The 71324-nt window shown below is 51.2% G+C and overlaps 1 protein-coding gene and 1 long non-coding RNA gene across 2 annotated transcripts in view; one reads left to right on the plus strand and one right to left on the minus strand.

Moving 5' to 3' along the window:
• LOC135990525 (ciliary microtubule associated protein 1A-like) overlaps positions 1–1094 on the plus strand; it is a 5479-nt gene extending 4385 nt beyond the window's left edge. Inside the window, exon 4 of the mRNA XM_065638245.1 lies at positions 693–1094. Within this exon, the coding sequence (XP_065494317.1) occupies positions 693–853 (161 nt within the window). The 3' untranslated portion in view covers positions 854–1094. The remainder of the gene's footprint in view (positions 1–692) is intronic.
• A 10582-nt stretch (positions 1095–11676) lies between these two features.
• Positions 11677–49416, minus strand: LOC135990489 (uncharacterized). The gene is made up of 4 exons (XR_010606418.1): positions 49065–49416; positions 48611–48795; positions 37782–37908; positions 11677–11816 (listed from the first exon to the last, which is right to left on the minus strand). It is a non-coding gene; the product is annotated as an uncharacterized LOC135990489 (long non-coding RNA).
• Between the last annotated feature and the right edge of the window lie 21908 nt (positions 49417–71324).

Here is a 71324-nt window from a genome sequence, read left to right on the forward strand (position 1 = left end):
AAAACCAGAAGCCTCTTGAGTCCAGGGAACCCACAAGAAATAATCACTCGCCTGGGTTAGGCGAGGGCTCACACTTGCCTGATTAGACAAGGACTCATTCAAGGATCTATCCAGTAAATAACCACTCACCAAACGAGGAGCTGAGGCGCTCTCAATCCTGGGAAGTCTCCTTAGACCGTGTACCAGTCTAAGGAAAGGGCTCCAGTTCACAGACCCGCAGCTCCGAGAAGACCACTCAAAGGGGTCTTCTGTGGGAACCCCATTTTATAGTCTGGTCAGATGTGGCTGTGGGCATTACAACATGGTCCAGAAGATTTGCAGCTACTCTGGGCACCTCCTTTGTTGAGGACCCTGTCAATCGACTCAGGCTCCCATTAAGGACCCTGTCAGTTGACCGAGGGTCCCATTAAGGACCCTGTCAGTTGACCGAGGGTCCCATCCTTCCTGCCCCCCCAGCTGGTGGAGGTGAAGTCACCCTGCCCGGGGCAGGGGAGGATGTGACTGACAGCACCTTGGTACCACTCTGGTGCGTACGTGGGGACAGGCACAGTGGGGCACAAAAGGTGCTAAAGAGCCATCAACTGCCCCACTGAAGGCTCCAGATCTCAGGGGGACGTGCAGCTGCCACAGCAGCCTTTGCAGGGTGCCTGTCTCTGCCCCAGAGGTTTCTTCTCTTCCCATTCCTCTTGCAGGTGCAGGCACCTACATGTTGCCCAGGGTGCTGGGCCCCAGCACGGTGCACACAGCTGCCAGCCCGTGCAATTCCATGAGGTGGAAGAGTCAGCAGAATCACTACAGTGCCGATCTCGCCACGGTGAGCTCTGCTTCTCCACCTTTTTGTAACAGCAGCTGAGGCTGCTCTGCTCTCCTCATGGCAGAAGAGCTGCAAAGCCTGCAGGATCCTTTCTTAGCACATCCTTGGCTGCAATAGGAGCAGAACCCAAGAGTGCACATGCCCACTGCCAGGGCCACAGGATTCTCCTGCCATTCCAGCAGGACAGGGGAGGCTCTGCTTCCACCGCTGTCCCTTGTTCTCTAACAGTTACAGTTTTGCTGATGTAGCACTCATCAGCTCTCATGGGAATCTCCCTCCTGCTCTGAGATAAGCCTCATCTCTGCTCCTAGTCCTTGCGGGTTGAATTCCCTTTGCTTGATTGTCACTGTGGAGAGCTGGCAGTGGAGATGAAGGTGGAGGAGAAAAATCCTCGAAGCAATTCCTGAAACATATTTCTGGCAGAAAAACCAACCCCTTCTTTCAGCTCTGAGCTACTTAGGATCAGGATTTCACATCCAGTGGCCACAAAAACACACGAAAAAGAAAAATGGCTGCCCACACCTCCACCAACTTGCAATAGAAGGGCTGTGGTGTTTCCAAATCCTTTACATTCCTGCAGAATTTAAAAACCCTTGTGAAATACCCAGTGATGATCACAAACCCTTGGTGATCTGCTGCCATACACACGAACTCCCATTGCGCTCGAGATTGGTCCCTTGGCAACCTGGCAGTGTGAAGAGCCGGCGACAACTGATGGGAACGGCTCCAGGGGATCTCCACCTGGAGGTCACAGCTGCTGCAAGGCTGAGCTGTTGCAATGAAAAGTTGAAATCTGCCATCACAGATTCATAGTGTCAAAGGCTTTACTGAAGTCCAAGTACACAGCATCCTCAGCCTTTCCCTCATCAAGTAAGCAGGTCACCTTGTCACAGGAGATCAGGCTGGTCAAGCAGGACCTGCCTTTCGTAAACCCATGCTGACTGGGCCTGATTGCTTGGTTGTCCTGTGTGTGCCATGTGATGTCACTCAGGATGATCTGTTCCATGAGGTTCCCTGGCACCGAGGTCAGATTGACAGGCCTGTAATTCCCTGCATCCTCCTTCTGACCCTTCGTGTAGATGGGCATCACATTCGCCAACTTCCAGTCGACTGGGACCTCCCCGGTTAGCCAGGCTTGCTGATTCACAACTGAAAGTGGCTTAGTGATCACGTCTGCAAGCTCCCTCAGCAGCCTTGGATGGATCCCATCTGGCCCCATAGACGTGTGTGTGTCTAAGTGGTGTAACAGGTCACCAACCACTTCCCCTCGGATTATTGGACTACATTCTGCTCCCTGTCCCTGTCTTCTGGCTCAGGGGGATGTGTACCTGGAGCACAACTGGTCTGACTGTAAAAGACTGAGGCAAAGGCGGCATTCCACTTCTTTCCAGCTATGTCATTTCGCCTGTCAAAACTAGAGTTAGGTCCAGTAATCACCGTTTCATTGTCCCATCATTGGTCAGGACACCCAGGGAGGGTCAGGAATGGATCTCCTTTAGTCCTGCCAAGGGAAGGCATCCAGCTGAGTAAATTGGGGCATCTCACTGTGGGTTTATACTCAGAATCACAGAATGGTTGCAGTGGGAAGGGACCCCTGGTGATCATGTGATCCAACCCACCTGCTAAAGTAGGATCACCTAGAGTGGATTTCACAGGAAGTGTCCAGGCAGGTTTGAATGTCTCCAGAGAAGGGAACTCCAGAACCTCTCTGGGCAGCCTGTTCCAGTGTCTGTCAACCTCAAAGTAGAGAAATTTTTCCTCATATTCAGATGGAACCTCCTGTGCTTCAGTGCCTGTTGCCTGTCATCCTATCGTTGGGCATCACTGAAATGAGTCTGGTCCCATGCTCTTGACATCCATCCTTAAGATATTTATGAACATTGATGAGATCGCCTCTCAGCCTTCTCCAGGCTGAACAGACCCAGCTCTCTCAGTCCCTTCTCATAAGAAAGGTGCTCTAGTATTAGTATATTAGTAGTAGTAGTATTTTATTATTACACTGTTGTCTTATTAAACTGTTTTTTCTCAACCCACAAGTTTGTCCCTTCCCTCTCACTTCTCTCCCCTGTCCCCCTTTGGCAGGGTGGAGGAAGTATGTGACCAAACTATCATGGTCTTAGTTGCTGGCTGGGGTAAAACCATGGCAGGGAAGAATAATAGTAGCTCGGGAAATCTTGAAAATCACTTTCCAAGATGCTGACACTCTTTTTGGTGGTGGGAAACGGCATGAGAAAGGAAAGCCATAAAAAACTGCAGCTCTGGAGGTCCAGAGTGGATCTGAGGATAAAGAAATGTCATTCTGAGCACAGTGCTGTGGCCATTCAGAGGAGTCTGGATCAGCCATGGCTTTGTGTTTCAAGGAACAGCTGGGGAGGATGGAGAGACAGCAGCACAGGAGGGGACATACTGGGGTGAGCACAAGGTGGGGAAGCGCTTGGGGTGTCTGCAGCCTGCAGGGAAACAGCCACAGGCCTGGGACAGTGTAGAACGGCCTGTGGTGGAGATGGCCAAGGGTGAGGCTGAATGTCCCTGGAAGGCCCAAGGTCTTTGTCCCCTTGGCTATGGCTGATGTCCCTGCCACTGAGGCCTAAGAGGAGACCCATCATTGTCATGGCCATGAGGCCTCATTGCTCCTTGCACCTCCCCAAGGGAGGTTGGGAGGTGTCACATTGTTGTCTCTCAATGGCACCGCACTCCCCACATCCCCAGGAAGAGCCCTGAGACACATGTGAGGGACAGGATCTCCCTTTGTAGGGGCAGGGGCTTAAGGTTTGACCATCCTCCTTCATCAAACAAACCAAGGGTTTTCTCAGCATCCGAGCTGCTGCACTTTGCCTTTGCCTGATGTAATCGCAGTCTCCAATTATCTGTTCTGACGAGTCCCTGGGGAGGCTTTGTCAGTAATGGCCTCAGTGGCACCCATTAGTGCTTCAAGGAACTTTGGAGTTTGCTTCTGACTTGGACTTCTTGAGGAGATTCTTCAGTCTGCTCTTGGTATCTGAGGTTCATGGACTCAGCACCAAATACGCCATGGGGCTCATTACAATACAAAAAGCCCTAACGAGCCATGTCTTTTCCTGTCATTTTCTTCAAGTCTGCAAGACTTGTACAGCTATTTGGAGAGGTTTCGGTGGGTTACTTCGTGATGAAGATTTCAAAGAAGATTTCATAAGAGAGGGTTTTTTCTTTCAACGGTACTTTCTATCGTTCTTGATTTCATAGAAGAAGTGACAGCAGCATTCTACACTGGGCATTGATCCAGAGGGTCACCTGAATACACCGGGACAGGCAGGAGAAGCTGTCCCTTAAGGTCGGACACTGTATGGACAACCTTGCTCCTCATTCCTCCCCACAAAGTCTGCCAGTTCCCTCCTTGGCCGCCTGGGACTTGCATCACTTTTCCTTACATCAGACTTCTCCACTGAGGTCTGCAGGTGGATGGTGCAGCTCCTCTGCACCAGCTCCCACCTGCTCTCCTTAGAGACCTGGCTGCACTCAGGCACAGAAAGGTTTCTCTTTGATGCCAACAAGGAAACACAATACAATTTAATAGAGTAAAACACTTTCCACAACCATCTATGCTGGATTTGGTGACGTCCACCATGCACAAGGGACATCCACACAAGAACTGTTTTAGACAGAGTTAGGAAAGGATAGATATAAACACAAATAATGTGTTGACTGCCGTGTTAATTAGAGCTCTGAAGAATGGGGCAAGTTTGTAACTCCCTGAAGCTCCAAGCAGAAACCAAACAGTTGAGAGGCAACTGAATGACCGAAGAGGAAGTGGAGGAGAAAACCTGAGAGTTCTGGGAAGGGTGTGTGTCCAGACAGTCTGCTGAAAAGTTTTCCTTTGACATGGACCTTGAATCAGGAGAGCTGGAAACTGCTGAATGACAAGGGAGATGAAATAATAGAGTGTTGGTAACAGAAGTAGAGGGGAAGACCAATGTTCTCCTCCCCTTAGTACGCTTGCCGGTAATTCACATTTGAACTTTTTTTTTTATATGTAAAAAAGTAATACGTAAAAAGCTTGTCCGTGTAGCTGAAGACATGTGTGTCTTATATCCATTTCTGTTTCTGGGAAAAACTTTCCTTTTTGAAGAAAAGAAAACCTCCCAAAGACTTAAAAAAAAAAAAAAAAGTATGTTGACATCTTTCTTTGCTTTGAATATTTGTCTTCAGTTCTTATTTTAATTTTCATTGACATCAGCTGACATCTGATGGGCCTACAGGAATTAAGCCAAGATCATTTTCTGTCTTGTATAGCGCCCCATGCCCTCTAAACCTTCCCTGCCCAGCACTCTTCACACTTCGCCCAGAGCAAGTCACACTGAGGCATTGACTGGTTCACTGGTTGAGATGTTGGTTTAGATGGCCACCTACAGCACAGGTGGATTCATGCCCCATCATCGTCTGCTCTGACCAGTTAGAAACAGAGCCCAACATCACAATGGGATCAAATGAGAAGTGAGGTTGAAGGGCCCTCAGGAGTCTGCAGTCCAACCTGTCACAAACTGGGTCAGACCAAGGTGTTCAAGCCCTGATTCAATCAGAGTTTGAAAACCTCCAAGGACAGAGGCTGCTCAGCCTCTCTGGGTGACCCGAGGCAGCACTTGGCTGAGCTCCTAGGGCAGGGGTGTCAAACTCATTTTCACTGGGACCACATCAGCCTCACGGTTGCCTTCAAAGGGCCAACTGTAATTTTAAGACTGTATAAATGTAGGAATAGTTGTATATATACAGTCCTAAAATTACATTCGTCCCTTTCAAGGCAGCCGTGAGGCAGATGTGGCCCCTGGTGAAAGTGAATTTGACACCCCTGTTCTAGGGAAAAAAACTTTTCCTTATGTCCTGGCTGAACCTCACCTCTTTCACCTTCCACCCATTGTTTTCTGTCCTTCTGCAATGCAGTACAGTGAAGAGCCTGGCTCTGCATTCTCCATCACCTCCTCGTTGGCACTGGCAGGCTGTAATGAGGTCCCTGTCAGCCTTCCCTTCTCTGGCATGGACAAGCCCGGCTCCCCCAGCCTCTCCCCACAGGCAAAGTGCTCCAGTCCCTGGCTGTCCTGAGGGCCCTTTGCTCAACCCACTCCAGCTTGCCAGTATCTTTCCTGAATTGGGATCTGAGATCTGGATGGAGTATTCCAGAGAATCCCTTCCCTCCACCTCCTGGCCGTGCTCCTGGTGGCACAGCCCAGGGTGCTCCTGGCCTCCCTTGCACCAGGGCACACGCTGCCTCCTGCCCAGCTCCCTGCCCACCCAGACCTTTCCCACAGAGCTGCTCGCAGCCAGGCAGCCCCAGCCTGTGCCATTGCCAGGGTGAGTCCCCTGCAGGGGCAGACACTGCTGTTTGTCCTTCTGGGGCTTCCTGAGGTTCCTACCAAGATGTGCTCTCCTCCTTGAACCCCTTCATTGAGCAGAGAGGCCTGGGTGGGTGTTCCAGTAAAGACCCAGACACAGAAGGCATTGAGTCCCTCAACCCCAGCATCACTCTCTGCTGTTATTGAATTTCCCTCCCCACCCAGTAACAGCCCTGCATTTCCCTTGTTCTGCCTTGGTCTCTGATGCAGTGGTCTGTTTTCTTGCAGCCACCAACTCCAGGTGAGCTTTGCCCTTCCCAAAGTCATCCCTGCACAGCAAAGGCAATGCACATAGACTCCTTGTCTGTACTTGTCCTTGCTGTCACCCCTGGCAGCTGCTTTGTGGCCCCTGTCTACACCCTGTGCTGTGACAGCCCAGCTCTGCTGCCCCACACATGGTCCCACAGCCCCACGGTGCAGGCACAGCACAGGACAGGGTGCATTTGGGGTGGGGAACGGTCTCCCAGTGTGATGCCCACATGGTCCTTGGTGCTTTCTCACCCCATGGCCTTCCTGTGTGGCAGCCTCTCCAAGCTCCTGGAGAGGCCGTGTCAGCTGTGGGGTTCACAGACAGCCCTGCTCCAGGGTCTGCCAGGGTCTGGGCCAGGAGAGAGGCTGGGCAGGGCTGGCCATTCCCTGAGACAGGCCCTGAGCCCAGCAGGAGGATGGAGATGGCCTCACAGGGAACCTCACCCGTAAACCTGGGCTGAGCGGCCAGTGCTGGAAATGGCCCATGAGAGGTGGCCAGTGGCCGGGGGGTGATGAAGGCCCTGGGCCATCTTCCTGGTCTGTCCATGCCACCAAGGTGACAGAGCAGCCTCCTCTCTCCTGCACCTGCAGGACATTGATCCCTCCCACAAGCCCTGGCTCTGCACCACAACCCCTGGTGTGAATCTTCACCCTGCATGGTCATGCAGCACGAGATACAGGCTGATGTTTTTCTCTCCCAGGTACTTTCCAGCCCAGCCCAGCTCCTTCGAGTCTCTCCCACCTCCCCTGCCCTCTCTCCACCATTTTCATTTCCCATTCATCCCTGATACAATGAGAATGGGTCTCAGACATAAGAAAAAAGCCCTAAAAAATAAAAAAAATTAAAAATCATGTTCATTTATTTCACTTGTATTTAAGACACTCCCTGGTTAAACAAGGTCTCTGGATCACACAACATGGGTGGATATTTAAGCAGGTGGAGATGTAGGGTGGCATTTCTTTGAAAACAACAATATCAGAAGTGGAAAAAGAAAAAAAATGTATAAGAGGGAAACAATCATGGCCTGTCATGATGTACACTGGAGCCGTTGAAGAGGAAGGTGGGCAGTGTATGGCTGAAAACATTCACTCATCAGCTTCCTTAGAGCATCCTGAGCTCCTGGTTCCTCATGCTGTAGATGAGGGGGTTCAATGTTGGAGGCACCACTGAGTACAGAACAGACACCACCAGATCCAGGGATGGAGAGGAGATGGAGGGGGGCTTCAGGTACGCAAAAGAAGAGGTGCTGACAAACAGGTTGACCACGGCCAGGTGAAGGAGGCATGTGGAAAAGGCTTTGTGCCCTCCCTGCTCATAGGGGATCCTCAGCACGGCCCTGAAGATCTGCACATAGGACAGCACAATGAACACAAAATATCCCCAGAATAGAAAAGCACTAAAAGCAATAAGACCAGCTTCCCTGAGGCAGGCATCTAAGCAGGACAATTTGAGGATCTGGGGGATTTCACAGGAGAACTGGTCCAGGGCATTGCCCTTGCAGAGAGGCAGTGAAAATGTATTGGCCATGTGCAGCAGAGCACTGAGAAACCCAGTGCCCCAGGCAGCTGCTGCCATGTGGACACAAGCTCTGCTGCCCAGGAGGGTCCTGTAGTGCAGGGGTGTGCAGATGGCAATGTAGTGGTTGTAGGGCATGATGGTGAGGAGGCAATACTCTGCTGAAATGAAAAAGAAAAACAGAAAGACTTGGGCAGCACATCCCATATAAGAAATGGCCCTGGTGTCCCAGAGGGAACTGGCTGTGGGTTTGGGGACAATGGTGGAGATGGAGCCCAGGTCGAGGAGGGAGAGGTTGAGCAGGAAGAAGTACATGGGGGTGTGGAGGTGCTGGTCACAGGCTGTGGTGGTGATGATGAGGCCGTTGCCCAGAAGGGCAGCCAGGTAGATACCCAGGAAGAGCCAGAAGTGCAAGAGCTGCAGCTCCCGTGTGTCTGTGAACACCAAGAGGAGGAACTGGGTGATGGAGCTGCTGTTGGGCATTTCCTTTCTCTTTGGCGTAGGTGCTGTCCAAGGAGGAAAAGGTATAAATAAGTTAGGTGATAAAAGAAGCTTTGCAAAGACAGCCGAGAAAAAAAGTCGAAAGCCACAGAGCTGCTGCAGGTGGAGCCAGGAGACAGACAGACTGTCGGCTGCTTGGTAATTTCTCCTTTCAAGGAGTGAGGTTGTTAAGAAGGTGACTGACCACCTCTGACATTAAAAGCTAGGAGAGGAGACCAGGGATCTGGTCCATAGTTGGTGTCTGTACTGCGGGGGATGGCTGGGAGGTGCCCAAATCTCCCTTCCCATGGCTGTTCAGAGAGCTTATCCTTCTCCATCCTTGCCCAAGTCTCTGCTGCCTGGAGCTGTCCCTGCCGACAGCTTTTTCTCTGTCCATGGGTCTGCTCCCTGTCAGTGTCACAGAGCCCGTCCCACCCGCTGTGTGCTCAGCTCTGCCCTGCTCACACCTCCTGGCACTGGGCACTGCCCAGGGGCAGCTCTGTGTGTGCAGGGGCTCAGGAGCAGCTCTGACAAGTCCTAACAAGAACTGGGGTCTCAGCGCCTTCTCCATGGCAGAGAAATAAATTCCCATGTCCCACTGACCACCAGCCAACCAAGAGTGGAAAACTGAAAGCACAGACTCCTTCCCTTTCAGGTGTTCTGTCTTTATGGTGTTCATCAGAAGGACCCTCTGCAATTGCTGCGTGGGTGATCTGGAGTTCTGAGCAGCCCTGTAACACAGAGAGCCCTCTGAACACTAGAAGTACCCCTCCTGCTCTGCCGGGGGTCGTTCCTTCCACCCACAGCTTCTCCCCTCAGTGTCGCTGGGATCCTCCCAGGCAGGCTGAGCACTGACCCTGGCAGGCAGCACAGTCCCTGCCCTGGCACAGCCCTGGGGTGCAGGGACCCTGCTCTGCAGGACAGCCCTGGGCACCCCTGGGTGCTCATTTACATTTACACCCCACAGCCATCCTTGGGAGAATGTAGCATTCACATCTTGTCACTCTGGGGGTGCAGAAGGCAATCCCTGCTCTGCAGCACATCCACCTCCTCTGATCAGAGAATCCCTGAGGGTTGTACTTACATCTCTTGTAGTCTCTGCAATGTGACAGCTTTCTGAGATTCTACTATGATCTGCAGATGCAATGCACTGCAGCCACAGACTTAATTTCTGTGAAGATTTCTCTCCCAGTGATCTCTCAGCATCCTCCCACCCCAGACTGTGTTTCCCCTCTCTCTGCCTGGCTCCTGTGCCCTCGGTGCTGCAGGCAGAGCCCTCAGCCCTGCTGCGCTTTGCAGAGGAGCTGCTCCTGGGCAGAGCTGTCTCTCTGCAGCGCTGCCACTTGCCATGAGCTCCCTCTGTCCCAGGAGCCCAGCCCAGCTCAGCGGCACAGGAGCAGCCCATGATGTCCCTTTCTCTGTCCCCTCTGGGCTTCCTCCAGGTGTCCCTGGGGCTCCAGGGGCACATCCTTTGAGACAACCTGAAGTAATCACTGATGTTGATTCCCTCTCCTCTGCACAGACACTTCTTGCCAGCATTGTATTCTTCTTATTAGAAAATATATTGGTACAAGAATCATGTTTTCTTGTCCCATCATTAGACAGGACACCAGGAAGGTTACAACAAAGGATCTTATTTCTCCAGGCTGGGGGGGAATATCTTCAGTTGAATGGATTTATGCATTTTATTCTGGGTTTGTAATCTAGGGGCTAGAAAGACATTCATCAAGCTTTTGACCATGTCATGTCTCTGCTCTGAGGCAAAGCCTTTGCACACAGGGAGTCTTGGACACTTGGGACCAGGTTTCCGTGGGGCAGCTCAGAGTTTCCTAGTGCCACAGCTGGGCTGGTTCAGCCCAGATGTGAGGCAATGGCCTCAGCCAGGGCACTGACTGGGTGAGCTGGAGCTGTCAGTGTTGGAGGCAGAGCTGTGACATGGATGGAATAAACTGCCAAGGCAGGGTGGCAGAAGTTCGTTCATCTGGTCTTCAAGGACAGCAGCCTCCAAGCACAGCAGCAGTCCAGATCAAAACTCAGTCTAGACCTGTAAGGCAATTCAAGGGTCCCATAATGAGCTGACACTACCTCAGGAATAGTTAAAGGAGAAACAAAGACACTGTGTGGCCACTGATGAATTTAATAAGGCAAAGAAGCGATATTCTCTGCGTCTCTTGTCCTCCATCTTCACCAGCAAGGTTTCCCAGGCCTCTGTGACTGGAGGCAGGAATCTGGAGGAGAACCACCAGCAGTGGATGGGGATCAAGTCAGGGTCACTGGAACTAACGCAATCCTTTCCAGTCTATGGGACAGGAGGGGCAGCATCCCAGGAGCTGGGACAGCAGGGCGATGTCACAGTGAGGCCACTCTCCACCATCTTGGAAAGCTCATGGAGACTGGGGGGACTCCCTGACCTCTGGCAGCTCTCACACATTGTGTGCACTTTTCAAAAATGGCCAATGGATGAGCAGGGGAACTAAGGGCTGTGCCCCAGAGCATGTCCACTGGGACCCCAATTGTGGGTATCAGAAAGAGGTGACGGGGTTTACCCAGGGCAGGTTGTGCCTGTCCATCCTCTTTGCTTTCTGTGAGGAAGGGAGAGGCTTGCAGGATGGGGGGAGAACATTGATGGTCTGTTACCTGCAAGTCAGCGAGGCATTCAGCATCATCCCCCACAATATTCTTGTGTCCAAGGTAGGACATTATGATCTGTGTCAGTGTGTAAGTAGATGGGTAAAAAACCAGCTGGATGGTTGGGCTTAGGAGGACTCTAGATAAAGGGAGAAACTTTCCAGTCATGAGGACAGTCAAGCACTGGAAGCTGTTTCCCAGGGATTGTCCACCCGCTCTGTCCCAGAATGTGACTGTGTTTGGATAGAGCCCTGTGTAATGTGGTCTGACAGTGCTTTGAGCAGGAGGTTTGTCAAGACACCTCCCGAGGTCCCCCCCAGCCTGAATGACGCTGTCCTTTCATCCCCTTCATGTTTTCAATTTAGGGAGAGCTCTCAGGTTCTCCCTGAGCACAGGAATAATTCACATGATGTGCAGGGCTGCTTTACAAGTGCCCCCAAACAGCCCTGACCACATCTTTTGCATCCCTTTTCATTTGCCCCAACTCAGGTTCTTCTGTTTTGCTGTCCTCATGCCCACCTTGTTGATCTTTTCAGAGCAGGTTGCTCAACAGGTGTCAGCATCCACGTACAGAGTATGCACATCAGCCAGACAGCAAAGCCATCATTACAGAAATGGAGACGAGGCTCTTGACCAGCTCCTTGCACCCAGGAATCGGCACAACTTGTCTGTTGAGATTCCTGGGAACACCTGAACTTTAAGAGTAGAGCATGTGAGTCCTCGTTGGGTATCCTGGCTTGTCTCCTGACCCGTGTGGTTCTTCAGGCTGTGAAGAGAATCAAAACCAACTTTTGGACAGGGGTAGTTTCATTTCTCATGTGTCACGCAGGGCAGATGAAGGGAGCTCTGAACTCCAGTCTCTGCTGCACAGTTGAGACTTCAGAGACTGGAAACGCAGGTGATGGTGTGTGTCAGTGTACACCACATCAACATTCTGGATTCCTTTGTGCCTTTGCACTGACCTGGGATCTGTTCCTTGGCTCTCCTTGGAAAAAAAGAAATATATCCCCTTTGCCACCTCCCCATCACACCAGAAAAAAAGAGGAAAAGTATGAAAGAGATGCGATTTCAGGGAAATGCTGTCCAAGAGATGTACTTTTTAAATGATAAAAAAAGGTAGAACTGAGAGAAAAGCAGTAAGAACTTAATGCAAAAGGTGAACTACTGAGGTGTAGGAGCTGTTTTGAGAAGCAAGAATGACTGTTGGGAATGAAATTAAAGAGCTTTAGCTCATGAATCTCACCGAGAGTAATGAGTTCCCTGTTACTGTTATTTGTGATAGTACCACTAGTCAAAAACATCCTTGAGAACGTCTCCGTTCTGTGTTGGCTCCAAAGCTCAGCTTGCTGAGATTTTGAAAGGACTGCTTCAAACATCTGTGACCCAAATCACTACAAGCTTCTGTCATCGAGGGACTTTTACCCCAGGAAGAGGAAATCTTCTGGTGCAGGCACCAAACCAGTGCCCAACCTGCCTGGAGAGCCAGGACAGTTGTGCCACACAACAGCCGCCCTCAAGGGAAGCTGGAGGTGATGGGAATTGAAATGGTTTTGACTGAAATTGTAGAATCAGAGAATTATAGAATCATAGAATCATTTAGTTTGGAAAAGACACATAAGATCATCGAGTCCAACTGTAAATCTAACATTGCCAAGTCCAACACTAAACCATATCCCTTAGCACCACATCTATATGTCTTTCAAATACCTCCAGGGATGGAAGCCCAAATCCTGAGCTGGCAGGACAACATTGGCTGCAGTTTGCATAAGATACTTGTCATGACTGTGAGTTCAGACCCCATTGGCAGAGTTTCTCACACCCCTCACTGAGGAGCGCAGAGTGTTGGGGAGATGGGATCATTCTTCAGTTTCCCAGATGCCAGGACAGAGCCCAAACCAACCTTCCCTTGGCCTCTGAAACCCCATTTCCTGAGATGCAAAGCTGGTGGGCCTTCTGTGGATAATCATGTTAACATGCGTCAATAATCCTTCAAGTGTTTTGTGTAATTTCTCTAAGAGTGTCAATATTAAAAATAATAACAATTAAAAGAAGTAGAAAAGGGTTAATCTGCCTACATATAAATATCTGCAACATAGCAGTCTGCATCTGTGGTAGCCCCACTGGCAGTGCCAATCAAATAGGTATTTGCACTATAAGCCTTGATACCCCATCCATAAGTACATATCTAAGTGGTTCAGATGAAGGGTGGTCTGGCAAAAATCACCATGTTCCTCGCCAGGTGCCATGAACACTGCTCATGTGTCTCTCCAGAGAGTGGCAGAAGCTGGATCTCCTTCTTGGGACGGACTCCTTCCAGGAAAGACACAGACACAGGTAACTCATCAGGTTTTCATGGCATTTCACTCGGCATCAGTTTTTATGTATGTGGTGCTTTCCTGTGACTACTCTTTCTGCACAAATGGTCACAAAAAGACGCCCATTTAGTAAAACATGGTCATAAAGGTGCTGTTATGGACAAAAAATCTCACGATGAGCTCTGGAGGGAGCGAGGAAGTTTACAATAAACACCAGAAAGAATCAAGAAGCTCGAGGCCTCTTCTGAAGAGCGGGAGGTCCTGAGCAGCAGTGACTGGCCATGTGTAGGTGTGGGAGGGAGGGTCAGGGGATGACGGGGAGAAACAAGGTTCTGGCTGATGGCTTTAGTGAATCTTTAAACCCATGTCTGAGCCCAGAAATGTAAAACAGTTGATGTCTGCAGGTGGAGGAGGAATAGGAGGAAGTTTTTCCTGGGAATATGGAGGGAAGGCAGGCCTCTCTTGGGCTGATCATATATGGCCGTGATATTTGCATGCTGTGGGCATGGCTGTGCCTGGGAGATGGGGAATGGCTGCTGCTGGGGGGGCTGCGCTCAGTCATGGCCCATGAGCTGACCTTGCACACTTGCAGTTTTTCACCTTTCACACTTGGATGAACCTCAGGAAACATCCATGAGCCTGGAGGATGCATTAACCTTCTGGAGTGCCGGGGTATGGATCCAAATTGAGGATTCAAGCAAGTTTGGGACTGGGAGAGCTCCGGTGATTGAGGACCATTGCCAGGTCTATGCAAGAAGGTGGAGAGGTTTTGAGGAACTGACAGGCATTGCCAGCTCCCCAGAAAACTAGAGCCTTATGGTTTAAGTAACAGCACTTGGCCACAAACCCACCACCCAAACCACACACTCACACTGACCACAGGCAGAGCCTAGAGAAACATTGGAGAGAAAAGGTCTCCTTCGCCTAACCTTGGGGGTCGAGGCTCGGCGATTCTGATGATGAACAAACATGAAGGGCTGACATGGCATCAGAGCCACCTCCATACTGGCTTTATCGCCTGTAACCAGCATCTCCAAGTTTTTGCCTCACCATCCTCCAGGGACAGGGACCTCGACTTGTTGGTTCCTTCACAGCTGTGTCAGTGGTGGCTCTTCATGGTATCCCAAACTCGCTCATGACTTGGGCTTTTCCTTTCACTTATTTTCTTCACTCTTTCAGTAGCTGCGGTTCAGGAACATGGCAGCAGAGGGCTCATCAACATCTAAACTGCCCTGAGAAGCCAAGCCTCTGTCCATCACTCTCCTATAGTCTTCAAGTCTGGTGTGGATGATTAGAGAGATTTCAGGACTGTAGAAAAACAGGAAGCATTTCCATAATATATAGCAATAAAGCCAAATTTCCTCTATCTCCTTCCCTGCTCACCCTCCCCCTCCTTTCCAGAATAGGTGGTATTAGCATTCTCCGATTCATATGGATCTGGAACATCTCTTGATAAAGAGTGAATGTGTCAGAAAAGGGGGTGCCTAAAGCATCACTTGAGTGAGGAGACAGGCCAGGACACCTCAAGAGGAATCACATTCCTCTGGACCAAGAGGTGGGTGTTCCTGGGATTCTCAGGTGCCACAGCACAGCGATACTTGTGTTCAGGGAGCTGGTCAAGTGACTCATCTCCTTTTCTGTAATGATGTCTGAGTTTGCTAATGTAACCCCTGACTTGAGCCCCATCCACTCCTGGGTGTTCTCCAGACTCCTGCCTTCAGGAACAAAGTCCCAGGAGACCTTGCTGGTGAAGATGGAGGCAAGGAAGCCATGAAGTACCTCAGTCCTGTCTGATTGTACTCCTACGAAGTTCAGTAGCAGGCCCACGTTCACCCCATCTATTCTTTTACTGTAAGGAAGCTGTGTCAGCTCATCTTGCTGCCCTCATCCTCCCCTGCAGGCGTCAAGTCCAGTGGAGCTTTGGCATCATCCCCACATCAAACCCACAAGGTTTCTAAGTTCCTCCTTTGCAGCTTCCCCTGCTCCCACCTCCCGTGTACTGCCTTCTTGCTCTGGAGCTCCGTCAGTTCAGACGAGTGGCCTCATAAGATAAATTCTTCTTCTCATGGGTACTTGAAGAGATCATTCTTGTGCTTGGAGCAGGCTGTCCTGTAAGGCTGATCAGATTTCCTGAGCTCCTCCACCCTTCAGAGCTGCTTCCCGTGGCACCACATCTATCAGCCCCCAAAGTTACATCAGTGTCTTCTCCTCTGGAGCCCACCAGCCTGTGCTCTGCTGCTGCCCTTCCTCCCTCCCCTCCGGTGCCAGGACCACTGTTTCCTGGTCACAACAGCCATGCTGGACACTGATGTTCACATCCCTCACCAGCTCTTCCTTGTGTCCCAGTTCCAGATCCAGGTGAGCATCACCCTTGTTGTCCCACCAGGCAGCCATGTTAAGAAGTTGTCCCAAGATCCTCTGGACTATTGGCACCTGCTGCTTTCCCTGGCCAGTGAATGTCAGGGCAATACAGTTCCCCATAGGAACCTGCTCATTGACTTGAGGCTTCCTCAGGTTGCTGACAGAAGATCTTTTCCATTTCTTCTCCATGATCAAGTAGTTTGTAACACCCAACATGTTATCACCCTGTACCGGGTTTACATGGCAAAGTCTTGGAACTGGGGTGAGTGTGGGTGTGCTACAGTTGTCACCTCTCTGAGAACACAACAGGAGTTTGACCTATGTCAGACACAGCTGATTTCAGCTGGCACCGGGATGGAGCCGCATTTGCCAAATCCGAGCCACTCAGTGATGCCGGCAGCACCTCTGCGATCATGTATTTGAGAAACAGTAAAAAATGCTGCACAACAGCAGGTGGGAGAGAGGAGGGAGGAAATGTGAGAGAAAAAACACTGCAGACACCAAGGTCCTATCCCATAGGACCCAAGGAGGTCCCTCAGCAGGCCAAAGCCTGCTCTCCTGAAATCCTGCTCTTTGCCTTGTTATCGTCTTCCAGGAGCCTCAACTCTGCTTTCCCATCCCTGACTGTTACATCCCTGACCAACTCTTTCTGGTTTACAAGTGTGAAGTCCCACAGGGCACCTCACCTCACTGACTCTTCCGTCACCCTTGTCAGGAAGATGGTGTCAATGAGCTACAAAGCCCTCCTGGATGGCTGGTACTTTGCAAATATTGGGATATCTTAGGTCTGCCGTGAGGACACGGCCCTGGAAACATGAGGCTTCTTTCATTGGTCTGAAGGGGGCCTCATCTAATTCCTCTTCCAGATCAGTGAGTCAGTAGCTGATGTCCAGTCACCACAACTTTGCCCATGTTGTTCTGCCCTCTCATGCTGACTCCTCAGCTATCAGCTAATATTCTCTGGCCCCAGGCAGAGCTCCACGCATTTCTGCTGCTGTCCCACATGAAGGGAAACTTCCCCTCTAAGTCCAGACCTCTGGCATTATGAGCACCAGACTCCCAAAACCCCACAGTTTCTCCTGCAGGTGATATTCGTAGTGTCCTGTAACTTCTCATGCTGTTATCTTGGGATAGACACCCTCATCAGGATAAACCATCTGCATGTAAACACTAACAGCTGGAGCCTCTTCTCCCCTTGGCTATGGCTGTTGTCTCCACCTCTGATGCCTGTGAGGAGACACCTTGTCCTTACAGAAGCACGGGGGCCTCCTTGCCTCTTTGTCTCCACCCAGGAACCTGGGAGGTGTCGGACCATAGTCCTGCCCTTGGCCTTGCACAGCCCCACATCACACTGTCCCAGGAAGAGCCCTGGGCAATGTGTGAGGGACAGGATCTGCCTTCCCAGCGTTGGGGGTCAGGGCTTGGCGCTTTGATTAATGAAACATGTCCAGGTTTACTCAGCATCCGAGAGACCTTCAACTTGCTTTTCCTGACCTGTCATCTCTAACCAGACCCTGGGGTCAGTTCCTCAGTAGTGTTCCTCAGCAGGACCCATTAACCTTACAAGAAACTTTGGAGTTTGAACCTGACTTTGACTTCTTGAGAGGTTTCTTCAGCTTCCTCCAGGGTCTGAGGTTCATGGACTCAGCGTCAAACCCACCAGAGGGGTCATTAAAGTGCCTTGGGCTGCTCCGGTGCTGCTGAGCTGGGCTGGGCTCCTGGGACAGAGGGAGCTCATGGCAAGCGGCAGCGCTGCAGAGAGACAGCTCTGCCCAGGAGCAGCTCCTCTGCAAAGCGCAGCAGGGCTGAGGGCACTTCCAAGGGGTCTCAGGGAGACGAGCGAGTCAGAGGAGATTAAATGTGGCCAGGATTGGGAGGATGACTGAGAGCTCACTGCAGAAGAAATCTTTGCAGCCCTTGACTCGGTAAGTCTCTGGGTGCTGGGCAATGCAGCTGCAGCTCCTGGTGGCATCTCCTAAAGTTCGCACAGGCACAGCTTGTGGGATCTGTATGGAGGGGGCTCTTGTCAGGCAATGTTGAACAGCTGTGAAGCCGGGTGAGCACCCAGGCGTGCCCAGGGCTGTCCTGCAGAGCAGGGTCCCTGCACCCCAGGGCTGTGCCGGGGCAGGGACTCTGCCACCTGCCAGGGGAGATCCCCACGGTGCTGTGGGGAGAAGCTGTGGGGGGAAGAAGCCACCCCTATCAGGGCAGCAACGGAGATTCTGCTGTGGAGAGGGTGCTGTGTGGGTCAGGGCTGCTCACAGCTCCAGATCACCCCCAGGATTTTTGCAAGTGGATGCCGCAAGGAGAAGACCAATGTAAGGATTACCAGCCAGATAAGGAGCATTCCGGAGCCTGTCTTTTCAGTTTCCTATCCCAAGGGTTGGGGGTTGCAGGAAAGGATGAAATAAAAAGGAGATCTCAAGTTTTAACAAGTCACTGATAGTGCTGAACTGCAACTCTGAGTGATTGGTGTGTCTGCCAGAAGCCTCATACCATCCCTTCAGCCGCTCCTCTGCCTCTGGACAGCACCTGCATCACCTTTGTTGGACCCGTCAGCCTTAGTCTGACCTGTCCTGTTTTCCAGCCCGCAAACAGGAAGATGCCCCCAGGCAGTGCCCTGCAAACAGGCAGGATCTGTAGGGCCAGGGTGCGGGCACAGAGCATGGGATGGGGTCTGTGAGTGCTGACAGGGAAGAGACTTGTACAGGGAAACACCTCCCAGGAGAAAAATCTCCTGGCAGCAAGGGTATGATCTGGGAAGGAGAGGAAAATAAAACCAGAAATGTTGTGAAAGGAAGAAATCAGAAATCTCCGTACGATCCCCCCAGTGCAGATCCTTCCTCTGAGCAGCACTCTCACCTCCTCTCCCACCCAGCAAAGCCTCTGCCCTCTGGGCCGGGGGCTCCAAGGCATGAACCAGCTCCTGTGCAGCCAGAGCTCCAGTTCCCTCTGCAGAGCACAGGGGCTGAGAGCAGCTGCCCGGCAATGTTGGTGTGTGGCAGGTGGCTGCACAGCTGGGGAAGGGTGACGCTGTCTGAGTGCCCGGCTGCCTCTGCCCTGGCCTCTCTCACACCCGCCCTCACCGCATTTTCCTTCTTGCTCCACTGCTCTGGGTCACTGTTGTGATCTTGTTCTTGCCGTCAGGCTCTCTGGGGATGGGAGTTTCAGCTGCACAGTCACACCCTGATCTTGTGGGTCCTTTCCTGCAGCTGTGTCCATGGGAACACGTGTCCCAGCTTTCCTCTGACCTGGGGGGCTGTGGGCAATGCAGTCTGTGGGGCTGGGGAATGAGCTGAGTCTCCCTGAATCAAATGCCATCATTAGGACACTTGGCTGTCTCCTTGAGGTTTCCTTCCAAGCTGTGAGCTTCCCTCCAGGATGCAAACCTGTCCTACAGCATCTTTGTGTAGCCCCATGGAGAAGTGCAGAGCTGCTGTGACCGAGAAAATGCTGTTGGGTTTTTAAAATGTGTCAAGTGTGTCCTGGGCTAAATGTGGGGTGCTGAGACCTTGGGAAAGGGTGAGACGTTGTTGTCTAAGGTGGGTCCCTCTGTTCTCAGCAGTGCCTGGTGGCTTGTCAGGGTAACGTGGCAGTGTGATCAGCCTCCATCTCAGAAAGGTGCCAGCCCAGGGCAGCTGGAGCAAGACAGAGGGACAGACCAGCTGCCCTCACTCTGCCCAAAGCTTCAAGCATCCTCTGGTCTCTCAGGACTTGCTCTGTTCTCCCTGAGTGCAGCAGAAATGCTGAGGGTTTCTGACACCCAAGAACACTGTCCAGGGGAGATGGGGGGCGGATGTAAAAAACACAGAACTCTTAAACTGCCTTGCCCCTTCCCATTCCATTGCACTGGCAGTGCAGATGCTGACAGGCCTTTCTGCATTAGCAGTGCTTTCATCTGAGAAAGCTGAACACCAGGACTGATCCGTGCCCCTACTCAGTTCTGCAGGGTCGGATTGATTTATCAAGAGCCCATGGGCAGAGGCCTTGCATCTTGCATCAAAGAAGGCTCTGGCCATGGAGCTGAAGGAATATGCCCTGGAAAAAGAAAAGGGTCTGTGACAGGTGGAGAGTCTGTGCAAAATGGTTTTCATTTTATTTGGACAAGTCCCACCTAACTTGTCCCGGTCTTTTCCTCCTATGACAGTGCCCCATGTGAGAGGAAGCAAATGTACAACAGCAGCTCCACCACCCAGTTCCTCCTCCTGGCGTTCACAGACACACGGGAGCTGCAGCTCTTGCACTTCTGGCTCTTCCTGGGCATCTACCTGGCTGCCCTCCTGGGCAACGGCCTCATCATCACCACCACAGCCTGTGACCAGCACCTCCACACCCCCATGTACTTCTTCCTCCTCAACCTCTCCCTCCTCGACCTGGGCTCCATCTCCACCATTGTCTCCAAATCCATGGCCAATTCCCTCTGGGACACCAGGGCCATCTCCTACCCAGGATGTGCTGCCCAGCTCTTTTTTTTTTCCTCTTTGATCACAGCAGAGTATTCTCTCCTCACCATCATGTCCTACAACCGCTATGTTGTCATCTGCAAACCCCTGCACTATGAGACCCTGCACTCCTGGGCAGCAGAGCTTGTGTCCACATGGCCGCAGCTGCCTGGGGCACTGGGTTTCTCAGTGCTCTGCTGCATATGGGCAATATATTTTCACTGCCACTGTGCAGGGGTAATGCCCTGGACCAGTTCTTCTGTGAAATCCCCCAGATCCTCAAGCTCTCCTGCTCAGAAGCCTACCTCAGGGAAGTCAGACATCTTGTGATTTGTGTCTGTTTAGCGTTTGGGTGTTTTGTGTTCATTGTGCTGTCCTACGTGCAGATCTTCAGGGCTGTGCTGAGGATCCCCTCTGAGCAGGGACGGCACAAAGCCTTTTCCATGTGTGTCCCTCACCTGGCTGTGGTCTCCCTGTTTGTCAACACTGGTGTGTTTGCCTACCTGAAGCCCCCCTCCATTTCCTCACCAAGCCTGGACCTGGTGGTCTCTTTTCTGTACTCAGTGGTGCCTCCAGCAGTGAACCCCCTCATCTACAGCATGAGGAACCAGGAGTTCAAGGATGCTGTGTGGAAAATGATAACTGGAAGCTTTTCTGAAGCAATAAACTGATTACCTTCTTGTGCATAACAGTTATAATGTAACTCATTGCATGCTCTGGCTCTCTTCCTTTGTTGTTTTTGTTTTAAACTTTTTAAAATATGTAAATCTCATTTCTATTTCTCTGTCCGTTTTTCTCATGGAGTGGATGTGTAAGGGAAGAGCTGCGCTCTCTGTGTGATTAACAAAACACAGGGCCCTGCAGCAACGTTTTGTTTTCATGAGATCTTTCCTCCAAGGCCTTTTTGGAGCTGCATGGACAGTTCCTGTGCATGGGTGGAGGGAAAGGAGTCCAGAACAGCAGCACTGCCAGGGAGCACCAGCGCTTGGCCTTCCAGAGCTGTTCTCATTTCACTTCTCCACCCTCCTTCTGATCCCTTGTGTTGGTGCAAGGCCTGAGTGCTCTGGCAGCTTGGTCACCGTCCTGCTGTGTGTCAGTCCTGTGAGCAGAGGCAGGGACAGGCAATGGGCACTTGTGTGACAGAGCCGGCCTCAGAACAGCCTTTCCAGAAAGAAAGGTGATCTCCTCAGGGCAGGGCCTGATGGTTTATATCTTCTTGCAAAGTTTCTCTCAAGCATATGCCTACAAAAGTGGCCTGCAGATGCAAACACCAGTGTACAGCTCAACAGTGTGTGTGCAGGGCTGGGGCACACAGCAGTGTCCTCTCACAACCGAGCCTCCTGCCAGCGACCTGCAGGACCAGCAGAGCAGGGTCTGGGCTGTGCCCGTGTGCACTGGACACCCCACGGCATCTGCCCCAGGGCAATTGTCATGGACTGGCCCCTCACAACCTCCATTTCCAGCCCTGGCCTCTCACCCCAGCTCAGAGAGGTTCTTTGTCCCTCCATGGAATGACACTGAATGACTATGTCAGCAGTCCATGTTTCATTGTACAGATAAGATGTGAGCACTCACATCATGTACGTGAGGTGAGATGAACCCGAGTGAGCACAAGCACTATCAGGTATTCCTGGAGGTTCCATGATGGCCCGTGGGACAGACAGGGTCTCAAGGTCATTTCTCGTTGGGAGTAACATCCCATGGAAACTGCCTAAATGCAGCACTGGGATGTGCTTCCTTTAACCAATGTCCCTGTGTCCATTCCTCATGACGTGGGACATCTCAGATGAGTGCAGAGCAGGGTGACACATCACAGTGCTGAGGTGCCTCCCGTCCCTTTGGAGTGGCAACAGGAGGCCAGAGGGACACTGTGACTCCTGCCTCTGTGTGTAAAAGGGACAGACTCCATCTCTAAACATTCCTGGGTGCATAAGGAGTCCATGAGGCCAGCTCAGATGTGGACACCTGACAGACCCTGACATTTCTGTGTGTGACTCCAGGAACAAACCCCACTGGCCCAGGCAGATTAATCTCACATGCTCGTGTCTGCTACGTCATCCTTACCCGTGATTCTGGACTGTGGTCTCAAATGTACCAGAGCAATCAGAGAGGTTGGAAAAGTCAGTTGTCAAACCTGTCTTCAAGAAGGGCAGGAACAAGTATTGGGAGAATTACGGGCTGGCCAACTGATCTCCATCCCTGGGAAGGGGATGGGACAAGTCTTCCTGCAGCCGTGTCCAGGCACTTGGAAAACAAGGAAGGGATTGCTGAACCCAAATGGGCGGGGAAAGAAGGGAATGTTGTGTACCTGGAATTTTGCAGAGCCTTAGACCTGGTCTCTCGTGATGTCCTTATAATCCGACTAATGCTCTCTGGGCTAAAGAAGTGAATGCTGGGTGGGAAGCTGGCTGGATGATGAAGCCCAAATGTCAGCAGTGGTACAAAGTGCCCTATAGGACCAGTTACCAGTGGAATCCCTCAGTGACCAGCACTTGGGCCAGCACTGTTGAATGTCTTTGTTCTCCCCCCTGTATGATGCAGTGAACCTTCAGCTCCTTTGTGGATGACGGCAGAGGCTGGGCAGAGGCCTTGGACAACCTCACCTGGTTCACCCTGCCCTGAGCAGGAGAATGAGACAAGGTGGTGTTCAGGGCTCACTTCAAACCTGACTTACTCTATTATTCTTTTCCTTGGAGAGGTTTTGGAAGACAGAATTGGTGGAAGGAGGAAAGAAAACAAAAAAAAAACCCACCATGCAGATGAGGAGACATAAAAGGTGACAACATAAACAGAGCAGTGCCGGTGAATAATGTTTCTCTACTCAAATTGTTAGGAGAAAATCTATAATCAGCTCCCCAAATTCCCTGTTTTGCTCATTGGCCCCCAGGGAGTTACATCACATTTCTTTACATCTGATTCTACGCTGAAGTTTGCACCTGATTGTTACAGCTTCTTTGCAGGAATTACTTCATGCTTTCCTTAGAGATCTGGATGTAAACAGGCACAGGGGGACTTTTTTAATTAGAGGAAACAAGAAAAAGGAGAAAAAAAAAGGGTCAGGTCATTTGATAGTAATAGCAATGAGCAACTGTTTGGAAGCAATTGCATTTCAGTGCAGATGGATGTCAGATGAGACTGTGTGGAACTGTAACATATTTCAGACATTATTTAGAGTACTAAAGAAGATGAGTTATCCTTGGTCCCTATTCCAGCCTCCTCTCCCCTTTCCTGAAGAAACAGAGAGCACGAAGCTGTGGAAGAAAGCAGGGGACTACAAAAGAGATGCTTGATACTGCTTATTCTGAAATCGGTAGTTACTCAGGGATTCCTAGTCAAAAAAGGCAAGTACTGAAAAGTAGAAAGAAAAGCTTTCAACCTGCATTTGATTTGATTTGACTTGACTTGATTTGATTTGACTTGATAGTTTAGCATTTGTGCAATAGAAGGGATGACTTAGCCACACAGGTGTGACAGATGTTTGGAACAGATCTGCATGAATTTGGAATTTACCAGGAATGGGATAAAATAGCTAACAGACTTTAAAATCCCCTGTTATGAAGAAAGAATTCTTTATGAGTGTTTGAAAAATGCTGAAAGAAGACGACAAATTCTCTGAGAACTCCAACTGAAATTTGATACAGAAAAATCAGGGTATGAGAAATGCTTGAAGTACTCTATCTGTGTACTATAGGAAGACTGCAAGAAAGGAAAGAAGCAGAGAAGGTTTTGGAGGGCCTTTCTCCCAGACTGTGAATTATCACAGTTGGTTTTTGCCATGTTCCTGTCTCGGCATGACAAACCAAAATTCAACATGGGACCAGAAAATGGAACTCCAGTTACGGAGTTCACCCTGGAGGGTTTCTCAGGGCTCGATCAAAGACTACAGCTCGTACCCTCCCTGGTCTTTCTGCTCATATGCCTGACAACAGTGATGGGGAACACTACCATCATTTTCCTCGCGTATGCAGATCACCACCTACAAACCCCCATGTACTTTTTCATTGGCAATCTGGCCTTCCTGGAAATGTGGTTTACATCATCCACAAGCATAAAATTGGTTGTGATCCTGGGTTCTGGTAGGAGAACAATCTCACTAAGCAGCTGCTTTGCCCAATCCTATTGCTATTTTGCCCTGGGCTGTACAGAGTTTGTTCTACTTGTTGTCATGTCCTTTGACCGCTATGTTGCCATCTGCCAGCCTTTGCATTAGGCTGCCATCATGAAGCCTCAGCTCTGCATCCACCTGGTTATTGCTGCTTGGGTCACAGGCTTCGCATTCTTGAGTTACCGCCTGGTCATCCTCTCCCAGCTGACCTTCTGTGGCTCAAATGAGATCCATCACTTTTTTTGTGACAACTCCCCCTTATTCAAAATGTCCTGCTCTGACACCAGCCTGCTTTGGAAAATAGACTCTGTTTTCTTATCATTTGTCATTCTGGGTTCCTTATGTTTAACTCTGGCATTTTACATGTGCATTCTTTTCTGTATTCTACATCTTCCAGCAGCCTCTGGGAGCAAAAAAGCTTTTTCTATGTGTTCTTCCCATCTCACCACCTTGGCAATTGCATATGGGAGCTGCATTGCTTTCTGCCTGTGTCCTTCAAAAGATGTTTCCTTGGAGAACAGCAGAATTGTAGCGTTGCTGAACACCATCTTGTACCCATTCTTAAATCCCTTCATCTACAGTCTCAGAAACAAGACTGTGATACTGGCCCTGAATGAAGCCATTGCCTGTATAAGAACACAGCTTTTCCCCTAATCATGAGGCATTTCTGGACAGAAATTCCAGTGATCTGCTATCATATGTTAAATAATACCAATGCATATGTATGTAACCTCCAGAGATACCTCAGGAGATTTATAGAATCACAGAATCCTTTCAGTTGGAAGAGACCCTCAGGATCATCAACCATAACCCAACTCTAGCACTAACCCATGTCCCTAAGAACCTTGTCTAAACACCTTTTAAACCCCTCCAAGGATGGTGACTCCACCACTGCCCTGGGCAGCCTGTTCCAATGCCCAACAACCCTTTCCAGGAAGAATTTTTTCCTAATATCCAATCTAAACCTCCCCTGACACAACTTGAGGCCATTTCCTCTTGTCCTATCTCATTGGATTGTGTTAAGTGATAAGAAGCTCCTCTGCACACACAAAGAAGGCACTAACAATGGCAGGAGGAGTAAGTCAGTTAATATTCTGCCCCGACTGCTCCCAGCACCATCACTGGGGAGCCATCAGCTCATCGCGAGCCCATCTCCAAAACCAAGAAGAGCACAGAGGCTCATTGGCAAGTGGGAACCCAAATTACAGGCTCCTGAGGACTAAACATCTTGTCCCAAGGCTGCCCTGGGAGAACCATCAGCCTTGTTGTCCAGGTGTGAAGCCCATCAAGTGGATTACCTGAGAGTAGCTCTCTGGATCACCATTTAGACTAACGGGATTGTTGCCTAGAGGTGCAGGACACATTAGGGGATGCAGAGGAAGAACATTTTTGGATTACACAGGACTTATCATGGGAAGTTTGGGGAAGGACCCCAACCAGTGCAGTCTGTCCTGTCGTCTCATTAAACTTAATTTCTAAGTCTTTGCTATGTGAGTAAATCTCTTCTTTGCATGAATGTGTGAGTGTAGCAACTGGAGCAGGACCAGGGGGTCAGACAGCCCTTATGTCATTGGTGTCAGCAACTGAGAGACCAGAGTGACTGGACATAAGATTGTGTGCGCATGTGTGTGACTGGGGGGGTCTGTACCAGTATCTGGAATGGGGCTGCGGCCCTAGGGGCTCATGGGTCCTGGTATCTGCAACTGGCAAGGCCGGTGTCCTGGGGAGGCTACTGAGCAGACTGAGTGTTTGAGCCCAGGATCAACCCTATAAAGGTATATGTGTAAAACAGACTAGACTAGACTAGACTAGACTAGTTCAGTTGGAAGGGACCTACAGCGATCATCTAGTTCAAATACCTGACCCATTCAGGGCTGACCAAAAGATAAATCATGGTACCAAGGGCACTGTCCAAGTGTCTCTTAAACACTGACAGACTTGGGGAATTGACCACCTCTCTAGGAAGCTTGTTCCAGTTTTTGACCAGCCTTGATAAAGAGATGTTTCCTAATATCCAGTCTAAACCTCCCCTGGCCAAGCTTTGAACCATTCCCACATGTCCTATCACTGGACAGCAGGGAGAAGATCTCAGCACCTCCCTGTCCATGTCCCCTCCTCAGGAAGCTGTAGAAAGCAATGAGGTCACTCCTCAGCCTCCTTTTCACCAAACTAGAGAAGCCCAGAGTCCTCAGCTGCTCGTCAGAGGACAATCCTTCCAGCCCTTTCACCAATTTTGTTGCTCTGCTCTGGATGCATTCAAGGACCTTCACATCCTTGTTGTAATAACATGTGGGGCCCAGAACCGCACACAGCCCTCAAGGTGAGGCCGCACCAACGCTGAATACAGCAGCACAGTCACCTGTTTTGACCACATGGCCATGCTGTGTTTGATGCACCCCAGGATGTGGTTTACTGTCTTGGCTGCCAGGGGACAGTGTTGGCTCCTATCGACCCTGTGGCCAACCATCACGCCAGATCCCTTTCTGCAGGGCTGTTCTCCAGCCACTCTCTCCCAATCTACACTTTCACTCAGTGTTACTCTATCCCAGGTGAACAATCCAGCACTTGGACTTGTTCAATTTCATGCCAAGTGCCGGCTCCTGCAGTTGGGTCACAATAGCCCCATGCAACACTATAGGCTCAAAGAAGAGCAGCTGGAAATCTGCCCAATGGAAAAGGACCTGGGGGTGTTGATCAACAGCCATCTGAACTTGAGTCAGCATGTGCCCAGGTGGCCAAGAAGGCCAGCAGCATCCTGGCGTGCAACAGCAATAGTGTGGCCAGCAGGACCAGGCAAGTGATCATCCTCAACTGATGAGGCTGCACCTCAAATCCTGTGTGTGGTTTTGGGCCCCTCACTACAAGACAGATCTTGAGATGCTGGAGTGAGTTCAGAGAAGGGCAACAAAGCTGGTGAGGGGTCTGGAGAACAAGTCAGATGGGGAGCAGTTGAGGGAACTGAGACTGTGTAGCCTGGAGAACAGGAGGCTGAAGGGAGACCTTATCACTGTCTACGACTGCCTGAAAGGAGGTTGTAGCATGGAGGGTGCTGGTCTCTTCTCCTAAGTAGAAAGTGATAGGACAAGAGGAAATGGCCTCAAGTTGCACCCAGGAAGGTTCAGTTTGCATATTAGGAAAAATCTTTTCATGGAATAGATAGTCAGGCATTGGAACAGGCTGTCCAAGTATTGGTTGAGTCACCATCCCTGAAGGTGTTTAAAAGACATATATATGAAGTTCTTAGGGACGTGGTTTAGTGCCAGAGTTGGGTTAATGGCTGGATAAGATGATCTTGAGGGTCTCTTCCAACCTAAATAATTATATGATCTCATTGGGATGAGAAACATCATGGGGCAGCTCACCCATACGGAGTACCGGTATGGATGTATGGATGGATGCATGGATGTATGGATGGATGCATGGATGTATGGATGGATGCATGGATGCATGGATGCACGGATGCGTGGTAGGATGGTCAGATAGATGGATTGGGACAGAGAGGAGGATCAGACTCCCTATCAGCCCAAGGGTTGGGGCCAGCCATGGCATGAGGGAACCCAGGACAGTCCCCCTTTGTCCCCTGCTCTTGTTTCCAAGAGATCCTTTACACCCATTGCTGGCAGCCCTCCTGTGCCAGCCCCTCTCACCAGCACAAGACTCCTGGCCCAGGAGCTCTTCATGCTGCTCCTGCTACCGCAGTGACAGAGCAGCCTGCCCTGAGCTGTGGAATGCAGAAATAGGTTTCTGTTGGTCATTTATTCCCCTGTTGAAGCACAGAGCACTGGGAGCAGGCTGTGGTGCCTGAAAACCACAGCAAGGCAGTCCAAGGCAGATCACTGAAGGTCCTTCACCATCTCCAGGAACACTGGGCACCCACAGATGAACACTCGAACCAGCACCATGACATAACATGTTGCCTCATGTCCTCCCCTGAGCCCATGAAAAACCCAAGCACGGCAGCATGGCCTTGTGGGGGAAATTTATTCAGGCTGACCACAGCTTTGGAAGAAGAGCCCAAGCTCCAAATACAGAAAGTGAGGAAATCCCCTTTTACGGGGTGTTTCAAAAAGATGGACCCAATTTCAGAGATACAGTGATTTCAAAATGGGTCCATCTTTTTGAAACACCCTGTATTACAGAGATCCAACAGAGGACGTCGTGGTCCCAGAAAAAGGTAAACAGGCCTCTGAGTCTGAGAGGCTGGCTTCATGCCTCTGGAGAAGTGCCACGGATGAAGAAATTCCTTGACAAACATGGCTATCACAGATAAAATACTCAACACAAAGGAGGTTCCTGAGATGAATTGGAAATGACTTCTGAAGAGACATGGGTAACTTATTGCTGCTGACAAAAAAATGATTGAATCACCTTCTTCAGTGCCACTTTCAGCTCCTGGTTCCTCATGCTGTAGATGAGGGGGTTCACTGCTGGAGGCACCACTGAGTACAGAAAAGAGACCACCAGGTCCAGGCTTGGTGAGGAAATGGAGAGGGCCTTCAGGCAGGCAAACACACCAGTGTTGACAAACAGGGAGACCACAGTCAGGTGAGGGATACACGTGGAAAAGGCTTTGTGCCGTCCCTGCTCAGAGGGGATCCTCAGCACAGCCCTGAAGATCTGCACATAGGACAGCACAATGAACACAAAACACCAAAATGCTAAAGAGACACTAAGCACAATAAGCCCAGCTTCCCTGAAGTAAGAGAAGCAGGAGAGCCTGAGAATCTGGGGAATTTCTCAGAAGAACTGGTCCACAGCATTGCCCTTGCAGAGAGGTATGGAAAATACATTGGCCATGTGCAGCAGAACATTGAGAAACCCACTGACCCAGGCAGCTGCTGCCATGTGGACACAAGCTCTGCCGCCCAGGAGGGTCCTGTAGTGCAGGGGTTTGCAGATGACAACGTAGCGGTTGTAGGACATGAGGGTGAGAAGGGCACACTCTGCTGAAATTGCAAAGAGAAAGACCTGGGCAGCACATCCTGCATAGGAGATGGCCCTGGCATCCCAGAGGGAATTGGCCATGGACTTGGGGACAATGGTGGAGATGGAGCCCAGGTCGAGGAGGGAGAGGTTGAGGAGGAAGAAGTACCTGGGGGTGTGGAGGTGCTGGTCACAGACTATGGTGGTGATGATGAGGCCGTTGCCCAGGAGGGCAGCCAGGTAGATGCCCAGGAAGAGCCAGAAGTGCAAGAGCTGCAGCTCCCATGTGTCTGTGAATGGCAGGAGGAGGAACTGGGTGATGGAGCTGCTGTTGAACATTTGCTTCCTCTCACATGGGGCACTGTCCAAGGAGTACCTCAAGGGCCAGGGCTTTTGTGCTGGTCTGGGGAGATGGGATGGCATGGAGGGGCTAAGGAGCTGCTGTGCCCTTCAGAGGGGCAGAGGCTGTGGGGTGACTGCCCAGAGCACCTGCAATGGGCACTGGTGTGGGACCAGCCCCACACTCGGCTTTGCTGGGGAGAGGGCATTGAGGGTGGAAAGAGGGCAGAGGAGGTGGGAGAGACTCGAGGGAGCTAAGCTGGGCTGGAAAGTACCTGGGAGAGAAAAACATCAGCCTGTATCTCGTGCTGCATGACCATGCAGGGTGAAGATTCACACCAGGGGTTGTGGTGCAGAGCCAGGGCTTGTGGGAGGGATAAATATCATGCAGGTGCAGGAGAGAGGAGGCTGCTCTGTCACCTTGGTGGCATGGACAGACCAGGAAGATGGCCCAGGGCCTTCGTCACCCCCCAGCCACTGGCCACCTCTCATGGGCCATTTCCAGCACTGGCCGCTCAGCCCAGGTTTACGGGTGAGGTTCCCTGTGAGGCCATCTCCATCCTCCTGCTGGGCTCAGGGCCTGTCTCAGGGAATGGCCAGCCCTGCCCAGCCTCTCTCCTGGGCCAGACCCTGGCAGACCCTGGAGCAGGGCTGTCTGTGAACCCCACAGCTGACACGGCCTCTCCAGGAGCTTGGAGAGGCTGCCACGCAGGAAGGCCATGGGGTGAGAAAGCACCAAGGACCACGTGGGCATCACACTGGGAGACCGTTCCCCACCCCAAATGCACCCTGTCCTGTGCTGTGCCTGCACCGTGGGGCTGTGGGACCATGTGTGGGGCAGCAGGGCCGGGCTGTCACAGCACAGGGTGCAGACAGGGGCCACAAAGCAGCTGCCAGGGGTGACAGCAAGGACAAGTACAGACAAGGAGTCTATGTGCATCGCCTTTGCTGTGCAGGGATGACTTTGGGAAGGGCAAAGCTCACCTGGAGTTGGTGGCTGCAAGAAAACAGACCACTGCATCAGAGACCAAGGCAGAACAAGGGAAATGTGGGGCTGTTACTGGATGGGGAGGGGAATTTAATAACAGCAGAGAGTGATGCTGGGGTTGAGGGACTCAAAGCCTTCTGTGTCTGGGTCTTTACTGGAACACCCACCCAGGCCTCTGTGCTCAATGAAGGGCTTCAAGGAGGAGAGCACATCTTGGCAGGAACCTCAGGAAGCCCCAGAAGGACAAACAGCAGTGTCTGCCCCTGCAGGGGACTCACCCTGGCAATGGCACAGGCTGGGGCTGCCTGGCTGCGAGCAGCTCTGTGGGAAAGGTCTGGGTGGGCAGGGAGCTGGGCAGGAGGCAGCGTGTGCCCTGGTGCAAGGGAGGCCAGGAGCACCCTGGGCTGTGCCACCAGGAGCACGGCCAGGAGGTGGAGGGAAGGGATTCTCTGGAATACTCCATCCAGATCTCAGATCCCAATTCAGGAAAGATACTGGCAAGCTGGAGTGGGTTGAGCAAAGGGCCCTCAGGACAGCCAGGGACTGGAGCACTTTGCCTGTGGGGAGAGGCTGGGGGAGCCGGGCTTGTCCATGCCAGAGAAGGGAAGGCTGACAGGGACCTCATTACAGCCTGCCAGTGCCAATGAGGAGGTGATGGAGAATGCAGAGCCAGGCTCTTCACTGTAGTGCATTGCAGAAGGACAAAAAACAATGGGTGGAAGGTGAAAGAGGTGAGGTTCAGCCAGGACATAAGGAAAAGTTTTTTCCCTAGAACAGGGGTGTCAAATTCACTTTCACCGGGGGCCACATCTGCCTCACGGTTGCCTTGAAAGGGACGAATGTAATTCTAGGACTGTATATATACAACTATTCCTACACTTATACAGTCTTAAAATTAGAGTTGGCCCTTGGAAGGCAACCATGAGGCTGATGTGGTCCCAGTGAAAATGAGTTTGACACCCCTGCCCCAGGAGCTCAGCCAAGTGCTGCCTCGGGTCACCCAGAGAGGCTGAGCAGCCTCTGTCCTTGGAGGTTTTCAATCTCTGATTGAATCAGGGCTTGAACACCTTGGTCTGACCCAGTTTGTGACAGGTTGGACTGCAGACTCCTGAGGGCCCTTCAACCTCACTTCTCATATGATCCCATTGTGATGTTGGGCTCTGTTTCTAACTGGTCGGAGCAGACGATTATGGGCCATGAATCCACCTGTGCTATAGGTGACCATCTAAACCAACATCTCAACCAGTGAACCAGACAACGTCTCTGTGTGACTTGCTCTGGGCAAAGTGTGAAGAGTCGTGGGCAGGGAAGGTTTAGAGGGCATGGGGTGCTATACAAGACAGAAAATGATCTTGGCTTAATGCCTGTAGGCCCATCAGATGTCAGCTGATGTCAATGAAAATTAAAATAAGAACTGAAGACAAAGATCCAAAGCAAAGAAAGATGTCAACATACTTTTTTTTTTAAGTCTTTGAGAGGTTTTCTTTTCACAGAATCACAGAATCACAGAATGTTAGGGATTGGAAGAGACCTCAGAAGATCATCTAGTCCAATCCCCCTGCCAGAGCAGGAACACCTAGGTGAGGTTACACAGGAAGGCGTCCAGGCAGGTTTTGAATGTCTCCAGAGAAGGAGACTCCACAACCTCTCTGTTGTTGTTGTTGGAACTCTGTTCCAGTGTTCCGTCACCCTGACTGAGAAGAAGTTTCTTCTCAAATTTCAGTGGAACCTCTTGTGTTCCAGCTTGAACCCATTACCCCTTGTCTTACTGTTGGTTGTCACCGAGAAGAGTCTGGCTCCATCCTCGTGACACCCACCCTTTATATATTTATAAACAGTAATGAGGTCACTCTTCAGTCTCCTCTTCTCCAAGCTAAAGAGACCCAGCTCCCTCAGCTTTTCCTCATAAGGGAGATGCTCCACTCCCTTAATCATCTTCGTGGCCCTGCGCTGGACTCTCTCCAGCAGTTCCCTGTCCTTCCTGAACTGAGGAGCCCAGAACTGGACACAATATTCCAGATGAGGTCTCACCAGGGCAGAGTAGAGGGGAAGGAGAACTTCTCTCGACCTGCTAACCACTTCCCTTCTAATACAGCCCAGGATGCCATTGGCCTTCTTGGCCGCAAGGGCACAGTGCTGGCTCCTGGTCATCCTGCTGACCACCAGGACCCACAGGTCCCTTTCACCTACACTCAAAAAGGAAAGCGTTTTCCAGAAATAGAAATGGATATAAGACACACACGTCTTCAGCTACATGGGTAAGCTTTTTACGTATTACTTTTTTACATATAAAAAAAAATGTCAAAAAGTGAATTAGCGGGAAGCGTACTAAGGGGAGGAGAACATTGGTCTTCCCCTGTACTTCTATTACCAACACTCTATTATTTCATCTCCCTTGTCATTCAGGAGTTTCCAGCTCTCCTGATTCAAGGTCCATGTCAAAGGAAAACTTTTCAGCGGACTGTCTGGACACACACCCTTCCCAGCACTCTCAGGTTTTCTCCTCCGCTTCCTCTTTGGTCATTCAGTTGCCTCTCAACTGTTTGGTTTCTGCTTGGAGCTTCAGGGAGTTACAAACTTGCCCCATTCTTCAGAGCTCTAACTAACATGGCAGTCAACACATTATCTGTGTTTATATCTATCTTTTCCTAACTCTGTCTAAAACAGTTCTTGTGTGGATGTCCCTTGTGCATGGTGGACCTCACCAGATCCAGCTTAGACAGTTGTGGAAAGTGTTTTACTCTATTAAATTGTGTTGTGTTTACTTGTACGCATCGAAGAGAAACCTTTCTGTGCCTGAGTGCAGCCAGGTCTCTAAGGAGAGCAGGTGGGAGCTGGTGCAGAGGAGCTGCACCATCCACCTGCAGACCTCAGTGGAGAAGTCTGATGTGAGGAAAAGTGATGCAAGTCCCAGGTGGCCAAGGAGGGAACTGGCAGACTTGGGGGGAGGAATGAGGAGCAAGGTTGTCCATACAGTGTTCGACCTTAAGGGACAACTTCTCCTGCCTGTCCCTGTGTATTCAGGTGACCCTCTGGATCAATGCCCAGTGTAGAATGCTGCTGTCACTTCTTCTATGAAATCAAGAATGATAGAAAGTACCATTGAAAGAAAAAACCCTCCCTTATGAAATCTTCTTTGAAACCTTCATCACGAAGTAGCCCACCAAAACCTCTCCAAATAGTTGTACAAGTCTTGCAGACTTGAAGAAAATGACAGGAAAAGACATGGCTCGTTAGGGCTTTTTGTATTGTAATGAGCCCCATGGCGTATTTGGTGCTGAGTCCATGAACCTCAGATACCAAGAGCAGACTGAAGAATCTCCTCAAGAAGTCCAAGTCAGAAGCAAACTCCAAAGTTCCTTGAAGCATTAATGGGTGCCACTGAGGCCATCACTGACAAAGCCTCCCCAGGGACTCGTCAGAACAGATAATTGGAGACTGCGATTACATCAGGCAAAGACAAAGTGCAGCAGCTCTGATGCTGAGAAAACCCTTGGTTTGTTTAATGAAGGAGGATGGTCAAACCTTGAGCCCCTGCCCCTACGAAGGGAGATCCTGTCCCTCATGTGTGTCTCAGGGCTCTTGCTGGGGATGTGGGGAGTGCGATGCCAAGTGAGGGACAACAATGTGACACCTCCCAACCTCCCTTGGGGAGGTGCAAGGAGCAATGAGGCCTCATGGCCATGACAATGATGGGTCTCCTCTTAGGCCTCAGTGGCAGGGACATCAGCCATAGCCAAGGGCACAAAGACCTTGGGCTTTCCAGGGACATTCAGCCTCACCCTTGGCCATCTCCACCACAGGCCGTTCTACACTGTCCCAGGCCTGTGGCTGTTTCCCTGCAGGCTGCAGACACCCCAAGCGCTTCCCCACCTTGTGCTCACCCCAGTATGTCCCCTCCTGTGCTGCTGTCTCTCCATCCTCCCCAGCTGTTCCTTGAAACACAAAGCCATGGCTGATCCAGACTCCTCTGGATGTCCACAGCACTATGCTCAGAATGACATTTCTTTATCCTCAGATCCACTCTGGACCTCCAGAGCTGCAGTTTTTTATGGCTTTCCTTTCTCATGCCGTTTCCCACCACCAAAAAGAGTGTCAGCATCTTGGAAAGTGATTTTCAAGATTTCCCGAGCTACTATTATTCTTCCCTGCCATGGTTTTACCCCAGCCAGCAACTAAGACCAGGATAGTTGGTCACATACTTCCTCCACCCCTTCAAAGGGGGACAGGGGAGAGAAGCGAAAGGGAAGGGACAAACTTGTGGGTTGAGAAAAAACAGTTCAATAAGACACTGAGCGTGCTGGGTCTGTTCAGCCTGGAGAAGGCTGAGAGGCGATCTCATCAATATTTATAAATATCTTAAGGAAGGATGTCAAAAGGATTGGACCAGGCTCCTTTCAGTGGTGCCCAACGATAGGATGACAGGCAACAGGCACTGAAGCACAGGAGGTTCCATCTGAATATGAGGAAAAATTTCTCTACGTTGAGGGTGACAGACACTGGAGCAGGCTGGAAAGAAGTGGAATGCCTTCTTTGCCTCAGTCTTTTACAGTCAAACCAGTTGTGCTCCAGGTACACCCCCCCCTGAGCCAGAAGACAGGGACAGGGAGTAGAATGTAGTCCAATAATCCGAGGGGAAGTGGTTGGTGACCTGTTACACCACTTAGACACACACAAGTCTATGGGGCCAGATGGGATCCATCCAAGGCTGCTGAGGGAGCTTGCAGACGTGATCACTAAGCCACTTTCAATTGTGTATCAGCAAGCCTGGCTAACCGGGGAGGTCCCAGTCGACTGGAAGTTGGCGAATGTGATGCCCGTCTACAAGAAGGGTCAGAAGGAGGATCCAGTGAATTACGAGCCTGTCAATCTGACCTCGGTGCCAGGGAAGCTCATGGAACAGTTCATCCTGAGTGACATCACATGGCACACACAGGACAACCAAGCAATCAGGCCCAGTCAGCATGGGTTTATGAAAGGCAGGTCCTGCTTGACCAACCTGATCTCCTTCTATGACAAGGTGACCTGCTTACTTGATGAGGGAGAGGCTGAGGATGCTGTGTACTTGGACTTCAGTAAAGCCTTTGACACTGTATCCCACAGCATCTCCTGGAGAAGCTGCAGCTCATGGCCTGGATGGTGTATCCGCGATGGATAAAGAACTAGCTGGAGGGCCGGGCCCAAAGAGTTGTGTTGAACGGAGCCAAATCCAGTTGGTGGCCGGTCGCGAGTGGTGTCCCCAGGGCTCAGTATTGGGGCCAGTTCTGTTTAATCTATTTATCAATGATCTGGATGAGGGGATCGAGTGCACCCTCAGTATGTTTGCAGATGACACCATGCTGGGTGTGAGTGTTGATCTGCTGGACAGTAGGAAGGCTCTAAAAAGGGATCTGGACTGGCTGGATGGTTGGGCTGAGGCCAGTTGTCTGAGGTTCAACAAGGCCAATCACAGGGTCCTGCACTTGGGTCGCAACAACCCCAGGCAGTGCTACAGGCTCGGGGAAGAGCAGATGCAAAGCTGCCCAGCAGAAAAGGACTTGGGGGTGTTGATTGACAGCAGCTGAATATGAGCCAGGGTGTGTCCAGGCGGAAAAAAGGCCACCAGCATCCTGGCTCGTATCAGGAATAGTGTGGGCAGCAGGACCAGGGCAGTGATTGTCCCCTGTATTGGCACCAGTGAGGCCACACCTTGAGTCCTGGGGTCAGTTTTGGGCCCCTCACTATAGGAAAGACCTTGAGGTGCTGGAGAGAGTTCAGAGAAGGGCAATGGAGCTGATGAAGACCCTGGAGCACAAGTGTGATGGGAGTGGCTGAGGGACCTGTTCAGCCTGGAGAACAGGAGGCTGCGGAGAGACCTTATCGCTCTCTGAACTGCCTGAAAGGAGGTTGGAGCATGGAGGGTGTCGGTCTCTTCTCCCCGGCAGCAAGTTATAGGACAAGAGGAAAAGGCCTCAAGTTGCACCAGGGGAAGTTTAGATTGGATATTAGGAAAAAAATTATTCACAGAAAGGGTTGTCAGGCATTGGAAGAGGCTGCCCAGGGAAGTGGGGGAGTCACCATCTCTGGAGGGGTTTAAAAGACATACAGATGAGGCTCTTAGGGATATGGTTAGTGCCAGAGTTAGGTTATGGTTGGAATTGATGATCTTGAGGGTCTCTTCCAACCAAAATGATTCTATGAATCTGTGATGGCAGATTTCAACTTTTCATTGCAACAGCTCAGCCTTACAGCAGCTGTGACATCCTAGAGGAGATCCCCTGGAGCCATTCCCATCAGTTCTCGCCGGCTCTTCACACTGCCAGGTTGCCAAGGGACCAATCTTGAGCGTGATGGGAGTTCATGTGTACAGCAGCAGAGCACCGGGGGTTTGTGATCATCACTGGGTATTCCCCAAGGGTTTTTAAATTCTGCAGGAATGTAAAGGATTTGGAAACACCACAGCCCTTCTATTGCAAGTTGGTGGAGGTGTGGGCAGCCATTATTCTCTTTGTGTGTTTTTATGGCCACTGGATGTGAAATCCTGATCCTAAGTAGCTCAGAGCAGATGCCTGAAAGAAGGGGTTTGTTTTTCTGCCAGAAATATGTTTCAGGAATTGCTCTGAGGAGTTTTCTCCTCCACCTTCTTCTCCACTGCCAGCTCTCCACAGTGACAATCAAGCAAAGCGAATTCAACCCGCAAGGACTAGGAGCAGAGATGAGGCTTATCCCAGAGCAGGAGGGAGATTTCCATGAGAGCTGATGAGCGCTACATGAGCTACATGAGCTACATGAGCTGATGAGGTTCTGCCCCTTGACAGGGGTAAGTGGGGGCTTTGGGGGGTTGTGGTTCAGGTAACCTACGAAGAACAGCACGTGAAAGGCCACATGCAGGCAACTGCATTTCAAAGCTCCTTTGAAGCTGCAGGAGACTGAGCTGCCGAGCTCACAAAATTCCCATCCTTTTTCCTCCAAGAGTAATAAAGGTGAGCTGTATTGTGCCTTGTAGTAACAAACAGTAAATCTCTAAGCACAAAAGCTTCTGCAACTGCATTGCTAAATAATCTTAAAAAGAAACTGGACCTCCTGACAGTCTGGCTCCAGTGATAATCATAGAGAAATAAAAATTAACAAACAAACAAACAAACCTCACATGTACTGGGTTTGCGTGGGAAGGTTTTAGGAGCAGGGGGCTTCTCTGAGAAGGGGGAAAAAGGGAAACGGGTTTGTAGCTGATTTTACCATGGGTGAGCTCAACACACCACTCTGATCCTTGTTTTACCTGTTGTTCCTCGGACTGAGTATTTGGGTCCAGGGCTGGTGAACTGGGCCATGATGGGGCCCCATGGGCCATGAGGTCTTCAAGTCCCCACCCGGGCTCCGTCCATGCTGTGAGATGCTGATAAAGCCTGAGCAAAGAGCAGAAGAGTGTCTTGCTACTTTGATCTGTGCCTTAGGAGTTTTCAATCACTGTTCAAATGATTGTGCCGTACACTGATAGAGTGAACTTGCCATCAAACTTGGTTAAATTGCACTTTTACAACATCATATTAAAAGCACTTTTGCTAATATCTTTGACAGGGGTTCTCTAAGCCATCTCAGTCACCCACTGGTGACATCTTGTTCCCGTACCATGAGAGTCCTGTCTCACCAGAGAATACCAATGTTCTTGATAAAAGAACATTTTTTACTATGAGGTTGGCAAGACCCTGGAACAGGTTGCCCAGAGCAGTTGTGGATTCCTCCTCAGTGGATTTGCTCAAGGCCTGGGGATGCAAATCCCCTCAGGCACAATGGAGCTCACCCCTGATGCTGAACTAGGGCAGGGAAGGAGGAGTCTCAGGACTCCACCTGTCTCAGCCGCGGCCGTCAAAAGGGATGAGGATGACAACGTCTGCATCTGCTTCGTCTCTGTGGCACAGAGCATGGCGAGCAGTGAGGGCAGCCAGAGATCTGGCAAGAGAGGTTGTGGTGTCAGCGGCCAGGGGACCCTGGGGACAGCCTGGGACCGTCATGGAAACGCACTATGACATCGGGAGGCTGTGCTATTGCATCACCCGGCTGATCCAGGGCTGGGAACGTCCAGCCTGCAGGGCCAGACCTTCCTGAGATCTGCTTTCCTGCCTCGATGTGTATTTTCAGGGTGCACATGAGACAGGTTTTGAACGTCAGCAGAGAGCGGGGGAGCTTTCCAAAGCACCCGGTTTTTACACTGCCCTTGCGCTCAGTGACGGTGTTGACAAGTGACACAGCGGTCACAGAGCTCTGCTGGGGAGCAGAGGCTTTGCCTGCTGAGGCAAACCAACACTTCCAGATTCACTGCTCTAAGACTGTTAGAGGCGATTTGGGCTTCAATACCAGAACAAAAGCATTTCCATCACAGAACCCCAGCCACCACCTCTGTGATCGTCTTGGCAGGGACCAACGAACACTGTGTTGCAAAACACGTGACGGCTATAAAAAGTGTCCTGTCCTCCTCAAATCATTCTTTCCCTCATACCCTCAGATTACCGCAGTAATAATTATATAACTGCATGAAGAAAATGAAGTCCCTTTCAGCCAAGCCAGATGCGGACAGGCTGGAGAGGGTCGAGAGAAGGGCCACAGAGATGATCAAAGGACTGGGCAGCCACCATACAAGCAAAGGCTGAGAGAACCGGGCTTGTTCAGCCTGGAGAAAAGGCGGCTCAGGGAGAGCTCAGCACCATGTTCCAGTGTTTCCAGGGTGGCTACAAGGATGGACACCCTTTGCACAAGGAGTCCCAGGGAAAAGACAAGGGCTGATGGGTACAAGCTACTCCTGGGGTGATCCTGACTAGACACAAGAAGGACCTAATTGCTCTAATCGAGCATGCGCGTGATTCGCACTTCTTGGTATTTACTACATATACCTATCACATATTCATTTGTTTCTAGTGCTCAGTTAATGCATTAAACATAAATTATTTCCATAACCCCGCCCTTTACCGGAATTCCATCTTTGGTACTCGAGAGTCTTCATCAGGGATCTCTGGTGGGGCCTAAGTTGTATCAGTTATTTTGTACATTGTGTTGCATGGTTCCCTACCTGTGTTGGGCATTCTTCGTGAATCAATGTGTACATTATGTAACAACAAGAAACTGGACGATGGTCATGATGATACTGTGTGGTTTGGCACTGGTTTACTTCATTATACTGCAGCTGATAATGAATTTCTACTCGTTTCTCCTTTACCTTGAAAAACCTCCACGAGAGATAAAAGAGCAATACAGCTATGTGTTTGCTAATTGGTCAAGCGAATCTTTAGAAAGGTTGACTAACAATACTTTCACTTTCTCGCTAGGACAGTTTACAAATATTTTTGAGAGCTCTGAATATCCTTGGAGCTTTGATAGAACTATGATGGCGCTATCTGGCTTGCTGAATGTGCTTGTGCTTGTGCTAGTGTTAAGAGAAATGAGGTTAAATAGGAGGTTCGCGTCTCTTTTGAGTCCTGAGACTTGCGTTGCATCTGCTGAGGCAAAAAGCACTCCGAGCCGCTCGAAACAAAAGGCAGCTAAAGCCCCAGTCCCCCCGACCGAGGCTCAAGCTCCAGCTGCCAAGGTCACTGCTGCCTCCTCCACTGTAGATGCTGTTACTCCTCCAGCCTCAAAGGCTAACAAGGCAGCCCCTCCTTCCTCACATGCTGGGCACTGTTGCTGTTGTAATAATAACAACCACTGTGATTATGCCAATGCCAGTGACAGTCATTCAGACTCTGGAAATAATTCAGAGGATGGTGAGCCCATATCTGCATCAGTTGCCGGTTGTAAGAAAGTCACAAGAAAGACTACTCGTGCTGCAGGTGATGGCAAAGGGCCAGTAGATGATGACACAGGGCCAACATCAACCCAAGGGGCATCATCAGCACAGGGAGGAGAGGAAGTGACCACTACTCAGGTCCTTTTCTCCAGGTGAGCTGAGAGAACTGTGAAAAGACTTTAGTTGTTGTGAAGGCGAGAATATCGTAACCTGGTTGCTCCGATGCTGGGATAATGGGGCTGAAACAATAGAATTGGAAGGTGGTGAAGCCAAGCAGCTGGGATCTCTCTCAAAGGATTCCACCATTGATAGGGCAATTTCAAGAGAGCACAACCCCACTACCCTCTGGACCTGACTCCTGACAGCTATGAAAGTAAGATTTCCCTACAAGGAAGATTGCATATGCACATCAGGGAAATGGAATACTATGGAGGGAGGTATCCAGTTCCTGAGAGAATTAGCTGTGCGAGAGATCATCTATTTTGGGCCAAACAGCCAAGAGGGGACAGACCCAGATAGAATTGATTGTACATGACCTATGTGGCACAGATTTGTATAAAGTGCACCACCTGCATATGCTAAGTCATTGGCAGGAATGATCTGGACAGCTAGTGGTAGACAAAGGGTTTCTGATGTGATTGAGCAGCTCCGAGACGACGAGGACAGCCTTGCTGGTTCTCTACGGGCTTGTGTCTCTGCTGTGGAGAGACTGTGTGAAAAATCTGATGACCGGTTTGAAAAGCTGTTGCAAGAAATCAAAGCACTCAGAGAAGACACGTACCATTCACGACCTGCACGAACCTATGTTTCAGCTATTAGGAGAAGGCGCTTCCAATCCCAAGAGAGAGGACGGAGGCAGTCCACAAAAAGACGTTCACTGTGGTTCTTCCTGCATGAGCAGGGAGAAAACATGAATAGGTGGCATGGAACACCTACCTCAGAACTTCAAGAACGAGTACATGAGTTAAAAGGAAAAGCTCCTAGGAAAATGACTGCTCCAGTTTACAAAAGGGGCAGAAGAGATTCTGATGCTCTTGAAGGAACGTCTAATTCATACCCAGAGACCGTGCAAAACAGAGATTAGAGGGGCCCTGCCTCCAGCCAGGCGGAGGAAAGGGATAACAGAGCTTATTGGACTGTACAGATACAATGGCCGGGTACAACACACCCCCAGGAGTACAAAGCTTTGGTGGACACTGGTTCTCAGTGCACGATAATTCCAAGTATAAAGGAACACAACCCGTCAATATTGTTGGAGTGACTGGGGGATTCCAGGAACTGACTGTTGTAGAGGCTGAAATGAGCCTAACTGGGAAAAACTGGCAAAAGTATCCCATTGTGACTGGCCCAGGTGCTCTGTGCAACCTTGGCATAGAATACCTCAGGAGAGGGTATTTTAAGGACCCAAAATGGTATCGGTGGGCATTTGGTATAGCAGCAGTGGACACTGAGAATATTGAACAGCTGTCTGATTTGCCTGGTCTTTCAGACGACCCTTCTCTTGTAGGACTGCTGATGGTTGATGATCAGCAGGTGCCAGTTGCTACCACGACGGTGCATCGCCGACAATATCGCACCAATCGAGACTCTTTGATTCCTATTCAGAAGCTGATTCATCAACTAGAAAGCCAGGGTGTGATCAGTAAGACTCGCTCACCTTTTAACAGCCCGATTTGGCCAGTGCATAAGTCTAGTGACAAGTGGAGACTAACTGTAGACTATCGTGGCCTGAATGAAGTTATGCCACCGTTGAGTGCTGCTGTGCCTGATATGCTAGAACTGCAATTTGAACTGGAGTCAAAGGCAGCCAAGTGGTATGCCACCATCGACATTGCTAATGTATTTTTCTCTATCCCTTTAGCAGCAGAATGCAGGCCGCAGTTTGCTTTCACCTGGAGGGGCATCCAGTACACATGGAATTGCTTGCCCCACGGGTGGAAACACAGTCCTACCATCTGCCGTGGACTGATTCAAACTACGCTGGAACACCGGAACACTTGCTCCGCTGCAAGACAGTCTGCTGGCAGGGACACCTTCCAAGCTCGGCTCATGGATGCAAATCCTTTTCAACTGGATAGCAGTGGCAAGACCAAGGCAATTCCTTCTTGAGGAGTACTGCAGAGCTCACCATCCTCATCTCCTACAGAGCAACGCTCAGGAGCCGTAAGAGATAGGATGTCGAGGGCTTGCAAGGGCTTGCAGTGCTTTGGAACACCCACTGGTGTCCTACACAGGGACAGCAAGGATTCTTGCCCACAAGGTCCATCAGCTCAGAGGCAGTTGGGCACTCTGGCAAGTCCGCGACATAGCTCCAGCTCAAGGGAGGATAGGGCTTGGGCAGCTCCTGGAAGCATGAGCAGCCTGTGGGACAAGGAGCCAGGTCTGGCTCACATGCTCAGGGAACAGCCCATGGCCAGCACTGGGCTCAGCAAGGAATTTTTTCCCCCGGGGCACATTGGCACTGGTCCCCGGAGGGGACCAAAGCACCAAAGCACCAAAGCACCAGAACACTTGCAGTATATTGATGACATCATTGTATGGGGTGACACAGAGAAAGAAGTCTTGGAGAAAGGTGAGAGAATAATTCATATTCTTTTGGATGCTGGTTTTGCCATAAAATGTAGTAAGGTCGAGGGACCTGCACAAGAGATCCAGTTTTTAGGAATAAAATGGCAAGATGGTCGTCGTCAGATCCCAATGGAGGTGATCAACAAAATTGCAGCTATGTCTCCACCTGCTACTAAGAAGCAGACACAGACTTTCTTGGGTGTTGTAGGTTTTTGGAGAATGCATATTCCTGACTACAGCCAGATTGTGAGCCCTCTCTATCGAGTGACTCGTAAAAAGAACCAATTTGAGTGGGGACCAGAACAACGACAAGCCTTTGAACAAATCAAGCGTGAGATAACTCATGCGGTGGCCCTTGGACCAGTTCAGACTGGATTAGATGTTAAAAATGTGCTCTACACCGCAGCTGGAGATAATGGTCCTACCTGGAGCCTCTGGCAGAAAGCACCAGGAGAAACCCGAGGTCGACCCTTAGGTTTCTGGAGTCGAGGATACAAAGGATCTGAGGCCAACTATACTCCAACTGAAAAGGAAATACCTGCAGCTTATGAGGGAGTCTGAGCCACTTCAGAAGTGATTGGTACTGAAGCACAGCTCCTCCTGGCACCTCGACTGCCGGTGCTGAGCTGGATGTTCAAAGGGAAGGTTCCCTCCAAGCATCATGCAACCGATGCTACGTGGAGTAAATGGATTGCATTGATCACGCAACGAGCTCGAATTGGAAGTCCCAATCGCCCAGGGATCTTAGATGTGATTACAGACTGGCCAGAAAGTAAATGCTTTGAGATGTCTCCAGATGAGGAAGAAGTAACACGTGCTGAAGAAGCACCACCCTTTCAGAGACTGAAAAGCAGTATGCCCTGTTCACAGATGGATCCTGCCGTCTTGTAGGAAAACATTGAAGGTGGAAAGCTGCTGTGTGGAGTCCCACACGACGAGCTACAGAAGCCACTGAAGGACAAGGTGAATCTAGTCAATTTGCAGAAGTGAAAGCCATCCAGCTGGTCTTGGACATTGCTGAACAAGAAAAGTGGCCAATGCTTTATCTCTACACTGACTCATGGATGGTGGCAAATGCCTTGTGGGGGTGGTTACAGCAATGGGAGAAAAACAACTGGCAATGCAGAGGTAAACCCATTTGGGCCGCCACACTGTGGCAAGACATTGCTGCTCGGCTAGAGAGCCTGCCTGTGAAAGTTTGTCATGTAGATGCTCATGTGCCTCAAAGTCGAGCCACCGAGGAACATCAAAACAACCATCAAGTGGATCAAGCTGCTAAGATTAAAGTAGCTGAAGCCGACTTGGACTGGCAACATAAAGGTGAACTTTTCCTAGCTCAGTGGGCCCATGATGCTTCAGGGCATCAAGGTAGAGATGCAACATATAAATGGGCTTGTGATCGAGGGGTGGACTTAACTATGGACGCTATTTCACAGGTTATTAATGAATGTGAAACTTGCACCGAAATCAAACAAGCTAAAAGGTTAAAGCCTGTATGGTATGGAGGGCGATGGTGTAAAGTATAAGTATGGAGAGGCTTGGCAAATTGATTATATTACACTTCCACAAACACATCAAGGTAAGCACTATGTACTTAGAATGGTAGAAGCAACCACCGGATGGTTGGAAACATATGCTGTACCCCATGCTACAGCCCGGAATACGATCTTGGGCCTTGAAAAGCAAGTCCTTTGGCGAAATGGTACGCCAGAAAGAATTGAATCAGACAATGGCACTCATTTCAAAAACAGTCTTATAGACAATGGGGCCAAAAAACATGGTATTGAGTGGGTATATCACATTCCATATCAAGCACCAGCTCCTGGGAAAACTGAAAGGTACAATGGTTTGTTAGAAACGACACTAAAAGCACTGGGTGGTGGAACCTTTAAAAACTGGGATTCACATTTAGCAAAAGCCACTTGGTTGGTCAACACTAGGGGATCAACCAATGGAGCCGGGCCTGCCCAATCAGAACTTCTACGTACTGTAGAAGGAGATAAAGTCCCTGTAGTACACATGAAAAATATGTTAGGGAAGGCAGTCTGGGTTACTCCTGCCTCAGGCAAAGGCAAGCCCATTCATGGGACTATTTTTGCCCAAGGAACTGGCAGCACCTGGTGGGTGATGCTTAAGGATGGAGAAGTTCGGTGTGTACCTCAAGGGGATTTGATTTTAGGTGAAAATATTCAATACTGAACTGCATTATGTTAACTGCCATACTAACAGTGTTTAATAAGTGTCTTTCAGATCAAGACAGTGGTGATGAAACCAGAGCTAGCCTCTACGAGTGGCGCCTGACAACTTCTTTGAAGTTGATGTCTTTAACCCACAAACAGTGGTCATGAGATGCACTAGATGTACCATTATTTCCTGCCCTGGGACACTGTTGTGATAAATGAACTTAATGAACTTTTTGAAGGATGGTCCACAGACTAAGAGAATAATGAATTATACCTGTGTATATATGTACATATGTGTATATATATAGTAGTAGTAATTAATTAGATTGTATTGATAAGGTCTAAGTATGCCGTGAATGGCATGTCATAAGGGGTGGAATGTCCTGGTTTTGTTAAAAACAAGTTTCTCTTTCAGTGAATTTCCCTGTCAGCTAAAGTCTTCTTACTAACTGCAGTTTTCCTGAAAGTTAGGTACATGTTTTGGTAGACATAGCAATGGAATGCAAGGTTATTGATAGTGATGCATCCCACGAGATGTGCAAGCAGGAGGTGAACTGAAAATTGACCAACTAAATATTCCATCCCATTCACCCCATACTTCATATAAAGGTGGGGGATCACAAAGATCTCGTCCCTTTCCCTTACGGCCAACATAGGGAGAGGACCTTGCGAGTTGTCCCTGCGAACTGAGGCCTAGTGCAGACTGAATCCAGTTCCGGTTGGCCGCAGAGTCCAGTCCAGGACTTCGGGTGCCAGCCCCACATCTGCCAGAGCAGTTGCCTGGACTTTCAAGATTGGTTTTGTATATTTTGTATTATTTTCTCTATTTCTTATTAGTAACATTAGTAAAACATGTTTAATTTTTTCCAACTCTCTTCTCTCGGTCCTTCTTTCCCTCCCAACTGCCTGTCCTTAGTGGGAAGCGGGGGGAGGGAGGGGCTGAAGGGAAAAGGCGGGGGAGAGGAGGTTAACAGTACATCTGCCACGGTTTTATTGTCACCCCGCAATCAAACCATGACACTGACAAACAGTAAATCTCTAAGCATAAATGCTTCTGCAACTGCATTGCTAAATAATCTTAAAAAGAAACTGGACCTCCTGACAGTCTGGCTCCAGTGATAATCATGGAAAACTAAAAACTAACAAACAAACAAACAAACAAACAAACCTCACATGTACTGGGTTTGCATGGGAAGGTTTTAGGAGCAGGGGGTTTCTGTGAGAAGGGAGAAAAACAGAAACGGGTTTGTAGCTGATTTTACCACGGGTGTGCTCAACACACCACTCGGATCCTTGTTTTACCTGTTGTTCCTCGGACTGACTATTTGGGTCCAGGGCTGGTGAACTGGGTCACGATGGGGCCCCATGGGCCATGAGGTCTCCAAGTCCCCACCTGGGCTCTGTCCATGCTGTGAGATGCTGATAAAGCCTGAGGAAAGAGCAGAAGAGCATCTTGGTACTTTGACCTGTGCCTTAGGAGTTTTCAATCACTGTTCAAATGATTGTGCCAAACAGTAATAGTGAACCTTAACCAACTTGGATGGCAAGTCGCGCTTCTACATCATATTAAAACCACTTTTGTTAATATCTTTGACAGGGGTTTTCTGAGCCATCTCAGTTACCCACTGGTGACATCCTGGTCCTGTACCATGTGAGTCCTGTCTCACCAGAGAATACCAATGCTCTCGATAAAGAACATTTTTCACTATTAGGTGGGTGAGACCCTGGAACAGGTTGCCCAGAGCAGCTGTGGATTCCTCATCACTGGATTTGTTCAAGGCCTGGGGATGCAAATCCCCTCAGGCACAATGGAGCTCACCCCTGATGCTGAACTAGGGCAGGGAAGGAGGAGTCTCAGGACTTCACCTGTCTCAGCCGCGGCCGTCAAAAGGGATGAGGATGACAACGTCTGCATCTGCTTTGTCTCTGCGGCACAGAGCGTGGCGAGCAGTGAGGGCAGCCAGAGATCTGGCAAGAGAGGTTGTGGTGTCAGTGGCCAGGGGACCCTGGGGACAGCCTGGGACTGTCATGGAAACGCACTATGACATCGGGAGGCTGTGCTATTGCATCACCCGGCTGATCCAGGGCTGGGGACGTCCAGCCTGCAGGGCCAGACCTTCCTGAGATCTGCTTTCCTGCATCAACGTGTATTTTCAGGGTGCACGTGAGACAGATTTGGAACGTCAGCAGAGAGCGGGGGAGCTTTCCAAAGCACCCGGTTTTTACACTGCCCTTGCGCTCAGTGACGGTGTTGACAAGTGACACAGCGGTCACAGAGCTCCGCTGGGGAGCAGAGGCTTTGCCTGCTGAGGCAAACCAACACTTCCAGATTCACTGCTCTAAGACTGTTAGAGGCGATTTGGGCTTCAATACCAGAACAAAAGCATTTCCATCACAGAACCCCAGCCACCACCTTTGTGATCGTCTTGGCAGGGACCAACGAACACTGTGTTGCAAAACACGTGACGGCTATAAAAAGTGTCCTGTCCTCCTCAAATCATTCTTTCCCTCATACCCTCAGATTACCGCAGTAATAATTATATAACTGCATGAAGAAAATGAAGTCCTTTTCAGCCAAGCCAGATGCGGACAGGCTGGAGAGGGTCGAGAGAAGGGCCACAGAGATGATCAAAGGACTGGGCAGCCGCCATACAAGCAAAGGCTGAGAGAACCGGGCTTGTTCAGCCTGGAGAAAAGGCAGCTCAGGGAGAGCTCAGCACCATGTTCCAGTGTTTCCAGGGTGGCTACAAAGATGGACATGCCCTTTGTACAAGGAGTCCCAGGGAAAAGACAAGGGCTGATGGGTACAAGCTACTCCTGGGGAGATCCTGACTGGACACAAGAAGGAAATTTTTCACCAAGAGAGCCACCAGCCATTGGAATAATCTCCCCAGGGATGTGGTGAATTCTCCAAAATTGGAGACTTTAAAGATTCAGCTGGACGGGGCGCTGGGCCAGCTCATCTAGACCGGGCTTGTGCCAGGAAAGGTTGGACCAGGTGATCCTTGTCCCTCCATCCTGGGATTCTATGAGAATATCTGCACAGGTGTGTGCGCACATGCGTGTGCCTGTATGTAGGTATGTGTGTACACATGTATGTGTGTGTGTGCACACGTGTGACTGTATGTGGAACCAGGTCCCAGGAGCTGGGCCAGCACGGTGGGCTGTCACAGGGCATCCCACAGACCGTCATCCACATCTGAGACGGACACAACTGGGACGGACACATCTGGGACGGACACATCTGGGGGTGATGGGCTTCTCCGAAACCAGATTTCTCATTGACCCAAAACATGTCAGTGACTCGTTCATCCGAACAAAAGGGATTTGGGGTAGAGAAAACATGAGGTACAACTCCTTTCAAAACACAGTGCCTCCACTCTGACATGATGTCTCCAGCCAGATCCTTGTGTCCACCTACAAAGCGAACCCCCACTCCACGAGCCACCCAGCTGACCACAACCCAGCGCTTCTGGACTCTGATTTTCTCCTTTCACCGCCTCCCCAAACCATCCCCTGGTTCCTTTGCCCAGACCCGGAGTACCGGCCCCACGCGTGTGCCACTGGTGCCGCTCTCACCTCTGCAGCTCCCGCAGCCGCTCCAGCTGGTGCTGCTGCTCCAGCGCACTCAGGCGCTGCTGGTGCTGCGCCAGCAGCTCTGCCCGCTCCTGCCTCGCGTCCTGCCGCTGCCACAGCAGCCGAGCCGCCCGCTGCTCCTTCTCCCGCCCCAGCACCTGCTCCCGCTGCCCGTGGGTCTCCTGCACCTTCACAGAATCACAGAATCACAGAATGTCAGGGATTGGAAGGGACCTCGAAAGCTCATCCCGTCCAATCCCCCCGCCGGAGCAGGAACACCCAGATGAGGTTACACAGGAAGGTGTCCAGACGGGTTTGAATGTCTGCAGAGAAGGAGACTCCACAACCCCCCTGGGCAGCCCGGTCCAGGGTTCTGTCACCCTCACTGAGAAGTTTCTTCTCATCTTTAAGTGGAACCTCCTGTCTTCCAGTTTGAACCCATTACCCCTTGTCTTACCACTGGCTGTCACCGAGAAGAGCCTGGCTCCATCCTCCTGACACCTTCACCGAGGTCCTGCCCGGACAGAGCCCCTGAGGGGTGACGGCACAGAGCTGTTGCTGTCATCACAACACCCGCACGCTGCACCCCAAGTGCGCAGAGGATTTGGGAACAGGACGCTGAGCTCGGGCTGCTCCGCAGTCCCAGCCCTGACCCCTCTGCTGCCGCCCAGTGCTGCCCTGGCTGGGGACGTGCTGGCCACGGCACCGGCCCCTCCTCCCGCTCACCCGCGGGACAGTGCTGGTGACAGCGGACCCCACCCGGGCTCACCCCTGGGGCTCCTCTGCCCCACCAGCCCCAGCCCGCCCGCCCCAGGGATGGATGCGGGAAGCGCCTCGCAGCTCCCAGCCCAGCTCCTCCCTGAGCCCGCCCCGACAGCCGCGCTCGGCGAATCCAGGGGCCGAGAGCTTCCCCCGCTGCACCCCCACCGGCTCCCACTGCCCGCCCGGGGGAACCGGGGCTGCTCGGCCCGTCACTCCCCGGCCGTGCCGAACTCCCGCCCGGCCCCGCCGCCGCACGGCGCGGCGCTCAGCCAGCCCGCCGCCCGCATGGAGCGCGCCGCCCTCGGGGAAGGACCCGTTCCCATAGCGACAGGGGCTGCGCCGCGCGGGGCCGGCCTTGGAGAGCCCCCGCTGCCATAGCAACGGGGGTGTCCGCTGCGCGGCCTGACTAGAAATGGCCCCAGAGCCGCAGCGGCTCGGGCTCTTCCCTCGCCCCGGGCTGCTCCTGCCCGTGTCGCCCTCGCTCCTCTGTCCCCAGAGCGAATCCCCCTGAAGGGACCAGAGTGGCCCTGCTGTCACTGCGGGGCTGGAGCAGCCTTGCAGCCCCTCTGCAAGTCGTTTGCTTACATCCCCCTAGAGCTGAGCAAAGTTCAGCCCGGTCTGCGCAAAGGGGCATCTCTCGTTAGTGTCTCTTTCTTGCTGCTTGGATTCAGACAAAGAGGATCCTCCTGGTTCCCGCCGATTCTCAGTTTGGAGCGAATGCTGAGGAAAACGTGAGGAGGTTGTGTTTCTGCTCCTTAAAATATGTCCCTTTTCCACGAGCCTTCCAGCCTGTCCCTGCCCAAGGGACAGCCCAGCTCAGCACCCGGCCCGGGCACCACACGCTGGGTCCGCACTCCTGCCCACAGCATCGAACACAACCAGCGCTCGCAGCTGCAACGCTGGTTTGCTCACAAACCCAACACTCGGCACCACATGGGCTGCTGGGAAGAAAACTCCATCCCAGCCACAACCAGAGCAGATGTATGACATCAGCTCTGTGCCACTCTGTGTTTTATTCATGGCTTTGCCTTATGGCGTGCGGACAACAGAGGGGCTGGGGCTGGTATTGCCCTATACATCATCCCCGTCCTGTGCACCCCAGGACAGAGCTGGCACCGGGGGGCAGGGCTGGGGGTGATGACCTGTTAACGAGCCCCGTCTGTGCCTCTGTGGCTCAGAATGTCGCAGGCCGGTCCCAGCAGGGAAGCTGGGCTCCCCCAGCCCGTCGGCGGGTCCCATGCCCAGCTCCCCGGCTGCCGGCACCGCAGGCGTCCACCTCCCCGTGTGCCCCGATATGAAGTTTGGCCCAGAATTGGTGAATTCCTGGGTTTGCTGCCATTACGATGCAGACAGTTGTGCTGCTGATCTATATTAATTGCTACCCCAGTTTTCCAGGCAGAGGCAATGGCTCCTGGTGTCGTGCCGGGCTCACGAAGCTTCGTCGTGGTGTCTGCAGAGAGCAGAGGCTGCTGAGGCCCCACCGTGGCTGTGGTGCCGGGCAGGGGCGAGGCTGCGGGGCAGCGCTGGGGCACTGTGGCGTGCAGGCACCCGGCTGCACGTGGGAGCTACAGCAGAGCTGCTGGGACACCTCGGCTGAGCTGAACATCTGGGATTCACAGCAGCACCTAACAGGGCGATTTCTGCTGCTGGGTTCACTGGTAGGGAGATGTCACTATTGGGCATCTCACTTGCTATGGCAATGTCATCCTTCGTTTTTGTTCCTGACCTTGCTCTGCCTACATCTGCCTGTGGGGCTGCTCTTGTCGAGGTAGAGTAACTTTTAACTAATGCTTACAACAGTAAGAATGGGTTTCAGAAAAGAGTGCCCGGGAACTGAGAGGCCAGTTAAAACATCTTTCAGCAGAACTTTCAGTGGAGTTTGGCCAGTAACTAACTCGGCACTTCAGAATACCCTACCTCTAAATGCTTCATGGCTAACAGTAGCCATCTCATCTAGAAGTTTGGCAACACCAGCCCCAACAACTCACTTTTGTCTCCTGCTCCACAGCCAGAACACACAACACACTATCACCCCAAACAGCACGGAGCCCAAGATCACTAGGAAGCCTTCTCCACAGTACATCTTGGAAATATAACGATCTACAGTATTTCTCTTGCCATCGCGACCTGGAGGAACAATTCCATATGTTAGTGTGGCCTGCACACTACGAGTAATCTCACAGGAGCCTGACATTGCCAGGGAATGTTCTTTCTCACTTTGTCAGCATCTCTGAACCAGTGAACACCCCAGGGCTGCAACAGTTCCTTGGTTTCAGTAGAAGCAAAGGAAACTCCCAAAGCTGATGCAAACTGATGCACTCTGGAGCCTCTCTTTCTCCTTTCAGCTTTGCTTACACTCTGGGATGGCCATAATCCATTTCTCCCAGAGTCCTGGGTTTGTTTCCCCTTCTTGGTGATACTTCCCATTTGCACACCGTTTCTTTTGTGCTCGCCCACCTTCCCTTTCCAAGGCTCACTAGTGCTGCTGCACAGAGGCTCCTCTGATCCTTTGGGACAAGTTGTCCCACTGGACAGAACTTGTGAGGCAGATGGAGAGCAGCTGGGGGAGCGCAGTTGCCTGACCAACTGTCCCTTTGAGCGAGACAGACAAAAAACATGCCTGTGTCAGGGAATGCCACCCCCAGCTTTCCCTCCCCAGGGGACCCACACCCCAGGAGGACAGAGTTGGGCCCTCTCAGGAGGCACCCGAACCTCGCTCTCCCTCTTTGCCTTTGCTCCAGCATGGGCACCACTTGCATGCCTCCAGCCTTCAGGACTTGTCTCCCACTTATGGCCCCCTGCAAGGCTGCTCAGTGCCTGGAATCTTTTGAAAAAATTCATATATCTCAGCGTTTCAGGCTTCTCCAGGGTTGGACAGCACTGCCAAGTATCAGAGAAAGGTAAAGCCTCAGCATGGCTCAGGCACAGAAGATGCGGGAGGATAGTGCAGGTTCCCTCTAACCCATGCTCAATCTCTCAGCACATCCCTTTGGACCTCAATTGACAGGAGGGATTCCCCTCTGTTGTGCCTGGGGGGACTCACGGCAAGCTCTGGGGTGCAGGGATTGCGGGAGGTACATTCGATTAAGAGTCATGTTCCCCATCATCTGCTGAGCATGGTTCAGATGGGCTCATTCCCAAATTGGCAGAGTGATTTTTTAGTTTATGACACTGGATGACCGAAGGACAGCAATTACCTGGCATGCCTGGTGTTTGAATTGCCTGTGGTTTTTCATCAGAGACTGGCACTGCATGACTGCCTCCTTTCTGAAACGCCTCATTCTCCACAGTCTCATGGTCCAGCTCTTTAGAAAGAAATTGGGTTGGTTTAATTAGAAGTAACCATTTCTCATCAGAAACACAATATCTTCAGGCGGCAATACTTCTCAGAACACATTAATAACACTTAGAAACAAAGCCTGGACATTCAAGCGTGCATCTAGTCAGTAGGCCAAACAACATGTCCTTCATGGAGAAAAATTTACGTGCTCGACACTTTGCAGTTTACCAGTAGACAGCAAATCCTGACCTGCTGAGGGACTAGGAGATTGCATGTGATCTTGTTCATATTCCACCTAGTGAGTTTTTGGCAAACTGCAAGACGATGGTAAACGACTTCCTTCCCAGAGGACAGGAAGGTGCTGCAGCCAGTTCAGCCAGGGAAAGAGCCCTTCTGAGCAGCCCTTCCCATCACACCAACTCCATCACATGGGAAGGGTGACAGACACACAGGGTGGACTGAACTGCAAGCTCCTGCAACTGTATTCTGGGCACTTTCGCAAGTGACAGTTAAGAGCCCACTGTCCCCCAAAAGAACAGGAAAACTATGACCAGGTTATCTAAAACATGACTAGAAACAGACAGCTGAACCACCTGAGGCTGAATTCAGAGCCCTTCATTTTTAGCTGCCTTTAAGTCTGTTGTCTGGCCTCAAGCTGGGTGTCCAGCCTTCACCTGTCCCTGGCCCCAAGGTGTCACTGAGAGTCCTCAGACATCAAGGAGAACAGCGGGGCTGGACCAGGCTGGGAAGCTGGGGATGCTCTGCTCCTGGCCAGGCCAGGCCTGCAGCCCAGGCAAAGTCTGCTCTGATCAATCTCTTCCTGCCGTGTAGGCTACAGCTTGTCCATACATGAATCTAACCTCAGCTTCCCAAGTCTTCTGCTTAAGAGCGATATATACCCACCATGTTCTGCTTTGTCCAACTCCTTCAGGATTTCCTCTAGGACTTCTGATGACCGCCAGGAAGATTTTCCTATTTCTGCCTTATACTTTGCTCTTTGAGGACCTTAACAGAAAGTGTAAAGTTAAATTCCTCACAAATAAAATACTGAAAAAGAGAGCTTAGTCTGTGAGGTCAGGCAAAGCTGACTACTCATCCCTGCGATGCCAGGCGAGGGATCCAGCTGAGGAGCTGGAAAAGCCCTCCCTGTACCCACACCTGCAACTGAACACCCACCACGAGTTTCTATCATACATTGTGATACTGATAAGAGGAACAAAAATCTTTTAGAAACCCCTAGGCCTAGTGTAGCCAGGTTAGGCATAAATCACAGAATCACAGAATCACAGAATGTTAGGGATTGGAAGGGACCTCGAAAGATCATCTAGTCCAATCCCCCTGCCAGAGCAGGAACACCTAGGTGAGGTTACACAGGAAGGCGTCCAGGCGGGTTTTGAATGTCTCCAGAGAAGGAGAATCCACAACCCCCCTGGGCAGCCTGTTCCAGTGTTCCGTCACCCTCACTGAGAAGAAGTTTCTTCTCACATTTAAGTGGAACCTCTTGTGTTCCAGCTTGAACCCATTACCCCTTGTCTTACTCTTGGTTGTCACCGAGAAGAGCCTGGCTCCATCCTCGTGACACCCACCTTTTATATATTTATAAACATTTATGAGGTCACCCCTCAGTCTCCTCTTCTCCAAGCTAAAGAGACCCAGCTCCCTCAGCCTTTCCTCATAAGGGAGATGCTCCACTCCCTTAATCATCTTTGTGGCCCTGCGCTGGACTCTCTCCAGCAGTTCCCTGTCCTTCTTGAACTGAGGGGCCCAGAACTGGACACAATATTCCAGATGAGGTCTCACCAGGGCAGAGTAGAGGGGAAGGAGAACCTCTCTGGACCTACTAACCACTCCCCTTCTAATACACCCCAGGATGCCATTGGCCTTCTTGGCCACAAGGGCACAGTGCTGGCTCATGGTCATCCTGCTGTCCACCAGGACCCCCAGGTCCCTTTCCCCTACACTGCTCTCTAATAGGTCATTCCCCAACCTGTACTGGAACCTGGGGTTGTTCCTGCCCAGATGCAAGACTCTACATTTCCCCTTGTTATATTTCATTAAATTTTTTCCCGCCCAACTCTCTAGCCTGTCCAGATCTCGCTGGATGGCAGCACAGCCCTCTGGCGTGTCAGCCACTCCTCCCAGCTTGGTGTCATCAGCAAACTTGCTGATAGTACACTCAATTCCCTCATCCAAGTCATTGATGAATATATTGAACAGTATTGGTCCCAGAACTGACCCTTGAGGCACTCCACTAGATACAGGCCTCCAACCAGACTCTGCCCCATTGATCACAACTCTCTGGCTTCTCTCCTTCAGCCAGTTTGCAGTCCACCTCACTACCCGATCATCCAGTCCACACTTCCTCAGTTTTGCCGTGAGGATGCTGTGGGAGACGGTGTCAAATGCTTTGCTGAAGTCAAGGTAGACCACATCCACTGCTCTGTCATCGTCAATCCACCTTGTTACGTCTTCATAAAAGGCTATGAGGTTGGTCAAACACGACTTCCCCTTGGTGAAGCCATGTTGACTGTCCCTGATGACCCTCTTATCCTTGATATGTCTTAAGATGGCACCAAGGATAAGGTGTTCCATCACTTTCCCAGGGATGGAGGTGAGGCTGACCGGTCTATAGTTGCCCGGGTCCTCCTTCTTGCCCTTTTTGAAGACTGGAGTGACATTTGCTTTCCTCCAGTCCTCAGGCACCTCTCCCGTTTCCCAAGACTTGGCAAAGATGATGGAGAGCGGTCCAGCAATGACTTCAAATGTCACAGAATGTCACAGAAACCTAACGGGGAAACAATAGCTCTATAGAGACTGGACATGAGACAAAGCAGGATGTCCTTGGCTTGCAAGCTGGGAAAACGGAATGTTCCACTAAATGAAGAAAGAGCTACATGACTTTTGCTGAGTAGCAGCACAAAATGACAATGTGCATGCTCAAGAAATTAGGTCAAGAAGCCAACACCGGGGGGGGCACCAGCTGCGAAGACACCGGGGACACTAGAGACCTCTGATGAAGACTCTGGAATACCAAAGATGGAATTTTGGCAAAGGGAATGGAAATAATTTATGTTTAACACATTAACTAAGTGCTAGAAACAAATGAATATGCAACAGGTATTTGTAATAAATAACAAGAAGTGAGAATCACATGCACGCTCGATTAGAGGAGCAATCCTCCGAGCATCCAGCACGCTGTAATAAAAGAGCTGCTTTTTAACACTTTCAAACCAGTGCTAAAGAGTCTTTTTGCCGACTTTTTGGTGTCAATACACACCGTCATAACTGAATAGCAGAACGTATCAGGGGATCATGTAAGGACACAGCACAATGCAGGTCTGTATTCTCACACTAGCAAGAGATGTCTCACCCCCCTTTGGGCTTTGAGCTGGCAGCTCTCGAAGGAAATAAAAAGCCATGACGTACCCATGCGATGGCCCCAACTTTCAGCCCTGGAACCCAGCCCAAAAACGGGATACGCATCACGTCCAGCCATGCCTGCAAACAGACAGAACAGAAAAGCTCCCATTAAATATTTCAATGTACTTCTTTAGATCTGAATGGCAGTGAATGCAGTTCAACCATGGGATTGCTCCATGGCATTGGTCTCTCCCTTGCACTCTGGAGTGCTGTGAGGTTACCGGGTGCCTGGATCATGCCGGTCTGAAGCAAACTAGGCACGGAGCTGCTGGGAGAAAGGACTCCCTGGAGCCCACACTCAAGCCCAACAAGCCCACTGGCTTTGCAGCCGGCACTGGAAGCAGCACAGGGTCAGAGAGCCTAGGAAAGAGCTTTGCAAGGCAGAGTGCCCCGGGGCACATCACTGGGCCTCACCCATTCCCTCCCTGCTCTTCTGCATGTCTGAGCATAGACTAAGAAAATATTAAGTTAAATTTCATATGAACAGGATATCTCAACCTGAAGGCTCACTGATTCAAGCGACAGACCTGGGGGATTGCCCTGAGGCTCCCAGACGAGATCCAGCTGGGAAGTTGGGTGGCCCTTTGCTACAGGCACAGCTGTAATCAAGCACATTTCCATTAGATCTTGTCATCTACTTCTTTCTCAGTGACCTTCAGTGACTGGAGGGGGGTCAGGTAATGACAGGGCACCCAGACGTGGGTGGAGATTCCCAAAGCTGCAGAGGAGCTGGGGTGACCTGTTTGCTGGCACCTGGCCGCTCTCAAAATACTGTTTCCAGGCCATGTGCAACACCCTTCAAGGACAATCATATGATCCCTCAGGGATTTCTGACTGGGAGATCTCTACTGTGCACAAAAGAAGCCCACACAAAAGCACTGGAGGAAAAAAATGATCATTCCCACATCTCATGGAGAAGAACCCACTGGCCAGTGAGAGGCTGCAGCAGCGCTGCCCGCTCTGTTCCCCAGGCTGTGTGTCCCATGAGGACCTGGGTTGCCCCAAGGAGAGCACTGCAGGGCAAGAGCAGGAGTGCTCCTGTTTTCCTAAGCAGACATCTCCCAAGGACAGACATCCCTGGGGCTGAAAGGCAGGATCCAGCTGGGAAGCGTCAGAGCCACAGCCCCGAGCATGGCTGTGACCAGCCTGGGGATGAAGTGCTCCCACAGGCTCTTGCCTGGCCCTGCGGTGCCACTCCAGCCCCAACATGCAGGCTGGGGGAAGGCTGCCCCAGGGCAGGGTGGCACCAGGACAGCTCTAGGGACAGTTTCTCTCCTGCCAGCGTTGCTCCCGGCCCCACCTTTCAGCTGGAAAATGCCCCCACAGCAGCTGCAGCCCCCTGGACCTCTCTGCGGGACATCTGCCTCTCACTGCCCACGGAGCTGCCACGGCTCACCTGGCCCAGCCCGGCACATGTTCTCCCAGCCCTGCCCCACCACAGCCCAGCCCCACTGTCACCCCCAGCTGCTGCCAGGCCTGGGTGCTGAGCCTTGCTGCCCCCTACCTAATCCCCATCCTTACCACGGAGCAGCCCCGATGTCCTGGACTTGCAGGGCCACCAAGAGGAGGAAAAAGAGTAGAGTGGGGGTTACAGCCCCCTGTGCCTGGACCATGGCACTGCTGCTCCTGCTGCTGCTGCTGCCGCCTCCAATGTTTCAGTCACTGCCACCACTGTTGCTGCCGGCACTGCTGCTGCCGCCGCTGCCAGCACTGCTGGAGCGGTGCCACGGCACAGCGCTGCACATCAGGATGTGACGCAGTACAGCTCTGTGGCCTCATAGCCCAAGGTGCAGCCCAAGATACAACAGGCCTTCTGGGCTGCAAGACCTTGGCTGCTGGCCAAAGGTGTCGTTAGCTCCCCCACATTGCACCACAGCTACAGGACAAGGAGAACTGCTGAGCTTCTCCCCTTGCCAGCCAGGGAAACCTCCCTCCCTGACATGGAGCCGCTCTGGCTCTGCCATTCCTGCTTCCAGCCTGCTTGGCCCCTTCTCATCCTCCATGAGCAGAGCTGGAGAGCTTCAGTTGCTGTTGCAAAAAGGCAGAGAAGCAGAGCTTCCCTGGTCACAAATTACCACTGCCAAGTGGTTACAATTGGAATTTCTCCTTCACATCAGAGCAAACACACAGCTGAGCAGAGCAGCCTGGGCTGAGCACCAGGCCAGTGGAGGGGAGTGGAGCAGAGCTGCTTTGCCCAGGACAGAGTCCTTGTGCCCTTCTTTCCTTAGCTGTTTGGAACAGGCTTTTCCACGCAGCTCAGCTACTGCAGGGAAGGGAAACAGCCTTCAGCATCTGGATGTGCTGGTCTGGGCTCTGAACAGTTTCCCCCTTCTTCCAGGCCTGAGTGGCCTTTCTTTGCAAAGGCAACTTTCAGGAATCCTTTTCCAATTTGTAATTCTTCTTTTTCCCTGGTCATCTGAATTCCTCCAGGTCTTAAATATATATTATATATAAACATGTTTAAATATTTCCTATTAAGCTCTGGAGTTTAAAACTGAAATGGGGAAGCCACAGGCACTTCAACCTCAGGTTATCTAATCCACCCAAGGATGCACCAAGGATGCACCCAAGATTTTGTCTCCCTGCAAGGCCTGTAAAGTCGTCAATAAACTTTTGTATCTCTTACACAAGGCTAAGCAAAGCTAGGTGATTGTAATGTGGGTTAAGGGTTCTAAGCATTGTGGGTTAAGGGTTTGCTCTCTAAGCGTTAGCTCCTTAAGTGTTAGTTCTCTAAGTATTAATTAGTTAAGTGTTAATTAGTTAATTCCCTGTATCAAAGATAAGCAACCAAAATAGAAGCGTTACTGGCCAACGTCAGAACTATCTAATTGTGCATCCAAGCCACATCATTGCAAACTTGCCTGTCAAAACATCCCTTGCCACCCAGGATAAATCCTTTCTGCATCACTATTTATCACCTTTTCCCATAAGAACTAATGATTATTTTTCCTGAACTGTCCCCAGGATGCTCTGCTCTCTGCTGAGAGCGTGCAGGGAAGGACCCAGCTGCTTTTGCGGTGCAGCGTTCAGCTCTGATCGCTCTGTATGGATTGTATCTGTCCTCAGCCAGGTGCGCAGTGGGTTTCAGATGAGGAACGAGACTACTCCAAGGAAAAGTCAGCAGTCAGGATCCCACGTTGGTTTTGCTTAAGGCAATTGGGAGAAAATGTGCAGGTAGAGCTGTCTGCATTGCTTCCCCTTACGATTTCAGTGCTCTCCTCTAGTCTGAATCTTGTAGGGATTTTGCTGAGGCATAAAGACTAAACAGAGAAAGCAGATCTTCCTCACCCACAGAAACCCCCTCCCCATGTCTCAAGGGGAAGAAAAAAAATCTTTGGGAGCACTTTGTTTTATTAAATGTGTATCAGACATCCGGTATCAGTGGAGTCATGCACGGTGAACAGCGCAGTCCAAATGTGACTGCAGGTGCCTCAGGCTTGATAAGCATCACCTACGAGGGATAAAGGAGAAAACGGTGACCCCAGGCACTTGTTATCACTTGTCTGGGTGCCTGTTGCCCTGCATGTCCCCCTGGGCCCAGTGCTGTTTCTGGACAGTCGCTCTGCATCTCTCTCTGTCCCCTTTTGGTCAGGGCTGGCTGTGGGTGCAGTGCAGTTCAGCGTCCTGACCCAGCAGACTTGTCCTCAGCAACGGCCGTCTGCCAGAACAAGGGTGCCGATGTGCACTGGCCGCTCCTCATCACGTGCTGCTGTACATGTGCCTTGCAGCCTCCAGCTCGCTGCACCTATTACGATGGCACGCTGTTGGAAACCTCAATTAGCAGAGCATTCAAGATGTCCTGATGCTGTTATTTATTGGCATTTCCTTCTTGTTTTGAGGAGGAATGTGAACAAAAGAGAATAACAGTTTAGTAAGAGGTAAAAGACATCCCTTAAACTTTTAGTTTTTTGGGTTTTTTTGAGGACAGTAAAACAAAAATCTTTTTTTCAGCAGCAAATAGACTGAAAAGCTCATCAGAGCTGGTGTGAACAGCTTGTCACTCCAGTCCGACGCTCTGCAGCTCTCAGCAGCGCCAGTGCAAGAGGAGATGATTTGGGGTGGCTTCGGCAAAGCAGCGCAGGAGCAGAAGGCGGCTGCCTTACCCTTCCTGTGCTGTACTCTGCCAGCCCTGGTTTGACAGTCTTGTCTGCAAGGTGAGTTCAGGTCCCCATGGAGTACCTGGGAGCTCTGGTTTTGAAAACGTCCAATTCTGTCTTTGAGAAGTGTGATGGCCTTGAGGCCTCCCTATTCTTTGCAAAACAAAGGCCTCATTAACAGTATATGTTATGCCTTAAACAGCTGGTTTTTTGCAATTTCTAACAGGAATAGATAAATACTGCAGTAACAGAACTTCTGTTTGTTCCTCAAGGTCTTTGCAAAAAGAAGGTATAAATTTTTGAGATAAAAGCATGAACGGTGTTTCTTCCTTGAGGCTTATCAAGGCCCCAATCCTCATTCCTGATTGAGCTGGAATCAAAGCAGGGTCATTCAGTGATCACTGAGAAATAACAAATCAACAGCTTTCTGTAGAGGACAAAACGACTCACTTTTAGGCACTTCTGAGACCGGCGACCTATTTTCTGAGACACCCAACCTATTTCTGGAAAAATCTCCTTAATTAGCATGAAGAGTGAGCAGAGGGAGGAGATGAGCTGCCCTCTCCTATCTTGCAAGCAAATGGACTAAAGCATAACAGCTCCTCACTCGGGACACTGGTGTGTGTGCGGCATTATCGAAGTTTCATCGCACGCACCATCAACACCACCAGATCCCTCTCTGCCAGGCACTTTCCAGCCACTCTTCCCCGAGCCTGTAGCGTTCATGGGGTTGTTGTGACCCAAGTGCAGGACCCGGCATTTGGCCTTGTTAAACCTCATACAATTGGCCTCAGCCCAATGATCCAGCTGGTCCAGATGCTTCTGTATGGCCTTCCTACCCTCCAGCAGATCAACACTCCCACCCAATTTGCTGTCATCTGCAAACTTACTAAGGGTGCACTTCATCCAGTCCCTTCATCCAGATCATTGATAAAGAGATTAAATGGAACTGGCCCCAGTACTGAGCCTTGGGGACACCACTTGTGACCAGCTGCCAACTGGATTCAGCTCCATTCACCACAGCTCTTTGGGCCCGGCCATCCAGCATGTTCTTTATCCATTGCAGATACACCCATCCAGGCCATGAGCTGCAGCTTTTCCAGGAGATGCTGTGGGATACGATGTCAAAGGCTTTACTGAAGTCTAAGTATACAACATCCTCAGCCTCTCCCTCATCAAGTAAGCAGGTCACCTTGTCACAGAAGGAGATCAGGTTGATCAAATAGGACCTGCCTTTCATAAACCCATGCTGACTGGGCCTGATTGCTAGATTGTATTGTATGTGCTGCCTGCTGTCACTCAGGATCATCTGTTCCATGACCTTCCAAGGCACCAAGGTTAGACTGACAGGTCTGTAGTTCTCCAGATCCTCCTTCCGGCCCTTCTTGTAGATGGGCATCACGTCACCCAGCTTGCAGTCAACTGGGACCTCCTCAGTTTGCCAAAATTGCTGGTATGTAATGGAAAGTGGTTCAGTGACCACCTCCACCAGCTCCCTCAGCACCCTTGGATGGATCCCATGTGACCCCATAGACATGTGGTTGTCCAAGTGGTGTAGCAGGTCACCAACCATTTCCTCTTGGATTATTGGGGCTTCATGCTGCTCTCTGTCCCTGTCTTCTGGATCAGGGGGCGGGGTACCTGGAGCACAACTGGTCTGACTATTAAGACTGAGGTGAAGAAGGCATTTAGTACTTCAGCCTTTCCCTTATCTTCTGTCACTATGTTTCCCTCTGTGTCCATCAGGGGACAGAGATTCTCTTTAGCCCTCCTCTTGTTGCTGATATATTTATAGAAACATTTCTTGTTGCCTTTTACAGTGGTAGCCAGGTGTAGCTCTGGTTGGGCTTTGGCCCTTCTAGTTTTCTCCCTCCATAACCTCACAGAATTCTTGTATTTCTCTTGAGTAACCTGCCCCTCCTTCCAAAGTTTACTCATGTGCTGTCCCCGAAGATCCCCTGAGCTCTCCTGGGTGCACACAGTTCCTCTCCAGGACAGCATCTGCCATCATTACTATTGCAGGTGGGACAGCAACAGGCAGATAAGTCCAATACTTGTTACAGTCTTCTTGGACGTGTGCAAACAAGAAGGGAGCTCTTTGCCCAGCCCTTGGTCCTTAACACACCTCTCTGGGACTCTAAGCCTGTCCCCCTGAATCCATCAAGAACCTCAAAAGAGCAAAAGTCCTTTTCAGGGAGCAGCACCTTGGGTGTATTCCTGACACCAGCTTTGGAAGAGGCGTCCAGCCTCTGGCCCTGACTCACAGGCAGTAGAGAGGGAGTGACCATTGAGGCAGCCACGGGCACCTGAAAGCCATTGGGGCTGCTCCCCCAGCTCCAGAGGAGTGTAAAGAGATGGGACCTGAGACAAATTGTTTTCTACAGCTTTGTTTATTGAGTTTATCAAAAACCAAGAAGCACATATAGATATGTGCATGAGGTCTTTGGTTCAAGAAAAGACATGCAGGAGGCCAAGAATTATATTATTGCAGATGTGAACCAAAAACCAAAGCCCAGCAAAAGCACTATGGAAAAATATAGACACATATGAAGAAAAGTTAGTCCTGGCTATTTCTCTTGTAGCCCTAGTGAGATAACGTGAACCTTATTAAGCTGAAGTAGTGAGTATTCAAGTAGTTTCCTCAGGGAATCCTTGAGCTCTTGGTTCCTCATGCTGTAGAGGAGGGGGTTCACTGCTGGAGGCACCAAAGAGTACAGAACAGACACCACCAGACCCAGGATGGAGGAGGATATCGAGGCGGGGCTTCAGGTAGGCAGACATGGCAGTGGTGACAAACAGGGAGACCATGGCCAGATGAGGGAGTCACTTGGAAAAGGCTTTGTGCCGTCCCTGCTCAGAGGAGATCCTCAGCACAGCCCTGAAGATCTGCACGTAGGACAGCCCAATGAAAACAAAACACCCAAATACTAAGCAGGCAGAAACCACCATAACTCTGAGCTCCCTAAGGTAGGCATCTGAGCAGGAGAGCTTGAGGATCTGGGGGATTTCATGGAAAAACTTGTCCAGGGCATTGCCCTTGCAGACTGGCAGTGAAAATGTATTGGCCGTGTGCAGCAGAGCATTGAGAAACCCACCGGCCCAGGCAGCTGCTGCCATGTAGACACAAGCTCTGCTGCCCAGGAGGGTCCCGTAGTGCAGGGGTTTGCAGATGGCAACATAGCAGTCGTAGGACATGATGGTGAGGAGGGAATACTCTGCTGTGATCAAGAAGAGAAAATAAAAAGACCTGCAATGCACATCCTGGGAAGGAAATGGCCCGGTTGTCCCAGAGGGAATCAGCCATGGACTTGGGGACAGTGGTGGAGATGGAGCCCAGGTCGAGGAGGGAGAGGTTGAGCAGGAAGAAGTACATGGGGGTGTGGAGGTGCTGGTCACAGGCTATGGTGGTGATGATGAGGCTGTTGCCCAGGAGGGCAGCCAGGTAGATGCCCAGGAAGAGCCAGAAGTGCAAGAGCTGCAGCTCCTGTGTGTCTGAATGGCAGGAGGAGGAACTGGGTGACAGAGCTGCTGCTGGACATTTGTTGGCAATGGGCATGGGGCACTGTTAAAAAAAAAAAAAAAAGAAATGACAACATAAAATTATCATACAATCCTCTGAGCAAAGCCACTCTCTTTTTCACAGAAATCACCCCCAATTGAAATGCATTTCCTTTCTCTGGTCTGTGCTGGCTGAGTGTGCTGTGAGGAGCAGGACCTCTGGCCTTGTGCTGCCTCGAAAATTTGTTCACACAGAAATTACTCTTTAAAAAACCCAGACACATGGACTCATATGGGAGCAGGGGAGCTCTATTTGAAAGGGCAGATCTGCAAACTCTTCTCTGTCCAGCCCAGAGGTGGAGATGTGATGGAGAGAGCAGGACACAACCCCTCACCAAGAGAAGCAAAGGCCTCTGGCAATGGAGTGCGGACCCCAAGGAAAGGCTCAGCACTCCTGGGATCCTACAGGACAGCTGGGCCTTTCTGGGGGCAGCTGATGAGCCCAGCAGGACAGGCAGAGCAGAGTCAGGGCTCCTGAAGATGGGATATCCTAAGGGGAGAGTCTGATCTTTGCCCAGCAGACAAAACCCAGCAGATATATACCAAAAGGACTCCTGAACACACCCTGCTCTGCTGCCTGGAGCCGTCCCTGCGTGCAGCTGTGTCTCTGTCCCCAGGTGTCCTCCCTGTCAGTGTCACAGACCCCATCCCACCCGCTGTGTGCTCAGGCTCAGCTCTGCCCTGCAGACCCCTCCCAGCAGCTGGGCACTGCCCAGGGGCAGCCCTGTGTGGGCCGGCTCTGATGGAAGCATCCGACCAGCCCTGATGAGGCTGGAAAAGTGATCCTGATGCTGTCTGTAAGCCATGGTGTTGATTTCTGGTACTCAGAGGTTTATTCACCTCTAAAAGAAATGGATTTGGAATTTCAGTGCCTCCTCCTGAACCGAGATGAGTTTCTATGTCCCAGTGTCCACCCTGACAAGTAAGAGATTGAAAGAACAGGATCGTTCCCTTTCAGGTAGCCACTGCCTTGCTGTACTATTTTAAAAGTTCCCTGGGAATGTTCTGCAGTGATCTGGAGCTGTGTGTAGCTCTGACCCAGGCAGCACCTTCTGTACAGCGGAAGGACCCTGCATTGCTGGGGTTGTTAATTTCATGCAGAGCTTCTCCCTGTAGTGCAAGGGGATCTCCCCAGGCAGGCTGAGTGCTGAGTGCCTGGCAGGCAGCGGAGTCCCTGCCACGGAACACAGCCCTGGGGTGCAGGGACCCTGCTCTGCAGGACAGCCCTGGGCAGCCCTGGGTGCTCACCCGGCTTCACGGCTGTTCAACGTTGCCTGACGAGAGCCCCTTCCCTACAGATCGCACAAGCTGTGGCTGTGGGAGCTTTAGGAGATGCCTCCAGGAGCGGCAGCTGCATTGCCCTGCACCCAGAGACTTACTGGGTCAAGGGCTGCAAAGATTTCTCCTCCAGTGAGCTCTCAGTCATCCTCCCAATCCTGATCAGCTTTAATCTCTCTCTGACTTGCTCGTCTCCCTGAGACCCCTTGGAGGTGCCCTCAGCCCTGCTGTGCTTTGCAGAGGAGCTGCTCCTGGGCAGAGCTGTCTCTCTGCAGCACTGCCACTTGCCATGAGCTCCCTCTGTCCCAGGAGCCCAGCCCAGCTCAGCAGCACTGGAGCAGCCCAAGGCTGGTGGGTTTGGTGCTGAGTCTATGAACCTCAGACCCTGAGAGGAAGTTGAAGAAACCTCTCAGAAAGTCAAAGTTAGATGCAAATTCAGAAGTTTCTTGTAATGTTAATGGGTCCCACTGAAGGACACTACTGAGAAATCATTCCCGGGGGCCGGTTAGAGCCAAAAAACGGAGGCAGTGATGACAGGTCAGGAAAAGCAAAGGAAAGGTGGCTCTGATGCTGAGTAAACTTGGATGTGTGTTATTAATCAAAGGTTGAAGCCCTGACTCCATTAACAAAAGAGTCAAGCCCTGACCCCCAACCCTGGGAAGGCAGATGCTGTCCCTCACACATTTCCCAGAGTGGGGACAAGGAGGCAATGATGCCCCTGTGCTGTAAGGGCAAGATGTCTCCTCACAGGCATCAGAGGTGGAGACAACAGCCATAGCTAAGGGGAGAAGGAGATAATGTATGTTGGGGGCTTTCAGCCTTTTTACTTCCCTTCACATCTCCACGGCAGCCTGTTGTGGCATCACCTGCACCTCTTTCCCTGCAAGCTGGAGACATCCACCCTGCTACCCCCTCTTGTTCTTGCCTGAGCATCTTCCTTTCTTTACTGAGATCTCTCCATCCTCCCCAACTGTTCCTTGAAGCACAAAGACTTGGGCTGATGCTGACTCCCTCTGGGTGACCTGCTTCACCACAGCACTGCCCTTCAAGTCACATTCCTTTCTGCTCATGTCCAGCCTGGACCTCCCCAGCCACACTTTGTGCCATTATTTCTTTCTCATGCTCTTTCCCACTATGAAGAAAACCTCCACCATCTCTGAAACCACCCTTCGGGCACTCCCAGGCTACTCCTCAGCCAAAGCATCCCACACTATGTGTACTATGTCCCAAACCCTGCCTTGGCAAAGCCCTACGCTCTCCAGTTCCTCCCTGCTTCTCCAAACTGGGAAGCTACACACTGGTACACACCTGTGTGTGTGGGGTCACACCACTGCTGAACCGAATGGGATGAGAACTCCAGGTGTCTGGGTCCCCACGCTCCTCTTAATGCAGCCCTGTGCAGCTGCCTTGTTCATGGTGAGCGTGCACCACGGGCTTGTGTGGCGGCCCTTGTAGTGCCCAGGCCCTTCTCCTCAGGGTCACTGCTCAGTGTGCAAGGTCCTGGTCTTTCCTGATGGATGGCATTATTTTACTGCCCCAATATAGAACCAGCCACTTCTGATGGCAGAACCCCAAAGTTTCTCAAGGTCTGGATTCTCCCTGGACTGAAGCTCTATTTGTGCAGCTGTTAATGTTTGCATGCAGATGGTTTATCTTGATAAGGGTGTCTGTCCCGAGATAACAGCATGAGGTGTTACTAGTGTCCTGGGTCATTGGGGGGAGCAATGAGAGGAGGTGGTCTGAGTCAGGTGACCATGGATTGACCAATTGGAGTATTCCATCCCATTCACGACTCCCTGGATATAAAAGGCGGACCCGAAGGACTCTCTCTCTCTTCTGCTGCGTATTCTGCTGCTTAGTTTTGCTTCTTCTTTTCTCCTGTCCCTGCAAGCTGAGGCCCCGTGGCTGTCCATGCAGGCTGAGGCCTCGTGACAGACTGAATCTAGTTCCGGTTGGCTGCAGGATCCTGCTGGAGTAGCTGCTGGGAATTGCAAGACTGGTTCTATAATATTTGTTCTGCTTTATTTTTTTCTCTATGTTTATTTAGTAGCATTAGTAAAACGTTTTCAAATTTTCCAGCTTTCTTCTCTCTGTCCTTCTTTTCCTTTCCTCTCAAAATCGCCTGTCCTTAGTGAAATAGGGGGAGGAAGGGGGAGGCGGAAAACGAGAGGGGGAAGAGGGTTAAGGAAAATACATCTGCCGCGGTTTTTGATTGTCTCCCTGCGATCAAACCACTACAGCGGCATTATCAAAGTTTCATCGCACCCACCATCAAGAGAACTACAGAGATCATTGATGGATCAACTGACCTTTGGAGTGCTGAAATCTTACTTTTCCTCTGTTATCTTAATCTATCTCTCTTTTCCTCTCTTTCTAACTTTATTATGGGCACATAAGAGTAATGTCGTTGTGAGCTTTGTTGTTGAAATCTCGCTAAGTTTTATGATATAGTTACAAACTTTTGCCAAGCCACTATTTGCTGTAATTTTTAGTAAATTTGTGATTTAATTGAATGCCTCGAGGCATTGTCATTATTCCGAGTTACCGCACAACTTATTCAAAAGTTAACTCTGCCCTCACCCCACCGAGTCAGACGGGACGAGAGGGAGAGCCTGTTTGGAAGTTTTCACAGTTTGGGGACAGAGGCCAGCTGGGGGCTGGGGCCCCCGGGGGTGGGGGCTGTTTCTGTTCCATGCCCATGGCCTGGCACTCACAGCTGGGAGAGGACTTTCCAAAATCCTGCTGGGAGGAGCCAGATGTGGCCACTCCCGGCACAGCCTCAGGGTTTGCTGCCAACCTGCCCTCAAATCATCTCTTCCCAGCTGGAGTCACTGCCAGTGTTGCTGTTCTCCTTCGGGCAGCGTGGTGCTCACCAAGCACAGCCAGAGCTGTTCCTGTGCCAGGAGGAGACTTCACACAGAGCCTTGGCTGATGGTGACAGTTCCCACCAGCCATCCAGCTCTGGAAGGTCCAGATGCCACAGAGGGGACACTGAGTGGTTGTCACTTCTCTGGCAGGAACAGGGTTTAGCAGCAGAAGGGAGGCAGGACAAGAGGGTCCATGAGGTCAGAAAGCACATCACTCATGGCAATAGCAGAGGGAGAAGAGAAAGAGATGCAGTGACCTGGCTGGGACAACACTCCTGAGGTAACATCTGCCACACGAACACAGAGACAGACAGAGGCCTTGGTGGGTTCTGGAGCATGTGGGAAAGGTGCCTGTGAGAGAGGAGAGCACGGGCAGATGGGGCACAGAGGTGGAGACAGAGCAAAGAGCCAGTGTTGGCAGTGAGGACATCCTGCTGTGCAGGTGCTGCTGAGGTCACAGCCCCCAGAGCAGGTGACAGACATGACCGGGCCACTGGCTTGTGCTGGTCCCCAGTGGAGCAGAAATCCCCCTGCCGCCTCTGGAGCTCCACACAGGAGCAGTGTAGCCACCACGACGGTCCTTTCTCCACCCCTTGTTCCACCCCATGGACGTCAGGCTCAGGTCCCACACGATCCAATATGTTCTCACCAATCACCGCTCCCCTTCCTGCCCGTTGATGCCACACATACACAGTTGCCCTCAGTCCATGGGCCGCCCCTGTGAAACGTCCATAAAATGTCACAACTCCCCATTGAGCTCATGTAGTCCGTGGCTTTGGGCTCCGTCTGTTCTGTGGCCACTCCGGACAGCACAGGTGTCCGTTCCGTGGGGCCACGGGCACCAAAACCAGCTCAGGTGGGAACCACGAGGGTCCCCTCATGTTCGGGGCCCAAAGCGCCATCTGTAGCATCTGCCCGTCCTTTTGAGTGCCCAGAGCCTCCTTCTCGGGGCCCAAATCCTCACGTTTAGGGTCCCAACGTGTCTTTTATCACTCATGGCCTTTGTTCAGGGCCCACGGTTTCATTTTGAGGTGGAGCTCGTTGCCTGGCAACAGCCAGCCAGAAGTTGGTGGGGAGTCAGTGGACCCAGGACAGCCAATCACATTTGAGGAGGCGGGGCAAGTCATGTGATTGATATGTAAGCAGCCAATCAAGCTTTGAGGCCTGCAGGAAGGGTGGCAAGATTTGACCAAGCCGGGCAGCGTTCAGGGGCGGGCTGTGCTGGCTGCGCCAATCGCGCCTGGCAGGAGAGTGGCACACGGGGGATTGATAAGCATCTTGACCAATCATTTGATGGGAGTGGCCAGGAGGAAATCCCAGACAGCCAATCAGAGGAAAGAGCACCTCAGGACAGGGTGGGCCCCAAACCAAGGCAGAGTGACAGCCCAGGCAGCCAATCCCAGGCAGGATCACCTCAGAGCTGGAGACTGACAGCCCTCCCGACCAATGGTGGCGAAGAATGATGTGAGCAGGAGGCGGCTCCGCAGGCAGCCAGGCTGAGCTCTGACATGGCACCCGTCAGGCCTGCCCCGAGCTCGAGGAGTCCCGGCCCAGGCCCGGGGCCCCTTTCTCTCTGCCACCCTCCCCGTCCCTCCCTTCCCCGCAGCCACCCCCATGTTCCAGGCCCCGCGTCTCCGTGGCACCACGCGCTCACACAGTTGGTGTTCCAGGCCCCGCCTCTCCGTGGCACCACGCGCTCACACAGTTGGTATCCCAGGCCGTGCCGCTGGAGCGCAGACATGGGCCATCCGGCTTCTCGCCTCCACCGCCGACCGTGTCCGACCGTTGTGGCCCCTGCTGTCCCCTGGGCCACAGCCCCCGCCGTGGGGCAGAGGCCCTACCAGACCCAGCACCCGCCATCCTGACAGGGGCTGAAGAGGCCCCAGCGTCTAAGAAGCCTCATCTCTGCTCTGCCTCGTGGATGGTGGGAAATGCCCCATGGCGCTGATAGAGGGAACTAACCACATAGCAAGTGTCTAGCTTAGAGCTTTGTGCAACCTATTATATTAGAAACAAGGCCTTATTGAAGACAGCCAACTCTGCAAAGATAAGAAGTTTTGCAGCATCCAGCAGCATCCTTGAGTGGACAAGATAACAAAAGTCTTCAGCACAGGAGGGACTGCGATCCGGTTCTAAACAACTCAACAGTTTGAACCCTGGCCAACTCAGCATACTAGGCCACAGGTTAGAAAGTTCATGAGCAGCCTTCATCCCCAGCCCCCAGCCCACGACCACCAGGAGGCGCTGCGCAGGCGCAGCAGGGAGGAGCCGGAGGAGGAGACTATGGAAATGATTTCCTGGAACTCGTTTTAATAAGAACCGCCTTTTCGGGGAAAGGTCATGAATACGTATAGGCGTTCCTGGGATTACCATGAATATGTAAACCTTGCTACATTTAAGCACGCTTCATGTCGAGATCAATTGCGCACGATTAGAGGAAAGATCCTTCTTGCGCCCAGTGCCAAATAAACGTACCTTCTTTATAACCTCGTACGTTGTAAAGTTTTATAGCCTCACAGGTTGTAAAGTTTTATAGCCTCGCGGGTTGTAAAGTTTTATAGCCTCACAGGTTGTAAAGTTTTTTCCGCATGCCAGCACAATGGAAGCAGAGCTGCTGGCAGCGCAGAGCCCAACCCATCTGGGCTGCTGAATCCTGGTGAGATATTGCTACCCGGCTGGAGAACCTGCCTGTGAGAGTGTGCCGCATAGAAGCTCATGTGCCCAAGAGTCGGTCCACTGAAGAACCTGATCCCAACAACCAGCTGGGGGATTGAGCTGCCCAGATCAAAGTGGCTGAGGTAGATTTGGACTGACAAGATGAAGGTCAATTATTTATGGCCCATTGGGCCCACGATGCCTCAGGTCATCAAGGAAGGGATGCAACATATAGATGGGCTTGTGATCGAGGGCTGGACTCGACCATGGACGCAGTTGCACAGATTATTCACCATTGTGAAACATGCGCTACGATCGAGCAAGCCAAGTGATCAGAGCCTGTGTGGTATGGGGGGCGATGACTAAAGTGTAAATATGGGGAAGCCTGGCAAATTCACTATATCACATTGCCGCAAACCCGCCACGGCAAGAGCTCTGTGCTTACAATGGTGGAAGCCACCACTGGATGGCTGGAAACATAGGCCATGCCCACGGCACTGCCCAGAACACTGTCCTGGGCCTTGAAAAGCAAGTCCTGTGGCAACACAGCAGCCCAGAGAGAACTGAGCCAGACAACAGGACTCCTTTCTGGAACATCCTCATAGACACCTGGCCCAAGGAGCGTGGCATTGAGTGGGTCTGTCACATCCCCTGTCATGCACCAGCCTTTGGGAAAACTGAGCTGTGCAATGGACTGTTAAAGACTATGCTCAGAGCAATGGGTGGTGGAACTTGTAGAAACTGGGATTCAAATTTAGCCAAGGCCACCCCAAGAGCACCCAGGTGCCCAGGGCTGAGCT

The sequence above is a fragment of the Caloenas nicobarica genome, chromosome 6 (assembly GCF_036013445.1).
Source record: "Caloenas nicobarica isolate bCalNic1 chromosome 6, bCalNic1.hap1, whole genome shotgun sequence".
NCBI lineage: Eukaryota > Metazoa > Chordata > Aves > Columbiformes > Columbidae > Caloenas > Caloenas nicobarica.